General features: G+C 44.6%; 4 protein-coding genes across 5 annotated transcripts; all 4 read left to right on the top strand.

Moving 5' to 3' along the window:
- Nucleotides 1–6,761: 6,761 nt before the first annotated feature.
- LOC125552771 (non-specific lipid transfer protein GPI-anchored 21-like) lies at nt 6,762–11,527 on the top strand. Of its 2 annotated transcripts, none has more exons than XR_007303797.1 (4): nt 6,762–7,356; nt 7,454–7,527; nt 7,725–7,819; nt 10,859–11,527. XR_007303797.1 is itself a non-coding variant. In XM_048716435.1 (4 exons), the coding sequence occupies exons 1-3, from the start codon at nt 7,179–7,181 to the stop codon at nt 7,634–7,636; spliced, it is 273 nt and encodes a 90-aa protein (XP_048572392.1). In that variant the 5' UTR covers nt 6,765–7,178; the 3' UTR covers nt 7,637–7,819; nt 10,859–11,527. The 2 variants fall into 2 exon arrangements, 1 of the variants encoding a protein (XP_048572392.1); XM_048716435.1 differs by having other exon boundaries at nt 6,765–7,356; nt 7,454–7,488; nt 7,577–7,819.
- Nucleotides 11,528–31,277: 19,750 nt separating this feature from the next.
- Nucleotides 31,278–33,611, top strand: LOC125552772. The gene is made up of 3 exons (XM_048716436.1): nt 31,278–31,551; nt 32,156–32,229; nt 33,209–33,611. The coding sequence occupies exons 1-3, from the start codon at nt 31,366–31,368 to the stop codon at nt 33,285–33,287; spliced, it is 339 nt and encodes a 112-aa protein (XP_048572393.1). The 5' UTR covers nt 31,278–31,365; the 3' UTR covers nt 33,288–33,611.
- A 614-nt stretch (nt 33,612–34,225) lies between these two features.
- LOC125552774 (ribulose-phosphate 3-epimerase, chloroplastic) lies at nt 34,226–38,105 on the top strand. Its single transcript, XM_048716439.1, has 9 exons — nt 34,226–34,524; nt 35,234–35,339; nt 35,585–35,725; nt 35,827–35,940; nt 36,527–36,605; nt 37,249–37,358; nt 37,438–37,494; nt 37,672–37,741; nt 37,826–38,105. Exons 1-9 carry the CDS (start codon nt 34,430–34,432, stop codon nt 37,873–37,875), a joined length of 822 nt encoding a protein of 273 aa, XP_048572396.1. The 5' UTR covers nt 34,226–34,429; the 3' UTR covers nt 37,876–38,105.
- A 158-nt stretch (nt 38,106–38,263) lies between these two features.
- Nucleotides 38,264–41,225, top strand: LOC125552773. Its single transcript, XM_048716438.1, has 2 exons — nt 38,264–40,179; nt 40,854–41,225. The coding sequence occupies exons 1-2, from the start codon at nt 38,988–38,990 to the stop codon at nt 40,880–40,882; spliced, it is 1,221 nt and encodes a 406-aa protein (XP_048572395.1). The 5' UTR covers nt 38,264–38,987; the 3' UTR covers nt 40,883–41,225.
- The last annotated feature ends 30,509 nt before the right edge of the window (nt 41,226–71,734 follow it).

The following is a 71,734-nucleotide window of genomic DNA, read 5'->3' on the forward strand; positions in this document are numbered from 1 at the left end:
AGCAACGAGGGGAAGGAGAGTGCATCTACATACCCTTGTAGATCGCTAAGCAGAAGTGTTCAAGTGAACGGGGTTGATGGAGTCGTACTTGTCATGATCCAAATCACCGATGATCCTAGTGCCGAACGGACGGCACCTCCGTGTTCAACACACGTACAGCCCGGTGACGTCTCCTACGCCTTGATCCAGCAAGGGGAGAAGGAGAGATTGGGGAAGACTCCATCCAGCAGCAGCACGACGGCGTGGTGGTGGTGGAGGAGCGTGGTACTCCAGCAGGGCTTCGCCAAGCACCGCAAGAGACGAGGAGGGAGAGGGGTAGGGCTGCGCCAAGAAGGAGATGTTCTCGTGTGTATGGCAGCCCAAAACCTCAAGTATATATAGGGGAGGGGAGGGGCTGCACCCCCACCTAGGTTTCCACCCCTAGGGGTAGCGGCCAGCCCTAGATCCCATCTAGGGGGCGGCCAAGGGGGGAGAGAGGGGGGCGCACCACTAGGTGGGCCTTAGGCCCATCTGAGCCTAGGGTTTCCCCCTTTTCCCTTCTCTCTTCGCCTTGGGCCCTGGTGGGGGGGCGCACCAGCCCACCTGGGGCTGGTCCCCTCTCACACTTGGCCCACGCAACCCTCTGGGGCAGGTAGCCCCACCTGGTGGACCCCCGGGACCCTCCCGGTGGTCCCGGTACGTTACCGATAGCACCCGAAACTTTTCCGGTGACCAAAACAGGACTTCCCATATATAAATCTTTACCTCCAGACCATTCCGGAAATCCTCGTGACATCCGGGATCTCATCCGGGACTCCGAACAACATTCGGTAACCACGTATATCTATTCCCTATAACCCTAGCGTCATCGAACTTAAGTGTGTAGACCCTACGGGTTCGGGAGTCATGCAGACATGGCCGAGACAACTCTCCGGTCAATAACCAACAGCGGGATCTGGATACCCATGTTGGCTCCCACATGTTCCACGATGATCTCATCGGATGAACCATGATGTCAAGGATTCAATCAATCCCGTATACAATTTCCTTTGTCCATCGGTATGATACTTGCCCGAGATTCGATCGTCGGTATCCTGATACCTTGTTCAATCTCGTTACTGGCAAGTCTCTTTACTCGTTCCGTAACACATCATCCCATGATCAAGTCCTTGATCACATTGTGCACATTATGATGATGTCCTACCGAGTGGGCCCAGAGATACCTCTCTGTTTACACGGAGTGACAAATCCCAGTCTTGATTCGTGCCAACCCAACAGACACTTTCGGAGATACCTGTAGTGTACCTTTATAGCCACCCAGTTACATTGTGACATTTGGCACACCCAAAGCACTCCTACGGTATCCGGGAGTTGCACAATCTCATGGTCTAAGGAAATGATACTTGACATTAGAAAAGCTTCAGCAAACGAACTACACGATCTTTGTGCTAGGCTTAGGATTGGGTCTTGTCCATCACATCATTCTCCTAATGACGTGATCCCGTTATCAACGACATCCAATGTCCATGGTCAGGAAACCGTAACCATCTATTGATTAACGAGCTAGTCAACTAGAGGCTTACTAGGGACATGGTGTTGTCTATGTATCCACACATGTATCTGAGTTTCCTATCAATACAATTCTAGCATGGATAATAAACGATTATCATGAACAATGAAATATAATAATAATAACTAATTTATTATTGCCTCTAGGGCATATTTCCAACAGCGAGCCCCAATCCGATCTGGATTGGGGGAGGGGGAGGTGTGGGACGAGTGGGGAGGGAAGTGGTGTCGGTGGGGGTTAGGGTTTAGCCGCCCAAATGGGTTATAGGCAAGGGGTAAGTGGGCCGGCCTAGCAGGCCACTGGCTGGGCTGAGGCCCAATTGGCCTGGGGGTTTTCTGTTTTTTTTGTAATTTCTTTTCTTTTTATTTATTTCTTTTCTGTTTTATTTCATTTTAAGTTTTTTAGGCATTTTATAAAAATGAGTTTTCTTTATTATAATTACCCTAATGATATTCGGCACCCACCGAACTATTTTGTTTAATATTTTGAAAACTTTTATCGTTTGACTTGTTTAGAATTTAAATTTGAAACGGTTTCGAATTAACCCGAGATTAACTACAGTGACAGAGGTGACGTGGCACCATTAATGTGAGATTACTGTAGCATGATTATCTGGGCGTTACAGTGGTGCTCCTAGTTGTTTTCAGGGTATATGAGTATATATAGGAGGAAGAAGTAGGTCGGTTGAGCCACGAGGGGGGAGGGCGCGCCCATGGGGTAGGCGTGCCCCCTGCCTCGTGGACTCCTCATTTGTTTCTTGACGTCCACTCGAAGTCCTCTGGATCACGTTTGTTCCAAAAATCACGTTCCCGAAGGTTTCATTCCGTTTGGACTCCGTTTGATATTCCTTTTCTACGAAACACTGGAATAGGCAAAAAACCCAGCAAATTGCACTGGGCCTTGGGTTAATAGGTTAGTCCCAAAAATAAAAGTGTAAACTAAAGCCCATTAAACATCCAAAACAGAATATATAATAGCATGGAACAATCAAAAATTATAGATACATTGGAGACGTATCAAGCATCCCCAAGCTTAATTCCTGCTCGTCCTCGAGTAGGTAAATGATAAAAACAGAATTTTTGATGTGGAATGCTTTCTAGCATATTCTTCAATGTAATTCTCTCTATTGTGGCGTGAATGTTCAGATCCGGAAGGTTCAAGATAAAATTTTAATGTTGACATAAAAATAATAATACTCCAAGTATGCTAATCAAGCAATTATGTCTTATCAAAATAACATAGCCAAAGAAAGCTTATCCCTACAAAATCATATAGTTTGTCCATGCTCCATTTTCATCACACAAAATACTCTTATCATGCACAACCCCGATGACAAGCCAAGCAATTGTTTCATACTTAGCCTTTTCAAACTCTTTCAACTTTTACGCAATATATGAGCGCGAGCCATGGACATAGCACTATGGGTGGAATAGAATATAATGATTGAGGTTGTGTGAGAAGACAAAAGGGGAGAAAATCTCACATTGACGCGACTAGTCAATGGGCTATGGAGATGCCCACCGATTGATGTCAATGCAAGGAGTAGGGATTGCCATGCAACGGATGCACTAGAGCTATAAATATATGAAAGCTCATCAAAGAAACTAAGTGGGTGTGCATCCAACTTGCTTGCTCACGAAGATCTAGAGCATTTGAGGAAGCCCATTATTGGAATATACAAGCCAAGTTCTATATGTTGGGGAACGTTGCAGAAAACAAAAAATTTCCTACGGTTTCACCAAGATCCATCTATGAGTTCATCTAGCAACAAGTGATTAGATGCATCTACGTACCTTGTAGATCGCAAGCGGAAGCGTTCAAAGAACGGGGATGAGGGAGTCGTACTCGACGTGATTCGAATCACCGAAGATCCTAGCACCGAACGGACGGCACCTCCGCGTTCAACACACGTACGGAACAGCCACGTCTCCTCCTTCTTGATCCAGCAAGGGGGAAGGAGAGGTTGAGGGAGATGGCTCCAGCAGCAGCACGACGGCGTGGTGATGATGGAGCTGCAGTACTCTGGCAGGGCTTCGCCAAGCACTATGGAGGAGGAGGAGGTGTTGGAGAGGGAGAGGGAGGCACCAAAGGCGTGGGGTAAGAAGTCCTCCATCTCCCCACTATATATAGGAGGGCCAAGGGGGGGGGGGGCGCCGGCCCTAGGAGATCCAATCTCCTAGGGGGGCGGCGGCCAAGGGAGGAATCCCTCCTCCCCAAGGCACCTAGGAGGTGCCTTCCCCCTTTGGGACTCTTCCCTTCTTGAACCCTAGGCGCATGGGCCTCTTGGGGCTGGTGCCCTTGGCCCATGTAGGCCAAGGCGCACACCCCTACAGCCCATGTGGCCCCCCGGGGCAGGTGGCCCCACCCGGTGGACCCCCGGGACCCTTCCGGTGGTCCCGGTACAATACCGGTGACCCCAAAACTTGTCCCGATGCCTGAAATAGCACTTCCTATATATAATTCTTTACCTCCGGACCATTCCGGAACTCCTCGTGACGTCCGGGATCTCATCCGGGACTCCGAAAAACATTCGGGTTACTGCATATACATATCCCTACAACCCTAGCGTCACCGAACCTTAAGTGTGTAGACCCTACGGGTTCGGGAGACATGTAGACATGACCGAGACGACTCTCTGGTCAATAACCAACAGCGGGATCTGGATACCCATGTTGGCTCCCACATGCTCCTCGATGATCTCATCGGATGAACCACGATGTCGAGGATTCAACCAATCCCGTATACAATTCCCTTTGACAATCGGTATGTTACTTGCCCGAGATTCGATCGTCGGTATCCCAATACCTCGTTCAATCTCGTTACCGGCAAGTCACTTTACTCGTACCGTAATGCATGATCCCGTGACCAGACACTTGGTCACTTTGAGCTCATTATGATGATGCATTACCGAGTGGGCCCAGTGATACCTCTCCGTCATACGGAGTGACAAATCCCAGTCTTGATCCGTGTCAACCCAACAGACACTTTCGAGATACCCATAGTATACCTTTATAGTCACCCAGTTACGTTGTGACGTTTGGTACACCCAAAGCACTCCTACGATATCCGGGAGTTACACGATCTCATGGTCTAAGGAAAAGATACTTGACATTGGAAAACTCTAGCAAACGAACTATACGATCTTGTGCTATATTTAGGATTGGGTCTTGTCCATCACATCATTCTCCTAATGATGTGATCTCGTTATCAATGACATCCAATGTCCATAGTCAGGAAATCATGACTATCTGTTGATCAACGAGCTAGTCAACTAGAGGCTTACTAGGGACATGTTGGTGTCTATTATTCACACATGTATTACGATTTCCGGATAACACAATTATAGCATGAATAAAGACAATTATCATGAACAAGGAAATATAATAATAATGCTTTTATTATTGCCTCTAGGGCATATTTCCAACACTATAATGAAAAATTCCCACTAGTATATGAAAGTGACAAAATAAGAGACTCTCTATCATGAAGATCATGGTGCTATTTTGAAGCACAAGTGTGGAAAAAAGGATAGTAACATTGTCCCTTCTCTCTTTTTGTCTCATTTTTTATTTGGGTCTTCTTTTCTCTTTTTTATGGCCTCTTTTTTTCGTTCGAAGTCTCATCCCGACTTGTGGAGGAATCATAGTCTCCATCATCCTTTCCTCACATGGGACAATGCTCTAATGATGATCATCAAACTTTTGTTTATTTACAACTCAAGAATTAGAACTCGATACTTAGAACAAAATATGACTCTATGTGAATGCCTCCCGCGGTGTACCGGGATTGCGATGAATCAAGAGTGACATGTATGAAAAATTAAGCATGGTGGCTTCGCCACAAATACGATGTCAACTGCATGATCATGCAAAGCAATATGACAATGATGATGCGTGTCACAATAAATGGAACGGTGGAAAATTGCATGGCAATATATCTCAGAATGGCTATATATGGAAATGCCATAATATGTAGATTTGGTGGCTGTTTTGAGGAAGATATAAGGAGGCTTATGTGTGATAGAGCATATCACATCACGGGGTTTGGATTCACCGGCGAAGTTTGCACCAACTCTCAAGGTGAGAAAGGGCAATGCACGGTACCGAAGAGGCTAGCAATGATGGATGGGTGAGAATGCGTATAATCCATGGACTCAACATTAGTAATAAAGAACTCACATACTTATTGCAAAAATCTACAAGTCATCAAAACCAAGCACTACGTGCATGCTCCTAGGGGGATAGATTGGTAGGAAAAGACCATCGCTCGTCCCCGACCGCCACTCATAAGGAAAGCAATCAAAGAACACCTCATGCTTCAAATTTGTCACATAACGTTTACCATACGTGCATGCAACGCGACTTGCAAACTTCAACACAAGTAGTTCTCAGTTTCACAATTACCCAACTAGCACACCTCTAGTATTACCACCTTTATATCTCAAAACAACTATCAAGCATCCAACTTCTCTTAATATTTAAAATTTATAACCAAAGAAAATTACCATGCTGTTCTAAAGGACTCTCAAAATAATATAATTGAAGCATGAAAGATCAATTATTTCTATAAAAGAGAACCACCGTCCTGCTCTAAAAGATATAAGCGAAGCACTAGAGCAAAATTATCCGACTCAAAAGATATAAGTGAAGCACATAGAGTATTCTAATAAATTCTAATTCATGTGTGTCTCTCCCAAAAGGTGTGTACAGTAAGGATGATTGTGGTAAGCTAAAAAGCAAAGACTCAAATCATACAAGACGCTCCAAGCAAAACACATATCATGTGGTGAATATAAATATAGCTTCAAGTAAAGTTACCGATAGACGAAGACGAAAGAGGGGATGCCTTCCGGGGCATCCCCAAACTTAGGCTTTTGGTTGTCCTTGGATTTTACCTTGGGGTGCCTTGGGCATCCCCAAGCTTAGGCTCTTGCCTCTCCTTGTTTCATAATCCATCAAATCTTTGCCCAAAACTTGAAAACGTCACAACACAAAACTTAAAAGAAAATCTCGTGAGCTCCGTTAGTAAAAGAAAACAAACCACCACTTCAAGGTACTGTAATGAACTAATTCTTTATTTATATTGATGTTAAACCTATTGTATTCCAACTTTTCTATGATTCATAAACTCTATTACTTCCTCCGTTCACTTTTATAAGGCGCGGAGCAAAATCTACTACAAACTCGCTCGGTCACGCAAAAAAAAACGTGTTTTCCATTTTTACCCCCGTGTCGGTCGGGGACACGGTAGCGAAACACTCGCATCCCTCGCTCACTCGCGACTCACCCACATCTCTCCCTCACGCATCGCCGGGGCCGGCGCGCTCTTCCTCGCCCTCTCTCACCCGCACCACCTCTCCCCGAGCTCCTCCCTCGCTCACATTGCCGGCGCCCTCTCCCCGCGCGCGTCACTGGCGCTCTCTTCCTCTCACATCTCCGTCTGCATATTTAAAAATGGGATTTTTTTCCCTCTGGCTCTCCGATCTTGAGCGGTGGTGCTCGATCTGCGGAGCTGCTGCTGATGGTCACCTGCCCGGAGCTGCTGCTGCCCGGATCTGGTAGCTGCACCGGCAGATGTTCTTCTTGAGCTGGGACCGCTTGTTGGTTTCGGCTAGAAGAGGGAGGAGGCGATGCCGGCCAAGTACCTGCAGGCGTTCGAGAGGAGAGGCGACCGGAGTTGCACCGGCGTCGACTGCGCGTGCCGCATCCTCACCGGAAACGTGCCCTTCGGCCTCCCCATCAGCCGCACCCTCGTCATTTCCCTCCCCAAGGTCTGCAAGTCCCTCTCCGTCCAGCTCATGTGCAGAGGTATGTGTTCCACTTAGAGCAATTTCTTTTCAGGGAACCAACTGAACTCCGATTAAGGAATCAATTTCTTGTATGTTCCATTCTTTGTGATTTGCAGATACAGCGACGCAAATCCCAGCTCCCCCCCTCTACGTAATTCTTCTTGCTTAACCTGCCACTGCCATTATACAAGTAAGTGTACATTACTGAAGCTAATTGACACTGCACTATGAACTTGCAGGGCCTATTGCATTTTGCTCCGGGGAAGCTAATTAACACTGCACGAAAACCCTTTGCTTAAGCATCTAACGACATTCTGCTCGTGCCTTAACTGTATCAAAGTTGCAAACTAATTTGTTTGTCTAAATGTACGTTTCGCAACTCTACAGCAGCGTTGCCGCCGGAGTCATCAGTGAATGAGACGGCGACGCCACCAGCGCTTGAATCACCGCCCACCACTCCCACGAGAGTCTTCTTCCCCCAGGTTGCTATCTTCTCATCGCACCTGCACCTGCTTTTGCTTGTTGGAGTATAAATTGGTCGATATAAAGTGTAATCTGGATAGTTGCTTGGTATAAAGTGTACTCCACAACAAACTCTGCTTCTGCAAAAAAGAACTCTGGTATGTTTTTTGGAGAATAAAAAATGAAGGAGAAAGGTTGTGATGTTTTGCATAGCCTAGATGTGACAGTCTTGGCATTCCATAATTTAACCCAACTGAATAATGTTTTGCATAATTTAACCCAACTGAAAGAGTTGATCGACATGAATTGTTTTCGAAGTAGTTCATCGACAGTACATTGAATGTTAAAAATTCAGTTAAGCAGGCATGATACTCCTATTCTTGGAGTAAAAATTCAGTTAAAGAGCTTTGCATCTCTGTTTTATTGCAAGCAAGTTTGCATCTCATTTTTCTTGCAAGCAAGTTTGCTGCAGTGTTTGCAACTTGCTAGGATTATCTATCCGTCTATCTATCTACTGGAGTATCTATCTATCTATACCGGAGTATATATCCCAACAATAAATACTGGAGTATATATTCTTTGCTTCAGCTCTCTTCTTTTCCAACAATAAATACTGGACTATATATTCCAATATATAGCAAGTACTCCAAGTTTAAGCTGGAGTGGCAATATATAGCATAATATATAGTGTGTGGCAACAATAAATATAGACTCCAAGCACGCACATAAACACATACTCCAACAAACTGGAGTAGAATACACAACAAGTACACACAGAATACACAACAAACTGGATAGGATCAGCGTCCAAGCATCTCTAGTGCCATTGCATACACTTCAGGAGGAACTGAGATCTTGGGCGGTAGCAGTTGTAGCCTTTCTAGCCTATCATTGTTCATGTGCGGGATTTTGTATTTATTGGCTCCACCATTCTTCATTACTTCAACCATGCAAGTCTGCAGAGTTATGAATACTCTGTTAAGTTTTGAAACTTCATATCCATCGAACTCCTCTTGAACACCTTTAATCAGCTCTGGAATAGTTTTTGGACTTTTGCAGTCTGTTAGCGATTGAATAGAGCTGAAGAACCCAAGGTTCAGGGCGTTCATGTCTGGAGAATTTGGAGGCTGATACATTATTCTAATGTCCAGGCCACTTTCGTCCACAGCTTCTGCGAATGCTTGATCATTAGGTAGGATATGTGTTCTCGCGTTATCTTGCTGGATAAAAATGGGCTGTCCATCATCATCTGCAGGCCACAATGCTTGAATCGCTAGCACAACCTTCTGTATAATGTACTCTCTCATCACATCCCTCGTCACTATGACAGGCTTTGTTTGCAATGTCCCTTTTTCCCTGTTCTTGCTTCTTTTTGCTGCTGCAGTCACTCTCACGAATTGCCATACCCCAATTTTTCCGGAGAATGTCATGTTCCCATCTTCGTCAAACCGTGGTCTTGCTACCGTTGCGAGAAACATCACTTTTCCAATAGAGTTTTTGACAGGTCTTTCCGGGTCCTCTTCGTCAGGCAGCAGATAGTAGTTCCTTTTTTTCTTGGTCATGGAGAACCATTTCTCGTCGATGTGAACAATATTATGCATACTCCTGAAACTTGGGCTTACATCTCCTAATGTTGCCTCATCTAGCATAGAGAGGCAAAAATCCACCCTATCTCTCTTATTTTTCTCTGTCAGTACCGGCTTTACCCTGTTGGAGTGTCTCCTTATCTTATTCAACTTGAACTTCTTATATAGTGTAGTAGGGCTTACACCCAGTGCCTTGGCTAGAGATCGAATAGTTGACCTCTTGTTTAAGGGAATTGTCTGAATGAGAGATAGAATATCATCATAAGACTTTCTTCCACAATTTTCCTTTCTTTTGTTTGAAACATCCACCTCCTGACCAAGGCCTTTCTGTTTCATTGCCTTCTCCCATATTCTTTGAATAACTCGAACATGTGCTCCAAATATTGCAGCCACGTCCTTCTTATCAGTTCTCTTGAACTTGCCTCCTCTACTCTTATGGAGGGTTTCCAAGGACATGTAAGCGGCATATCTCTGTGCATCAGTGAGCCAATTCCTTTGCCTTTGTACTCCTACAATAGCAATAGAATAATAAAATTAATTATTGCAAGAATATTACAAATTGGTTGCTGGAAATGTAAACAAGAGGTCAACAATAGCAATAAAAATTCCATGGGATAGGAGTATTGCTTGCTTTGCTTGCTGTAAATATAAACATAAATGTTGGTTGCTGAAAATATAAATGTAAACTAAATTTGTAAATATAAACTAAACTTTATACTCCAGGATTGACCTCTGTTGCAGGCAAGCAAGCAAATTACTCCATAATTTGTTTTTGCATTGCTTTTTCTTTTTAATTTGGAGTAGTATAAAAATATTTTGAGGTACACTGCTGTTCTTGCAGCAGTTTCTTTTCCATTCCTAGCTGTCAGAGTATATGTTTATTTACACACACATACATGTTGTGAGAGTATATGCTGTTTGAGGTACACCATGGTTCTTGTGGAGTTTGTTCAGTTTGCCTATAAGCAAATGAGGCAAAAACTGAAATACCCCCACAATTGTCCAGGAGACCTCTGTTGCTTGTTGAAAATATAAATGTTGCTTGCTTGCTGAAAATATAAATGTAAATGTTGTTTGCTGATACTAATGTTGCTTGCGTTATCTCCTTCTTTCTAGTATGCCTTGTGTACCATGACATTTCTTTGTTGTCATTTTAATTACTCCATACATAAGGAAAGAAAGGCAACAACAAATTTGATTACTCCACTAAAATGTTAATTACTCCATTCTAGTGGAGTAATCTTTTTTAGCCTTCCATAGAGAAGACTCTGATATCCATTTGATTTGATTTAGCCACTTTAATACTCCATAGTGGAGTAGTGTTGAATAACCTGTGAACAAAACGAAGCTTCCTCATATGCACTATTCAATCTTAGCAATCCCTTCTCTGTTACTTCTCTGAGGCATAATTTAATGCAAGATTAGAAGAAATTATACCTGAATTTTGATCAGCATTGTTGCCTTCTTCTTCAGGTTCTTCGTTGCCTTCCTCGGGTGGAGTGAAATTGAGGTCTGGGACTACCATGCTTGCAATTGGGAACGATATGCTGTTGTTGCTTCTTTTGAGGGCCAGTGATTTGCTATTGTCGATGTTGAGGATCTGCTGCTGTTGCTTCTATTGAGGGCCAATGATCTGCTGTTGTTTCTTCTGTTGAGGATCTGCTGCCGAAGGCAAGGAGCTACAGTTGAGGATCTGCTACTGTTGCGAGGGGACAAGCCGGCAAGGAGCATCGAGCCTGGAGGTGGTCATGCATGAGGAGCTCCTGATCTTCTCCCCTGGCCCCCGGCGAGCTGGACCTTCTGGCGAACGGGGAAGAAGGGAGGTGGTTCTGGGCGAGCTTGACCTTGCCGGCGAAGTGCTGCTGGGGCCGGCGGCCGGCGAAGTGCTGCTGGGGCCAGCAGCCGGAGAGGTGCCCTCCTGGGGCCGGCGGCGAGGTTCCTTGATGAGCAGGAAGCTGGGCAGGGAAGAGGAGATCCTGGGCGGAGGAGAATCTAGGCGAGGTGCGCAGGGAGAAGCTGGGCGGCGAGCCGGTGGCGCGCTGGGAGGCGACACACTTGGCGAAGCGATCCCGATGGTTTTTGAATTTCAAATTGATCGAAGGGTATTGTTGTCCATTAGCAATTTTTGGGGGCTTTCGAAAATCTCCTTCTGCGCCTTACAAAAGTGAACGGGGGGAGTACTAGTCATAGATTCATCAAAATAAGCAATCAACACACGAAAAACAGAATCTGTCAAAAACAAAACAGTCTATAGTAATCTGTAGGTTTCGAATACTTCTGGAACCCCAAAAATTCTAAAATAAATTGCTGAATGTGAGGAATTTATCTATTAATCATCTTCAAAAATAATTAATTAAATAGCACTCTCTAGTAAAAAATGGCAGCAAATCTCGTGAGCGTTAAAGTTTCTGTATTTTACAGCAAGATCGCAAAGACTTTCCCCGAGTCTTCCAAAGGTTCTACTTGGTACAAATACTAATTAAAAGCATAAAACCATATCTAAATAGAGACTAGATGAATTATTTATTGAATAACAGCAAGGAAAAATATTGGGTTGTCTCCCAACAAGCGCTTTTTTTAAAGCCTTATAGCTAGGCATAAGATTTCAACGATGCTCACATGAAAGACAAGAATTGAAGCACAGAGAGAGCATCATAAAACATGTGACAAACACATCTAAGTCTAACATACTTCCTATGCATAGGCATCTTATAGGCAAACAAATTATCAAGGCAAGCAAAAACTAGCATATGCAAGGAAGCAGAAAGAAACAATAGCAATCTCAACATAACGAGAGGTAATTTAGTAACATGAAAATTTCTACCACCATATTTTCCTCTCTCATAATAATTACATGTAGGATCATAATAAAATTCAACAATATAGCTATCACAAAACATATTCTTAACACGATCCACATGCATGCAAAGTTGGCACTTTTCTAAAATAGTGGGATTAACATTAACTAAAGTCATGACCTCTCCATACCCACTTTTATCAAAAACTTCATAAGATTGAACATTCTCCAAATATGTGGGATCTAAAGTTGACACTCTTCCAAACCCACTTTCAATATTATTGCAAACATTATTATCAATCTCATATTCATCATGGGGCTTAAAAAAATTCAAGATCAAAAGAAGAATCACCACAATCATGATCATTGCAATAAGTAGTAGACATAGCAAAACTAGCATCCCCAAGCTTAGGGTTTTGCATATTATAAGCACAATTGACATTAATAGAATTTATACTATCATTATTGCAATCATGCTTTCTATTCAAAGATCCATCGTGAATCACTCCATAAAGTACTTCATCACAATTTTCAGATTCACGAATTTCAAGCAAAACTTCATAAAGATAATCTAGTGCACAAAACTCACTAGCAATTGGTTCATCATAATTGGATCTCTTAAAAAGATTAGCAAGCGGATGAGGATACATAGATCTTAGTTCTCTGTTTAGCAATAAATAAACAACTATTCCAACCAAACGAGAAAACGAGCCAAGTAAGACATCAAAGCAAATGGAAAAGAACAGAAGAAGGGTGAATAAAATAACAAGGGTGAAGTGGGGGAGAGGAAAACGAGAGGCAAATGGCAAATAATGTAATGCGAGGGATAAGAGTTTGTGATAGGTACTTGGTATGTCTTCACTCTTGACTTGTGCGTAGACTCTCCGGCAACGGCGCCAGAAATCATTCTTGCTACCTCTTGAGCACTGCGTTGGTTTTCCTTGAAGAGGAAAGGGTGATGCAACAAAGTAGCGTAAGTATTTCCCTCAATTTTTGAGAACCAAGGTATCAATCCAGTAGGAGGCCACACGCAAGTCCCTCGTACCTACACAAACAAATAAGAACCTCGCAACCAACGCGATAAAGGGGTTGTCAATCCCTTCACGGTCACTTACGAGAGTAAGATCTGATAGAGATGATAAGATAATATTTTTGGTATTTTTATGATAAAAATTAAAAGTAAAGATTGCAAAATAAAAATTAATAGAAATAGATTGTTGACGAAAGATTAATATAATGGAGAATAGACCCGGGGCCATAGGTTTCACTAGTGGCTTCTCTCAAGATAGCATAAGTATTACGGTGGGTGAACAAATTACTGTCAAGCAATTGATAGAAAAGCGAATAATTATGAGAATATCTAGGCATGATCATGTATATAGGCATCACGTCCGTGACAAGTAGACCGACTCCTTCTTGCATCTACTACTATTACTCCACATATCGACCGCTATCCAGCATGCATCTAGAGTATTAAGTTCATAAGAACAGAGTAATGCATTAGGTAAGATGACATGATGTAGAAGGATAAACTCAAGCAATATGATATAAACCCCATCTTTTTATCCTCGATGGCAACAATACAATACATGTTGTTTCCCTTTCTTTCACTAGGATCGAGCACCGCAAGATTGAACCCAAAGCTAAGCACTTCTTCTATTGCAAGAAAGATCAATCTAGTAGGCCAAACCAAACTGATAATTCGAAGAGACTTGCAAAGATAACCAATCATACGTAAAAGATTTCAGAGAAGAATCAAATATTGTTCATAGATAGACTTGATCATAAACCCACAATTTATCGGATCTCAACAAACACACCCCAAAAAGAGTTACATCGAATAGATCTCCAAGAAGATCGAGGAGAACTTTGTATTGAGATCCAAAGAGAGAGAAGAAGCCATCTAGCTAATAACTATGGACCCGAAGGTCTGAAGTAAACTACTCACACATCATCGGAGGGGCCATGGAGTTGATGTAGAGGCCCTCCGTGATCGATGCCCCCTACGGCGGAGCTCCGGAAAAGGCCCCAAGATGGGATCTCTTGGGTACAGAAGGTTGCGGCGGTGGAAATAGGGTTTCGGGGTGCTCCTGGTTGTTTTCAGGGTATATGAGTATATATAGGAGGAAGAAGTAGGTCGGTTGAGCCACGAGGGGGGAGGGCGCACCCAGGGGGTAGGCCTCCTTGTTTGTTTCTTGACATCCACTCGAAGTCCTCTGGATCACGTTTGTCCCAAAAGTCACGTTCCCGAAGGTTTCATTCTGTTTGGACTCCATTTGATATTCCTTTTCTACAAAACACTGAAATAGGCAAAAAAAACAGCAATTTGCACAGGACCTTAGGTTAATAGGTTAGTCCCAAAAATAAAAGTGTAAAATAAAGCCCATTAAACATCCAAAATAGAATATATAATAGCATGGAACAATCAAAAATTATAGATACGTTGGAGACGTATCAAACATCGACTACATCACACTTCACCATTATTTGGGCCTAGGGGAAGGTATTGGGAAGTAATAAGTAGATGATGGGTTGCTAGAGTGACAGAAGCTTAAACCCTAGTTTATGCGTTGCTTCATAAGGGGTTGTTTTGGATCCATATGTTTCATGTTATGGTTAGGTTTACCTTAATACTTCTTTTGTAGTTGCGGATGCTTGCAAGAGGGGTTAATCATAAGTGGGATGCTTGTCCAAGAAAGGGCAGTACCCAAGTACCGGTCTACCCATATATCAAATTATCAAAGTACCAAACGTGAATCATATGGACGTGATGAAAACTAGCTTGACGATAATTCCCATGTGTCCTCGGGAGCGCTTTCCTTTATATAAGAGTTTGTCCAGACTTGTCCTTTGCTACAAAAAGGATTGGGCCATCTTGCTGCACCTTATTTACTTTTATTACTTGTTACCCATTACAAATTACCTTATCACAAAACTATCTGTTACCGATAATTTCAGTGCTTGCAGTGAATACCTTACTGAAAACCGCTTGTCATTTCCTTCTGCCCGTCGTTGGGTTCGACACTCTTACTTATTGAAAGGACTACGATAGACCCCCTATACTTATGGGTTATCAGTGGGTGCCTCAAGTTGCCCGACTGTACTCAGCTATGCATAATCTTTGCAACAATTCTGCCACAAGGATAAAGAGGTATGGTGACATGGCACCCCATTGGTGCAAACCACTCCTGGATGTAATTTTACTACCAAGCTTGCCATTAATCATGACCCTTGAGGAGCTGGATACCAACAATTTTTTGATCCATCTCTGACCAAAGCCCCTTGCAGATAAAATGTGGAGCAGGGCCTCCCAACTAACATTGCCGAAAGCTTTTTGAAAATCTAACTTTAATATGATCATGGGTATGCGCCTCTTGTTTGCTTGTTGCACCAGTTCAGCTGCAAGGACAAAATTTCTACAATGCATCTACCAAGCAGAAAACTAGATTGTAAAGGGTGCACCAAATCTGGTATCTTTTTATGCAGACGTAAGGCAAGAAATTTGGATGTCAGTTTTGGAACACTGTGAGCTAGGGAGATTAGTCTGAATTCCTTGATGTCCACAGGAGCTTCCTTCTTAGGCAACATAACAATGTTGGCTATTATTAATCCCTTGCATTTCTGTGTTATGAGCATAAAATTCCTAAAAGAAATACATCATCATCTTTCAAGAGATGTTTGAATGCCTTAAAAAAATCATTGGTATAGCCATCCGGTCCCGGGCTCCTGTTGCTTGGTAATCTGTTAATAACCGAAACAATTTCTCCCCACGAGAAGGGCTCCTCTAACATGCTTAAAGAAGATTGATCATACAACTGAGAAACATCAAGCGTTAGAAGGGAAACAGAGGGAGTGCCAAAAATATTTGTGAATAAATCCGTGGCAATTGACAGCTTATCCTGATCATCATGGAATTCAACACCATCTTTCGAAAGCATCCTGATCTAATTTTTTCCGTGATGGCAGTTTGTAGCAGCATGGAAGAAACTTGTATTTTCATCCCCTAGAACACAACTTCTGATTTTAGCACGCCGTCTCTAGGCGCTAGTTTGTCAGACGATGATTTGTTGTGCTTTTGCCGTGGCATGTTTTCTAAGAGAGAACTCAAGAGGTGTTAAGCTCCTTCGTTCCTCGACCGCATCCAGATATTGAATAACATACTTGCAGTTTTCCAAAAGAAGTTGGAGACTGGACCTCTTCTTTGCCCACTGCCTGATAGCCACGCGTACTCTTCTCAGTTTGAAGCTGATCAGAGACAATGAGGAAGCAAAGTGTCTTGTGCCTTTGGTCAGGCCGCTGGAAATGATCTCCGTGGCTTCCTGTATATGTAACCAATGATTCTCGAATTTGAACAGATTGCTCTTGGCAGAGTCCTTGTTAAAGTCCACGTTATAGTAGTGTGGTCAAAAGTAGTTGATGTGAAAACTGAAGCTGCCGTGTTGAGAAAACCAAGGTTCCAGTCTGCATTAACTAGGACTCTGTCAAGCTTAATCATAGTTGGCTCCCTCCTCTTATCCGACCAAGTGAATTGTTGGTTGGAGACATCGATGTCATCCATAGCATTGTCCCCGATCCAATTATTAAAACTTTCCATCACAGCCCAGTTCTTGTGTCCCCTTGATTTCTTGTAACCAAATTTGTACATGTTGAAGTCTTCCAGCAGGATCCAGGGATCCTCAACTGCTGAGGTTGCGATATGTATCATTATTGACCTAGGCCATCGCTTATATATATATATATATATATATATATATATATATAGGAGTAGGATTTTCTACAAGTGCTTGCCACAGAACTAGTTAAGGGTTTCAAGGTGCAAAAGTTCTCAAAAATTCTGAAAAAAATACTGAACCAACACACCTATAATATAACATGATCCAACGGAGGGATTAAAAAAATACGACTGTATGTGTCCTGGACAAAAAAACAAATAGTTCAGTATATATTTATGTCGTAGTGAGCTGAAATGCTTATTATTTTTGCCGAGGACACATAGATGCATATTTTGACAATCCCTTCGTTGGATCATCTTATTACATTAGAGAGATGCTCCCATATTTATTTCATATTTTTTGATAACTTTTGAACCGTTAAAAGTTTAGGGATATATATATATATATATATCATGTTCTTTCCAACATGCTGAGCTTGCCAAAGGATAAAATGAAAAATGAAAAGTGAAGATCATCATGACTCTTGCATAAGGTAGAAGATAATAATAAAGGATAGGCCCTTCGCAGAGGGAAGCAGAGTTGCCATGCGCTTTTATGGTTGGATGCATAAAATCTCAATGTGAAAGAACGTCACTTTATATTGCCCCTTGTGATATGAACCTTTATTATGCAGTCCGTCGCTTTTATTACTTCCACATCACAAGATCGTATAAAGCTTATTTCTCCCACACCAATCAATCATACATATTTAGAGCAATTTTTTATTGCTTTGCACCGATGACAACTTACTTGAAGGATCTTACTCAATCCATAGGTAGATATTGTGGACTCTCATGGCAAAACTGGTTTAAGGGTATTTGGAAGCACAAGTAGTATTTCTACTTGGTGCCGAGAATTTGGCTAGCATGAGGGGGAAAGGCAAGCTCAACAAGTTAGGATCCATGACAACATACTTTATCTCGGGTATAAGAAAGACATAACTCATTACGCTGTCTTCCTTGTCCAACATCAACTCTTTGGCATGTCATATTTTAATGAGTGCTCCCCAATCATAAAAGATGTCAATGATAATATATCTATATGTGAAAACCTTTCTTTCCTTATTACTTCCTATTAATTGCAACAATGACCAAAGCTATGTCTGCCAACTCCCAACAACTTTTAATCATCATACTCTTTCTATGTGAAGTCATTACTCTCAATAAGATCAATATGAACCTTTTGTTTCTTTCTATTCTTTTCTTCTTTCTTTTATTCATCCAAGATCATGGCAAAATAATCAAGCCCTTGACTCAACACTAATCTATTATATATAGCTCACGGACTCGATTACAAAGAGAGATCGTAAAGCAAACTCAAAACTAGATCATGTCATAAACTTTATTCTACTAGATCAAGATACTACTAATAGGATCGAACTAAGAAAAACGGTAAAGGTAGGAGTTGTGATTGTGATACGATACTGGGGCACCTCCCCCAAGCTTGGCAGTTGCCAAGGGGAGTGCCCATACCCATGTGATTATATCGCCTTGGTTGGTGAAGAAGGTGGAGGTGTTGTTGATGATGCAAGCTTGTCATCCATCTTCCAAGGCATAGGTTCACCATCATAGAAGGATGATCGAGTCTCCGGAATCCTCGAATCTGCAGCCAAACTCATTCTTTTGAATCTATATTCATACTCACAGTTTTGGTTTTGCAGGTCATAGATTTGGGCTTGGAGGTGCTCGATCTTCTCATATAGCTTAAAGATGGCCTCCTCGGTGTTCTTGGCATCTGGCTTGTAGTTGTTAGTGAATTCTGCGAGCATCGTGTGGCTAGCGTTGATTCCATGCTCCATCATCCCCTGGCACTTGAAAACTTGTTGCTCCATTGCTTCGAGCCTCGTCTCCACGCTTCCGGTTCCCTTTGGTCCCTCAACATCGCGGATGTGCAACAACCCATCACGCATCTCAATGCTTTGAGGGTGTCGCAACACCTCCGCGAGGTAAGGGTTGATGACCTTCTCGAAGAACTTGTCCTTGGAAGCACTTGGGGACGTCATGATAATCTAGATCTGTCAGAAAAACAGCTCGAAACAAGAATAGAGAATAATTGCGTGATACGGGAGTCAAAACCTTCGGGATAATATATAATGAATTTTTACCGACCAAAATACGTATCGTGCAAGAAAACGGAGTCCGGAAGGCACACGAGGTGCTCACGAGGTAGGGGGGCGCCTAAAGGGGTAGGGCACGCCCACCACCCCCGTGGGGCCCTCGTGTCCTTCCCGAACTGCTACTTATTTTTCTATTTTTCTAAATATTCCAAAACGGAGAAATATTGCCTTAAAAATTGTTTTGGAGTCGGTTTACTTACCGTACCACATACCTATTTCTTTTCGGAGTCTGAAACATTCCGGAAAGTGTCCCTTATGTATTCCTCCGGGGTTACGGTTTCAATAATATTGGTTTCAACATTTATGGGATTACCTGAGATATAATGTTTAATTCTTTGACCGTTTACCACCTTCGAATTTGTGCCTTCAAAGTTGTTGATCTTTATGGCACCGGAACGATAGACCTCTTCGATAATATAGGGGCCTTCCCATTTAGAGAGAAGTTTTCCTGCAAAAAATCTTAAACGAGAGTTGTATAGCAATACATACTCACCTACATTAAACTCACGCTCTTGTATCCTTTTGTCATGCCATCTTTTAACTTTTTCTTTAAACAACTTGACATTTTCATAAGCTTGGGTTCTCCATTCATGAAGTGAGCTAATATCAAATAACCACTTCTCACCGGCAAGTTTAAAATCATAGTTGAGCTCTTTAATAGCCCAATATGCCTTATATTCTAGTTCAAGAGGCAAGTGACATGCTTTTCCATAAACCATTTTATACGGAGACATACCCATATGATTTTTGTATGCAGTTCTATAAGCCCATAATGCATCATCAAGTTTCTTGGACCAATTCTTTCTAGACCTATTAACAGTCTTTTGCAAAATTAATTTGAGCTCTCTATTGCTCAACTCTACTTGACCACTAGACTGAGGGTGATAAGGAGATGCAATTCTATAATTAACATCATATTTAGCAAGCATTTTACGGAAAGCACCATGAATAAAGTGTGAACTGATACGTCTCCAACGTATCTATAATTTTTGATTGCTCCATGCTATATTATCTACTGTTTTGGACTATATTGGCCTTTATTTTCTACTTTTATATTATTTTTTGGACTAACCTATTAACCGGAGGCCCAGCCCAGAATTACTGTTTTTTTGCCTATTTCAGTGTTTCAGATAAACGGAATATCAAACGGAGTCCAAACGGAATAAAATCTTCGGGAACGTGATTTTCTCACCGAACGTGATCCAGGAGACTTGGACCCTGCTCCAAGGAACAAAAGAGGCGGTCGCGAGGGTGGGGGGCGCGCCCCCCTAGGGCGCGTCCCCCTGCCTCGTGGGCCCCTTGTTGCTCCTCTGGCGTACTTCTTCCTCCTATATATACACACGTACCCCCAAACGATCAGAAGAGGAGCCAAAAACATAATTCCACCGCCGCAACTTTCTGTACCCACGAGATCCCATCTTGGGGCCTGTTCCGGAGCTCCGCCGGAAGAGGGCCATCATCACGGAGGGCTTCTACATCATCCTAGCCCCTCCGATGAGTGTGAGTAGTTTACCTCAGACCTTCGGGTCCATAGTTAGTAGCTAGATGGCTTCTTCTCTCTTTTTGAATCTCAATACAAAGTTCTCCCCCTCTCTTGTGAAGATCTATTCGATGTAATCTTCTTTTTGTGGTGTGTTTGTTGAGACCGATGAATTGTGGGTTTATGATCAAGTCTATCTATGAATAATATTTTAATCTTCTATGAATTCTTTTATGTATGATTGGTTATCTTTGCAGGTCTCTTCGAATTATCCGTTTGGTTTGGCCAACTAGATTGGTAGTTCTTGCCATGGGAGAAGTGCTTAGCTTTGGGTTCGATCTTGCGGTGTCCTTACCCAGTGACAGAAGGGGCAGCAAGGCACGTATTGTATCGTTGCCATCGATGATAACAAGATGGGGTTTATTTCATATTGCATGAATTTATCTCTCTACATCATGTCATCTTGCTTAAGGCGTTACTCTGTTTTCAACTTAATACTCTAGATGCATACTGGATAGCGGTCGATGAGTGGAGTAATTGTTGGGTTTCGTAGTAATTTCAAAAAAATTTCCTACGCACACGCAAGATCATGTGATGCATAGCAACGAGAGGGGAGAGTGTTGTCTACGTACCCAACGCAGACCGACTGCGGAAGCGCTGACACAACATAGAGGAAGTAGTCGTACGTCTTCACGATCCAACCGATCAAGCACCGAAACTACGGCACCTCCGAGTTCGAGCACACGTTCAGCTCGATGACGATCCCCGGACTCTGATCCAGCAAAGTGTCGGGGAAGAGTTCCGTCAGCACGACGGCGTGGTGATGATCTTGATGCACTACTGCGGCAGGGCTTCGCCTAAACTCCGCTACAGTATTATCGAGGACTATGGTGGAAGGGGGCACCGCACACGGCTAAGGAATAGATCACGTGGATCAACTTGTGTTCTTTCTGGGGTGCCTCTGCCTCAGTATATAAAGGAGCCAAGGGGGAGGGGGCCGCCGGCCAGGAGGTGGGCGCAGGAGGAGTCCTACTCCTCCCGGGAGTAGGACTCCCCCCCCAATCCTAGTTGGACTAGGATTCCCCGAGGGGGAAAGAGGGAGAGGGGGGCCGGCCACCTCTCCTAGTCCTAATAGGAATAGGGGAGGGGGAGGCGCGCGGCCACCTTGGGCTGCCCCTTTCTCCTTTCCACTAAAGCCCATTAAGGCCCATATGGTTCCCGGGGGGTTCCGGTAACCTCCCGGTACTCCGGTAAAATCCCGATTTCACCCGGAACACTTACGATGTCCAAATATAGGTTTTTAATATATCAATCTTTATGTCTCGACCATTTCGAGACTCCTCGTCATGTCCGTGATCATATCCGGGACTCCGAACAACCTTCGGTACATCAAAATGCATAAACTCATAATATAACTGTCATCGTAACCTTAAGCGTGCGGACCCTACGGGTTCGAGAACAATGTAGACATGACCGAGACACGTCTCCGGTCAATAACCAATAGCAGGACCTGGATGCCCATATTGGCTCCTACATATTCTACGAAGATCTTTATCGGTCAGACCGCATAACAACATACGTTGTTCCCTTTGTCATCGGTATGTTACTTGGCCCGAGATTCGATCGTCGGTATTCCAATACCTAGTTCAATCTCGTTACCGGCAAGTCTCTTTACTCTTCTGTAATACATCATCTCCGCAACTAACTCATTAGTTGCAATGCTTGCAAGGCTTAAGTGATGTGCATTACCGAGAGGGCCCAGAGATACCTCTCCGACAATCGGAGTGACAAATCCTAATCTCGAAATACCGCCAACCCAACATCTACCTTTGGAGACACCTGCAATGCTCCTTTATAATCACCCAGTTACGTTGTGACGTTTGGTAGCACCCAAAGTGTTCCTCCGACAAACGGGAGTTGCATAATCTCATAGTCATAGGAACATGTATAAGTCATGAAGAAAGCAATAGCAACATACTAAACGATCGGGTGCTAAGCTAATGGAATAGGTCATGTCAATCAGATCATTCAACTAATGATGTGACCTCGTTAATCAAATAACAACTCATTGTTCATGGTTAGGAAACATAACCATCTTTGATTAACGAGCTAGTGAAGTAGAGGCATACTAGTGACATTTTGTTTGTCTATGTATTCACACATGTATTATGTTTTCGGTTAATACAATTCTAGTATGAATAATAAACATTTATCATGATATAAGGAAATAAATAATAACTTTATTATTGCCTCTAGGGCATATTTCCTTCAGTCTCCCACTTGCACTAGAGTCAATAATCTAGATTACACTGTAATGATTCTAACACCCATGGAGTCTTGGTGCTGATCATGTTTTGCTCGTGGAAGAGGCTTAGTCAATGGGTCTGCAACATTCAGATCCGTATGTATCTTGCAAATCTCTATGTGTCCCACCTGGACTAGATCCCGGATGGAATTGAAGCGTCTCTTGATGTGCTTGGTTCTCTTGTGAAATCTGGATTCCTTTGCCAAGGAAATTGCACCAGTATTGTCACAAAAGATTTTCATTGGACCCGATGCACTAGGTATGACACCTAGATCGGATATGAACTCCTTCATCCAGACTCCTTCGTTTGCTGCTTCCGAAGCAGCTATGTACTCCGCTTCACATGTAGATCCCGCTACGACGCTTTGTTTAGAACTGCACCAACTGACAGCTCCACCGTTTAATGTAAACACGTATCCGGTTTGCGATTTAGAATCGTCCGGATCAGTGTCAAAGCTTGCATCAACGTAACCTTTTACGACGAGATCTTTGTCACCTCCATATATGAGAAGCATATCCTTAGTCCTTTTCAGGTATTTCAGGATGTTCTTGACCGCTGTCCAGTGATCCACTCCTGGATTACTTTGGTACCTCCCTGCTAGACTTATAGCAAGGCACACATCAGGTCTGGTACACAGCATTGCATACATGATAGATCCTATTGCTGATGCATAGGGAACATCTTTCATATTCTCTCTATCTTCTGCAGTGGTCGGGCATTGAGTCTTACTCAATTTCACACCTTGTAACACAGGCAAGAATCCTTTCTTTGCTTGATCCATTTTGAACTTTTTCAAAATTTTGTCAAGGTATGTTGTTTGTGAAAATTCAATCAAGCGCCTTGATCTATCTCTATAGATCTTAATGCCTAATATGTAAGCAGCTTCACCGAGGTCTTTCATTGAAAAACTCTTATTCAAGTATCCTTTTATGCTATCCAGAAATTCTATATCATTTCCAATTAACAATATGTCATCCACATATAATATCAGAAATGCTACAGAGCTCCCACTCACTTTCTTGTAAATACAGGCTTCTCCAAAAGTCTGTATAAAACCAAATGCTTTGATCACACTATCAATACATTTATTCCAACTCCGAGAGGCTTGCACCAGTCCATAAATGGATCGCTGGAGCTTGCACACTTTGTTAGCTCCCTTCGGATCGACAAAACCTTCTGGTTGCATCATATACAACTCTTCTTCCAGAAATCCATTCGGGAATGCAGTTTTGACATCCATCTGCCAAATTTCATAATCATAAAATGCGGCAATTGCTAACATGATTCGGACAGACTTAAGCATAGCTATGGGTGAGAAGGTCTCATCGTAGTCAATCCCTTGAACTTGCCGAAAACCTTTCGCGACAAGTCGAGCTTTGTAGACAGTAACATTACCGTCAGCGTCAGTCTTCTTCTTGAAGATCCATTTATTCTCAATTGCTTGCCGATCATCGGGCAAGTCAACCAAAGTCCATACTTTGTTCTCATACATGGATCCCATCTCAGATTTCATGGCTTCAAGCCACTTTGCGGAATCTGGGCTCACCATCGCTTCTTCATAGTTCGTAGGTTCATCATGATCTAGTAGCATGACTTCCAGAACGGGATTACCGTACCACTTTGGTGCGGATCTTACTCTGGTTGATCTACGAGGTTCAGTAGTATCTTGTTCTGAAGTTTCATGATCATCATCATTAGCTTCCTCACTAACTGGTGTAGGTGTCATAGAAACAGTTTTCTGTGATGCACTACTTTCCAATAAGGGAGCAGGTATAGTTACCTCGTCAAGTTCTACTTTCCTCCCACTCACTTCTTTCGAGAGAAACTCCTTCTCCAGAAAGTTTCCGAATTTAGCAACAAAAGTCTTGCCTTCGGATCTGTGATAGAAGGTGTATCCAATAGTTTCCTTTGGATATCCTATGAAGACACATTTCTCCGATTTGGGTTCGAGCTTATCAGGTTGAAGCTTTTTCACATAAGCATCGCAGCCCCAAACTTTCAGAAACGACAACTTTGGTTTCTTGCCAAACCACAGTTCATAAGGCGTCGTCTCAACGGATTTTGATGGTGCCCTATTTAATGTGAATGCGGCCGTCTCTAGAGCGTATCCCCAAAACGATAGCGGTAAATCAGTAAGAGACATCATAGATCGCACCATATCCAGTAAAGTACGATTACGACGTTCGGACACACCATTACGCTGAGGTGTTCCGGGTGGCGTGAGTTGCGAAACTATTCCACAATTTTTCAAATGTACACCAAACTCATAACTCAAATATTCTCCTCCACGATCAGATCGTAGAAACTTTATTTTCTTATTATGATGATTTTCAACTTCACTCTGAAATTCTTTGAACTTTTCAAATGTTTCAGACTTATGTTTCATTAAGTAGATATACCCATATCTGCTTAAATCATCTATGAAGGTGAGAAAATAACGATATCCGCCACAAGCCTCAATATTCATCGGACCACATACATCTGTATGTATGATTTCCAACAAATTTGTTGCTCTCTCCATAGTACCGGAGAACGGTGTTTTGGCCATCTTGCCTATGAGGCACGGTTCGCAAGTACCAAGTGATTCATAATCAAGTGGTTCCAAAAGTCCATCAGTATGGAGTTTCTTCATGCGCTTTACACCGATATGACCTAAACGGCAGTGCCACAAATAAGTTGCACTATCATTATCAACTCTGCATCTTTTGGCTTCAACATTATGAATATGTGTGTTACTACTATCGAGATTCAACAAGAATAGACCACTCTTCAAGGGTGCATGACCATAAAAGATATTACTCATATAAATAGAACAACCATTATTCTCTGATTTAAATGAATAACCGTCTCGCATCAAACAAGATCCAGATATAATGTTCATGCTTAACGCTGGCACCAAATAACAATTATTTAGGTCTAATACTAATCCCGAAGGTAGATGTAGAGGTAGCGTGCCGACTGCGATCACATCGACTTTGGAACCGTTTCCCACGCGCATCGTCACCTCGTCCTTAACCAATCTTCGCTTGATCCGTAGTCCCTGTTTCGAGTTGCAAATATTAGCAACAGAACCAGTATCAAATACCCAGGTGCTACTGCGAGCATTAGTAAGGTACACATCAATAACATGTATATCACATATACCTTTGTTCACCTTGCCATCCTTCTTATCCGCCAAATACTTGAGGCAATTCCGCTTCCAGTGACCAGTCTGCTTGCAATAGAAGCACTCAGTTTCAGGCTTAGGTCCAGGTTTGGGTTTCTTCTCTTGAGTAGCAACTTGCTTGCCGCTCTTTTTGAAGTTCCCCTTCTTCTTCCCTTTGCCCTTTTTCTTAAAACTAGTGGTCTTGTTGACCATTAACACTTGATGCTCCTTCTTGATTTCTACCTCCGCAGCTTTCAGCATCGCGAAGAGCTCGGGAATAGTCTTGTTCATCCCTTGCATATTATAGTTCATCACGAAGCTCTTGTAGCTTGGTGGCAGTGATTGAAGAATTCTGTCAATGACGCTATCATCTGGAAGATTAACTCCCAATTGAATCAAGTGATTATTATACCCAGACATTTTGAGTATATGCTCACTGACAGAACTGTTCTCCTCCATCTTGCAGCTATAGAACTTATTGGAGACTTCATATCTCTCAATCCGGGCATTTGCTTGAAATATTAATTTCAACTCCTGAAACATCTCATATGCTCCATGACGTTCAAAATGTCGTTGAAGTCCCGATTCTAAGCCGTAAAGCATGGCACACTGAACTATCGAGTAGTCATCAGCTTTGCTCTGCCAGACGTTCATAACATCCGGCGTTGCTCCTGCAGCAGGCCTGGCACCCAGCGGTGCTTCCAGGACATAATTCTTCTGTGCAGCAATGAGGATAATCCTCAAGTTACGGACCCAGTCCGTGTAATTGCTACCATCATCTTTCAACTTTGCTTTCTCAAGGAACGCATTAAAATTCAACGGAACAACAGCACGAGCCATCTATCTACAATCAAACATAAACAAGCAAGATACTAATCAGGTACTAAGTTTCATGATAAATTTAAGTTCAGTTAATCAAGTTAATTAAAGAACTCCCACTTAGATAGACATCCCTCTAATCCTCTAAGTGATTACGTGATCCAAATCAACTAAACCATAACCGATCATCACGTGAGATGGAGTAGTTTTCAATGGTGAACATCGTTATGTTGATCATATCTACTATATGATTCACGCTCGACCTTTCGGTCTCCGTGTTCCGAGGCCATATCTGTATATGCTTGGCTCGTCAAGTATAACCTGAGTATTCCGCGTGTGCAACTGTTTTGCACCCGTTGTATTTGAACGTAGAACCTATCACACCCGATCATCACGTGGTGTCTCAGCACGAAGAACTTTCGCAACGGTGCATACTCAGGGAGAACACTTCTTAATAATTTAGTGAGAGATCATCTTATAATGCTACCGTCAATCAAAGCAAGATAAGATGCATAAAAAGGATAAACATCACATGCAATCAATATAAGTGATATGATATGGCCATCATCATCTTGTGCTTGTGATCTCCATCTCCGAAGCACCGTTGTGATCACCATCGTCACTGGCGTGACACCTTGATCTCCATCGTAGCATCGTTGTCGTCTCGCCAAGCTTATGCTTTCATGACTATCACTACCGCTTAGTAATAAAGTAAAGCATTACATCACGATTTCATTGCATACAATAAAGCGACAACCATATGGCTCCTGCCAGTTGCCGATAACTCGGTTACAAAACATGATCATCTCATACAATAAAATTCAGCATCATGTCTTGACCATATCACATCACAACATGCCCTGCAAAAACAAGTTAGACGTCCTCTACTTTGTTGTTGCAAGTTTTACGTGGCTGCTACGGGCTTAAGCAAGAATCAATCTCACCTACGCATCAAAAACACAACGATAGTTTGTCAAATAGACTCCGTTTTAACCTTCGCAAGGACCGGGCGTAGCCATACTCGGTTCAACTAAAGTTGGAGAGACAGTCGCCTGCAAGCCACCTATGTGCAAAGCACGTCGGGGGAACCGGTCTCGCGTAAGCATACGCGTAAGGTTGGTCCGGGTCGTCTCGTCCAACAATGCCGCCGAACCAAAGTATGACATGCTGGTAGGCAGTATGACTTATATCGCCCACAACTCACTTGTGTTCTACTCGTGCATATAACATCAACATAAATAACCTAGGCTCGGATGCCACTGTTGGGTTTCGTAGTAATTTCAAAAAAAATTCCTACGCACACGCAAGATCATGTGATGCATAGCAACGAGAGGGGAGAGTGTTGTCTACGTACCCAACGCAGACCGACTGCGGAAGCGCTGACACAACGTAGAGGAAGTAGTCGTACGTCTTCACGATCCAACCGATCAAGCACCGAAACTACGGCACCTCCGAGTTCGAGCACACGTTCAGCTCGATGACGATCCCCGGACTCCGATCCAGCAAAGTGTCGGGGAAGAGTTCCGTCAGCACGACGGCGTGGTGACGATCTTGATGCACTACTACCGCAGGGCTTCGCCTAAACTCCGCTACAGTATTATCGAGGACTATGGTGGCAGGGGGCACCGCACACGGCTAAGGAATAGATCACGTGGATCAACTTGTGTTCTTTCTGGGGTGCCTCTGCCTCAGTATATAAAGGAGCCAAGGGGGAGGGGGCTGCCGGCCAGGAGGTGGGCGCAGGAGGAGTCCTACTCCTCCCGGGAGTAGGACTCCCCCCCCCAATCCTAGTTGGACTAGGATTCCCCGAGGGGGAAAGAGGGAGAGGGGGGCCGGCCACCTCTCCTAGTCCTAATAGGACTAGGGGAGGGGGGAGGCGCGCGGCCACCTTGGGCTGCCCCTTTCTCCTTTCCACTAAAGCCCATTAAGGCCCATATGGTTCCCGGGGGGTTCCGGTAACCTCCCGGTACTCCGGTAAAATCCCGATTTCACCCAGAACACTTCCTATGTCCAAATATAGGCTTCCAATATATCAATCTTTATGTCTCGACCATTTCGAGACTCCTCGTCATGTCCGTTATCACATCCGGGACTCCGAACAACCTTCGGTACATCAAAATGCATAAACTCATAATATAACTGTCATCGTAACCTTAAGCGTGCGGACCCTACGGGTTCAAGAACAATGTAGACATGACCGAGACACGTCTCCGGTCAATAACCAATAGCGGGACCTGGATGCCCATATTGGCTCCTACATATTCTACGAAGATCTTTATCGGTCAGACCGCATAACAACATACGTTGTTCCCTTTGTCATCGGTATGTTACTTGCCCGAGATTCGATCGTCGGTATTCCAATACCTAGTTCAATCTCGTTACCGACAAGTCTCTTTACTCATTCTGTAATACATCATCCCGCAACTAACTCATCTAGTTGCAATGCTTGCAAGGCTTTAAGTGATGTGCATTACCGAGAGGGCCCAGAGATACCTCTCCGACAATCGGAGTGACAAATCCTAATCTCGAAATACGCCAACCCAACATCTACCTTTGGAGACACCTGTAATGCTCCTTTATAATCACCCAGTTACGTTGTGACATTTGGTAGCACCCAAAGTGTTCCTCCGACAAACGGGATGGGAGTTGCATAATCTCATAGTCATAGGAACATGTATAAGTCATGAAGAAAGCAATAGCAACATACTAAACGATCGGGTGCTAAGCTAATGGAATGGGTCATGTCAATCAGATCATTCAACTAATGATGTGACCTCGTTAATCAAATAACAACTCATTGTTCATGGTTAGGAAACATAACCATCTTTGATTAACGAGCTAGTCAAGTAGAGGCATACTAGTGACATTTTGTTTGTCTATGTATTCACACATGTATTATGTTTCCGGTTAATACAATTCTAGTATGAATAATAAACATTTATCATGATATAAGGAAATAAATAATAACTTTATTATTGCCTCTAGGGCATATTTCCTTTAGTAATAGTAGAAGATGCAGAATCGTTTTGATCTACTTGTCATGGACGTGATGCCTATATACATGATCATGCCTAGATATTCTCATAACTATGCTCAATTCTGTCAATTGCTTAACAGTAATTTGTTCACCCACCGTAGAATACTTATGCTCTTGAGAGAAGCCACTAGTGAAACCTATGGCCCCCGGGTCTATTCTCATCATATCAATCTCCATCACTTTAATCTTGCTTTGCTTTTTTTACTTTGCTTTTACTTTTTATTTTGCATCTTTATACCAAAAATACCAAACTATTATATCTATCAGATCTCACTCTTGTAAGTGACCGTGAAAGGATTGACAACCCCTAATCGCGTTGGTTGCGAGTAGCTATCGCTTTGTGCAGGTATGAGGGACTTGAGCGTGGCTCCTACTGGATTGATACCTTGGTTCTCAAAAATTGAGGGAAATACTTACGCTACTCTGTTGCATCATCCCTCCCTCTTCGGGGAAAACCAACACAAGCTCAAGACGTAGCAAGAAGGATTTCTGGCGCCGTTGCCGGAGAGTCTACGCAAAAAGTCAACATACCAAGTACCCATCACAATCTCTATCTCTCGCATTAAATTATTTGCCATTTGCCTCTCGTTTTCCTCTCCCCCCAATTCACCCTTGCCATTTTATTCGCCCTCTCTCTCTATCCTCCCTCTCTATTTGCCTCTTGTTTGCTCGCGTGCTAGTTTGTTTGCTTGTCGTCATGGCTAGTCCTCTTTCTGCTCCTATGTCTCCCGAGTTTGAAGTCCTTCATTTCAAACAAAAGCAAGGAGAAAACTTAAAGGATGCTTGGTTTGGAATAATGGAATCTTATTGTAAATGCACCCTAGAAGTAAATTTCAGAATTTTGCTTCGCAATTTTTATGTTGGGCTTAATATATCTCATAGACAACTTTTGGATTGTGTTGCCAAAGGCAATTTTATTGAAATTGACCCGAGTATCGCTCATGAAATTATGAAAGGTATAGTAGAAACTTTACCTCAAAAAAAGGGGCCCCATCATACCCAAGAGGAAACACAAGTTTTTGAGAAAATTTGTGAAGTAACTAAGATTTTACAAAAATCTCTTGAACCTCTTAAGAGCGTTAGCGGAAATCTTCACCGCATGAATATGTTAATTACTCTTTGCAATAAGCGGTTGGATTCTTTAGATCTCAAGATCTCTGAATATGAAAGGAAACGTAAGGAACCTCCCGGATTCGAGCATAACATCACTAAAAGAATTAAGAATCAAGATGGCAATACCTATATCTATCATCGCTTTTATGCTTAGCTAGGGGCATTAAACGATAGCGCTTGTTGGGAAGATGGATGACGGATACTCTAACCAGCTGAGCTATGGGACCCATACGTATAACCATATTATTAAACTGATAAAAATAAAAATTATTGGATTGGATTAGAGGAAACGATGGCGAACCTTTAATTAAAACAAAATTTCTGTCGCTAACCATCCGATGATCCGATCCGCCGGATAAAACTGGACGGCCAGATCGGCGCCTCTCCCACTCTCCTCCTGACCTCGCCGAAACCCCCCTTCCAAACTCCCACTCCCCGAACCCCGAAGGCGATCCATGGCGGCGGCGGGTTGGCTCCGGCGAGCGGCATCGGCGGTGGCGTTGCCTCGCATGCCGTCTGGACTCACCATCATGCCACCCCCTCCCCCCGCTCCTCTCCCCGAGGCACAGTCCCTCGTGCTCCCCAGCCTCGGCGCCGCCATCGCCCCCGCGATGGAACTCATGGCCGTCCCCAAGAAGAAGGTCTCGTGGCTTATCCCCCCGTTTTATTCCGTGTTATTCTTGTCATTTACATGTGCGTGCTCTGGTTTCGGTGATCTCTTTGCCTTTGCTGTCGCGTAGTACCAAGACTCTAAGAGGATGCACTCTAGGTGTTCGGTGAAATGCCTGGTGCGTAGAAACTGGAAAGTGAGACATGTCGAAATGTTTCACCAGAGGAACATAGTTGATAGCATTATGGTGCAGATCACCTGCTTGTTGATTACTTGGTAGTTCAGTGACAGATATAGTGTTTGGCGTTTAAGTCAGTTTCAGTTAGAGCACAAAGTCTTATTCAGGGGTATGTTTGTTTATACTGATGTTTGAAGACATAAGTTCTAGTATTCAAACATATTTTTCATTCATGTACATGCAAATTTGCCAAAATGTGATGAACAAATTGATATTAATATCAATATTACCAACATATGGAGAACCTACAATCTCACATCCTCAACACTACTTATTAGGATAATCATATTTTGGCCTACTATCTATGTGTTCTTCAGAAAGACTGTTCTTTGGTTTCTGCCTGTTGTCCTTGTACATAATCACCATTGCTGCCCTCATTCTTTCTTGTGCATTTCAGATCTCGAAATATAAGAGGGGTTTGAGAAATGGGCCCAGAGCCCTGAAGCCTGTTCCAGTGATTGTCCGTTGCAGGTACAGTTAGAACTCGAGATATGCTTGTCGACGCTTCTAATTTGTTGTGTTCTTGCTAACTTTGTAATAAATCATTGTTGGATAAAAACAAATATCACATTTCCATGTGTAACAGTATTCTTGATTCTGATTGTTTTACTACTTAGTTAAACAACTGTTAGACTGGTTAGATGTAAAACCTGACTTTTAGTGATACAATTACCTTTTTGAATGTACAGAGAATATCTTATATGCCACTTTGAGTTTGTGTATGTCATATTTTCTATCGGAAAAACATATGGCACTGATGTTCCTTTTAATGCAACGCAGAGAAGACCAACATATGCTTTTTTGCTACCACTTTTATGGTCCAAATACAGATTAGTCTATAATAGGATCTCATATTTTTGTAGTGGAAGTGGTGTAGAACCAGGGTATTTTTATCTTTCCCCCACATTGATCGCTGAAAGTAGCATAGGTCATTGAAGCCACATGTTTCCTGTGGTACAAATACACAAATTGGCAAACTTGGATGTCATGGACATTTGACATTTCACAAGCTCTCAGTGGCATATAAGATATCCCCCCTAGAATGTAATGCTACCATTAGGCAGTAGCTACAAACTTTAGGTTTTAGTGGAGCCACAGAATTTCAGGCACCTTCAGAATTTCATAGGTTCAGACAGTAGGCCATGAGATGTTTGACATTTTACAGTATTACAAAATCATATCAGTTCTTCCCAGAGGATTCAGAAACTGCCTACCTCATCTCAGTTCCAGATTTGTTGTCCTTTGATCTGTGCTAGTAATATTTCTTTTCGTGCAAGTGCCTTCATGCCTTTGTTGTACGTCACCATTCGGGAATGCGGAACATAGAAAATGGATCCAGTGATCACTAGTAATGAGCATTTTTCAGTGCCACAAGCAAGCTACATCTACATGTCCCTGCTGTGGTATGTTGAGAAGGGCGTGACTGGATATGATTTTTGCGCTTTTTCAGGTGCTGCGGGCGAGTGAAGCTGCCGCATTTCTACTGCTGCAGCGGAGAAAAAGGGAACGCCGGTGACTCCAGCTCATAAGCACCGAGTTTGCGCATGAAGCCCTGGCAGAACATCGTAGTGCAATGGAAATCCCCAGTTATCGCTTTGTATTCTGCTGCTATCTCCTTGCGAGCAGTAAATTCTATGTAGACTTTAGTTTGGTTTTCATAATTCCATGGCGAACTTAGTGTTGGTCTTTGCCAGGAGCGTGGATGCTCTCTGAGTTGAGTGATGGTTGATTATTATGTGTTGCTAACTTTCAGTATGTACGACGCCCCGTTGCTACATCAAAATAAAAGGAAAAAAATGGTAGCATGTCTTTGTTTTGACCATAATATAGAACCCCAGTGTGAGAAAACTAAACTATTGTTGTGTTTCGTATGGGGGAAAAATGACACTCCCTCCTATCCGAATTAATTGACTAGAGGCTGTGTCAATTAATTCGGATCAGAGGTAATAAATTGTTTTGACCACACAGAATCCCAGTGTGAGAAAATTATACTCCCTCCGCTCCATAATATAAGAACGTTTTTGACACTAGTATTTTATTATGGGACGGAGGAAGTACTTACTTTTTGTTCCGTTTCATATTGTGGGAGAAGACAATAAATTGGGTTTGGTTGTGGCCGTGTGTTGTCTGCACTGATAAATTGGCGTGTATATCGTACCCCCTCCCTCCCTCCCTCCGGAATTAGTTGACGTATCTAGCACAGACGGAGTATGATGATCCGGTCCCTGTGGCGCATCAGGAAAGAAAGAGATGCCGCGGGGAGATCCGGGTGCCGTTTCTGTCCATTCCGTGCGCGGCACGGGCGATGGTGTGCCGCGGAGGCGCACGGCGCACACACGCACCCAGGGTAGGCGACGAAACGGCGGTCGTTGGCCTGGCTCTGGCTCGGCCGCCAGCCCGACACCAACCAAAACAATCCCCCGAACCGGCGGAGCGTGCCCCCGAAAAGGCGTGGAGACGCTGCGATCTCTGTGTGGCTACGGGGTCAGCGAGCAGATAACGAGACGGAGCCGTCGTGAGGCTGCGGCTGCGCCCGGCGATTCCCCCCTCCCCGCGCCTAGCCCCCACCAAATCGGCAGCGTTTCCATTCCATTCCGCCAGAGGCAGAGCGGCAGCGCGAGCGAGTTTTGGTTGGTGGACACAGACAGACAAGACGAACACGGCGGTACAGATGGCGTCCCCGTCCTCGTCGCTCTGCTCCAGCCTCGGCTACCCGCGCGCCGCCTCCCTCGGCGCCCGCCGCCGCGCCGGCTTCTCCTCGTCCAGGTACGCCGTCCACTTCCCCTCCCCTCCCCGCCGCGTCTAGGCCTTTTCTCCTCCCTCCCTGTATGCCTGTATCCGCGCCCGCACCGCGGGGTAGGTGGGTAGGTGGCACGCCGCGCCGGGGGCGACTTCGATCCCCGTTTGGTTCGGCGGCAATCTCGAGCTCCTTGTTCCGTGACCAGACCGATGGCGCCGAGCATCAGAGCCTGTGCGCGTCCAAATGGGCTGCGCGGCCGCCCTCGGTGTGGCGCGTTCTCGGACGGAGTTGGTGGTGCTGACCCGAGCTCAAAGTGCTCGGGGATCGAGCAACCCCTGTGTACGCACCAATTTAGCTCATCATCGCAGGCAGGGCAGCTAGAGGTTGGTTTTGTGCCATGGGCTTCTGACGAAAGGGTTCGAGTTTGGGGGAGCAAGCATCGGGGAGGGATGTCTGTTCCATCTTAGCAGCGTGTGCCTGCTTGTGTTGACCGACCATTTTCTGTCTCGTCAACCGAAACCATAGAGAGGGAATTTAGACTCTGAAAACGATGATAGATCATGCTTGCACAAGCTTAAGCTGTTCCTTAAGCTCTTTGTTCGTGTTGCCTGTTAAGAAGGGAAGGGGCAAGGCAAAATTTCTGGTCAGGTCACCTGTTGATGACCACATATTGGTTTGGGTGTCAGTCTCGTTTGGTTCTGAATTCTAGACTTTGTTTTTATTCATGGTTTCCAGGAAGCTATTCCAAGTGAAGGCATCAAGGGTCGACAGTTTCTCCAAGAGTGACATCATTGTGTCCCCTTCCATTCTCTCTGCAAACTTCGCCAAGCTTGGTGAACAGGTCTGTTGACATACTAACATCCACTGCACCACAAAGCTCTGACATGATCACTCCACTGAACATGAATTATTAATGTCTGGAAGAATGATTCTAGTGTGCTATCGGTCCCATAGCTTGATAGTATGATGAATTGGCTGTATGGACCAACACCTGCATGACACAAATTATCATCCAAAATGCCACTGCAGTGTAGCGTGCTGAAATTATAGTTCACACTCATCTTTTGACAGTGTTGATATTACTAGGTAAAAGCTGTGGAGGTGGCAGGATGTGACTGGATTCATGTTGATGTCATGGACGGTCGCTTTGTGCCAAACATCACGATTGGACCATTGATTGTTGATGCTCTGCGTCCAGTGACTGATCTTCCATTGGATGTGCATCTGGTACTTATTGAGAATCCTGAGTGAAGTTCTTAGTGTTTGTGTGCTGTAGTCTCACCCCCATTAACCCTTCTTATTATGGTGTTTGTGATTTTTAATTGCAGATGATTGTGGAACCTGAGCAGCGAATTCCTGATTTTATCAAGGCAGGTGCTGATATTGTTAGCGTCCACTGTGAGCAAACGGCAACCATCCATCTGCACCGAACAGTCGATCAGGTAAACATTGGCTGAATGTCAATCCACATGTTAATATTTCAGATAATAGAGTTGAATGCCAACAACTTCAACTATCTTTTTGAGTCTATGTCCATCTCTCACTTTTTATTTGCTCCTTGATAATTTTTGTTGTTTAGGTTTGATGTAGTTGTGCAGATGGTTTCAGTCAGTAGTATACTTGACAATTATGCTGTATTTTCTGTTCATTCATGAAGTGTGAGTCCCTTCTGAATTGAGTGAGGTTTTTGTGTTATATTAGCTGGATTATCACTAGGCTACTATCGTAGGAGGAGCACACGTTCGACTTCCTAGCGTCTTAGTGTTACACCTACAGCTGATACATTCCTTGATGCTTGTAATGTCGGAACACTTTGCACACCAAGTCCTTTTCTAGATCTTTTATTATCCTAGTAGTGGTAAGGGCTGTAATATGCCTGTATCCCTCTTACCTGCCTAACTGTAGTTTGACCTGGATACCATATTCATTTTCTGAGCTACAACTAAATGGCTGATGCTTGTGAGTAATTTTATTTTGATGTCACAGAAAAAACCAGATTGATTGTATTCATCTCATACATTTTGCCAGATTAAAAGTCTAGGAGCAAAGGCTGGAGTTGTTTTGAACCCTGGGACCCCACTCAGTGCGATAGAATATGTACTTGAATGTAAGAATTCTTCTCTCTACATTACTGATGGTATCTCGGGATGTGCTTAATGTTTGGAAAATCAATTGATGGTACTAGATTAGTATTTAACACTAAAATGGTGACTCACGAAAGATTGGTGTTGGAAGAAGCACAAAACCTAATCAGAATATGTATGTGATTCTGTAGATCGGGCTAGTCACTCGTACTATTTAGCTACTCATCATGGTTTTCTTTTATCAGCATAGGTATAAGTATAGCTAGCGTTCTAGTTAAGATGAAACTTGTACTGCTTCTGGTGGGAATTTGTGACAATTTTCACTACATGATCATCTCGACTTACTTGACTATCCACATGTACTCACATGGTGTTCCTTGGATAAGATTAATTAACGGGATTCAAAGTGAAAGTTCCAAGGCTTTCTTAGTGTAACATAGACTCTGCACCTTTTTTACTTATTTCCATGTAACGGTATTCTGCCTTGGTTAAGACTAATTGCAGTAAAACTTAGTTGCGTTTCTAACTGTGTCTTACGCTCGACAAGTAAACATGTCTGTAGTTTATAACTAGACTGAACAAGACATATAACATCTTTCATGATTATCTTGAGCATTCACCATGTACTGACAGCTGACAAGCTATTGCATTTGTTTGCCTGTGCAGCTGTTGATCTGGTATTGATTATGTCAGTCAACCCTGGGTTTGGTGGGCAAAGCTTCATTGAGAGCCAAGTAAAGAAAATTGCTGATTTGAGAAAATTATGTGAAGAGAAGGTATATATCCCTTATGTTTTGTAGGTATTCTTACGCCCCGATGTTTGAAATGCTCAAATTCAATTTCCTAATGTTGTAGGGAGTGAACCCCTGGATTGAGGTTGATGGTGGAGTCAGCCCCAAAAATGCCTACAAGGTGACCTAGTTTTTTCCTCTGTTGTTAGCTCACCACTAGTTCTTGTTCTGATTTTCCTATGATACCAATTTCCTTGTGCTCTCTCCTATGTGGACAAGCCTGTGTCACAGTCCTATATTAACAATTTTATTCAGCCAGGTGCTGATTTCATTTCCCCTTCACTCTACTAAATGATAGGTCATTGAAGCTGGCGCGAATGCCCTTGTTGCTGGTTCTGCGGTTTTCGGATCTAAAGACTATGCTGAAGGTATGGCTCTTTCCAGCGACATCCATTTTCGATCTTGTACCCTGTGAAGTTCTTAGATATTAATTCCATCTCGCGAATATGCAGCTATCAAAGGAATCAAGACCAGCAAAAGACCTGTAGCCGTAGCAGCATGAAGAACCGGAGTATGAGCTTGTTGTTACGCTGTGTAACATCTTTTTTTCTTCACCATTGTCGTGGTTTGCAATGCATAGGTGCCTTTCACTGTCAAGCCATACGTTGTATCACAGAGATCACCATCATCAGATAGGGAAAAAGAGGCAGCACAGAAAGATAATTTTCCTTTTCCAGTTGTCTGCGACTGCGAGGATGCACATATATATCTTTTGTACTCCCTCCGTTTTTATTTACTTCGCATATTAGAGTTGACTGAAGTCAAACTTCCTAAAGTTTGACCAAGTTTATAGAAGAAAATATAAATATTTACCATAACAAATTTATACTATGTGAAAGTACATTTGATAATGAATCTAATGGTGTTGATTTCTTATTGTATATGTTAATATTTTTGTCTACAAACTTTGTCAAAGTTTATAAAGTTTGACTTTGACCAAAACTAATATGCGGAGTAAATAAAAACGGAGGGAGTACTATGTCCACTCCATGACAAGGGCAACGAACGACGTGTCCTGTGTGATAACATTACCGCGAGCTCAGGATTGTTCATGATTAAGTAACCCCTCCTCTCATCTTTCATCTTTGTACCATCAGTCCAGTGGTCCATGGTAATTGCCTGAAGAAAACCTTGCTGATATACAAAGCAAAGCAGGCATCCATTTGATCTGTGTTCAAATAATAATGCTCAAACGGCCAGCGGAAATTGCACATTTCATCCGTGTTCTCCTTATCGTATTGCCTTGTAGTGCTATCCTTTTTCTTTGAGTGATCCATGCACAGTTTTTTTAGGAAAACATTCGCATCTGTGTTCTCCTCATCGTATAGTTTTTTTTTGAGGGGTCCTTATGGTATAGCCGTACTCTCTCCTTGTGACTACCAAAACATTTAGCATCTCAAAAAAGAAAAAGAAAAACATTAGCATCTCGGCCTCCCTGAAGCCCAAGAGCAAAGCGAAATTGGCCCAGCGGTCCAGCCTGTTCACACGAGCCCATTCAGGACGCAGAAACCCCACTCCTCCCACTCGCAACTCCACGCCGCGGCGGCGCTGCTCCACCACTCCCCCGCAAATCCCTCGACGGAAACCCCAATCCGGCGACGCGACGGCGGCCCAATGCCCCCCACGACGAGCCTCCCTCTGGCGCAGCGCGGCCGCCACTCGCCGCCGGCGCTGGTCGACGACGCCATGAGGGAGATCTTCCTGCGCGTCCCGGCGGACGACCCCAAGACCCTCGTCCGCGCCGCCGCCGTCTGCACGACCTGGAGCCGCATCCTCTCCGACGTCATCTTCACCCGCGAGTACCGCGCCTTCCACGGCGCGCCGCCCGTGCTGGGCTTCCTCCACAACACCCACCACGAGAGGTCGTGGGGGAAAGGGAGGAGCAAGCAGCACGAGGAGTACCTGGTCTCCAACTTCGTCTCCACCGCGTCCTTCCGCCCGCCGGCCTGCCACGAGCGCCGCCACTGGCGCGTCCTCGACTCCCGCCATGGCCTCGTCCTCTTCCACACCCCCAAAAGGGACGAGGACTTCGTCATCTGCGACCTCGTCACCTACGACCGGTGGAGGATCGACGCCGCCCCCGAGTGCGCGGAAATCATCTGGAATCGTGAGGACGAGGACGATGACGAGGACGAGGAAGAGGTCGAGGGAGTAACCTGGAATGCTGCAGTGCTCTGCGCCAAGGATGGATGCAACCACCTCTACTGCCATGGCGGCCCTTTCCTTGTGGCCCTCGTCGGCTCGGACGAGGATCAGGAGATCACCTTTGCATCTGTATACTCATCACAGACTGATGAGTGGAGCGACATGATCTCCATTGAGGAGCCGAATGCCATCGAGATGACTGGGCAAATCGGCGTTGTTGGAAATAAGGTCTATTTCCAATGTGAATGTACCCAAAGTATTGTGGAGTACAACATGGGTGAGGAAGAACTATCGGTGATTGATCCAATATTTGAAGACGATAATGAGGACATACCGGCCATTGGACTCTTGGGGATGGAGGATGGCATGCTGCTGTTCGCCACCGTGCTGGAGCCTAGACTCTACCTATGGTCAATGGAGGCTGGCTCCAATGGAGCTGCGCCATTGGCACAGCGCAGAGTCATTGAGCTCGCACCGTTGCTCCCTTGTCGTGCCCTCTTGGATGTGTCAGTGGTTGGTTTTGCAGAAGGTGTTGGTCTCATCTTCCTGAATACAGAGGCTGGGTTGTACACAATTGAGCTCAACTCAGGCCAAAGCAAGGAGGTACATAGAGCGACATCTTTCAAAAGAGTCATGCCCTACACAAGCTTCTATACTAGAGGTACGAAATATGCACATTTAGTCATGAACACTAAACACGCCATTCACTAGCTTTAACTACGTTGATAAGTACTCCCTCTGTAAAGAAATATAAGAGCATTTAGATCACTAAAGAAATGATCTAAACGCTCGTATATTTCTTTATGGAGGGAGTATGTAGAGATTTTCTTTCATTTTTCTACGTAAATAGATAGACATTTATGTGTAGAGTTCCCAGTAGTTGTGTGGAGCCTGCCTTAGGCAGATAACCAAGCAGCTTACCAAAGAAATCCATGCTGATTGTGTGCTTGGTGCTGTATGTTTCGCTTGCTGCTCTAGTATATATGCTGCACTAATTAGGCCTTATGGGTAGGTTATCCTAGCCAAACTTTGCTGATCAGGCCCCAGCATTGCCAAGAGCAGTTTGCATACAGGTTATGTGATCGGAGCTCTGGTTGGGTGTGTGTGTGTGTGTGCGTGCGCCACTGAACACTTGCGCAAGGGAAGGAGAGGATTTCCTTGATGTGTGTCTCCGACATTATAGTAGTACATATTGAATCATACCGTGATGTGGATGTGTCCTGTTATTTCTTGGTTCATTTGGACAGCTAGAGTTGAAGTTATTTTAAGGGACAAAATGTGCTCCTCTTGTGCTCATCGGAACATCTTATGAAGCTTTGTTTTCTTATGGTGCAGCTTGGGGGAGAATGCCGACCTCTGACTAAGCTACCTGTTGGTGCTACTGCTACATCAGTATAATCAAATGGCGTCAAAACGATGGATCTGTTTGCTTTTGCTGCCCAGGAAGAATTTGTACCACTGAACTTCGGTGTCTTCTTTTGCTGGATGTGTTGGATTGTTCGGTCAGGGTGTATGCGCTTTTGTTCTGTTTGTGTTTGTGCCAAAACTTGAGTCCGCAGTCACTGTGTCCGTAACACTAGCAGGGTATTTATGTGTTTTACCTAAGGAATTAAGGTAAGGAAGTAGAACATGATCAATTGTGACAGTAACTTATGAGTGTAGACTTAAAGTACCTAAATTTTAAGGAGACGGAGTATGTAGTAATCAGCTGGGCTATGTCGATCTTTGGAAGGTCATCTTATATTTCTGTATTGTGCAAGTGCTCGAAGGCAAGCCCATTTTTGTTTGGTGATATGTGGTTTCATAAATTTGATCAACATCGAGATGTGAGAAAGACGATTGATTATTGGTGGAGAAACGACCGCACAGCCTCCCGTCAATGACATTTTGACATAATTGAGAAACCAAAAATGTCTCGTTGAGTTACCGTGGAAAAATGAATCATTCCTCAACAAATTCTTTTGTACCATGACAACCAATCGGAGTGTGTGCGTACACAAGGCACTGCATGTGTTAGAGATATGACAGACAAGAAAACGAGGAAGATCGAATCAAACATAGGGGCGCAAGATTTTAACATGGAAACCCCCTTCAATGCGAAAGGGAAAAACACCATGGACGCCGACCAACGAAAATTCACTATATCAAGAGAGATTACAAGTGCCGGGGATATATATGTCTATCATAGCTTGCCACAGAACTAGTTAAGTGTTCCTAAACTTTTAACGGTTCAAAAATTATCAAAAAATATGAAATAAATATGGAAGCATCTCTCTAATGTAATAAGATGATCCAACGGAGGGATTGTTAAAATATACATCTATGTGTCCTCGGAAAAATAATAAGCATTTCAGCTCACTGCGACATAAATATATACTAAACTATTTGTTTTTTTGTCCAGGACACATACAGTCGTATTTTTTTAATCCCTCCGTTGGATCATGTTATATTATAGGTGTGTTGGTTCAGTATTTTTTTCAGAATTTTTGAGAACTTTTGCACCGTTGAAACCCTTAACTAGTTCTGTGGCAAGAGGAGAGGTGTGTTGGTTCAGTATTTTTTTCAGAATTTTTGAGAACTTTTGCACCGTTGAAACCCTTAACTAGTTCTGTGGCAAGAGTCGTCTTGCCACAGAACTAGTTAAGGGTTTCAACTAGTTCTGTGGCAAGAGTCGTCTTGCCACAGAACTAGTTAAGGGTTTCAACGGTGCAAAAGTTCTCAAAAATTCTGAAAAAAATACTGAACCAACACACCTATAATATAACATGATCCAACGGAGGGATTAAAAAAATACGACTGTATGTGTCCTGGACAAAAAAACAAATAGTTCAGTATATATTTATGTCGCAGTGAGCTGAAATGCTTATTATTTTTGCCGAGGACACATAGATGCATATTTTGACAATCCCTCCGTTGGATCATCTTATTACATTAGAGAGATGCTCCCATATTTATTTCATATTTTTGATAACTTTTGAACCGTTAAAAGTTTAGGGACACTTAACTAGTTCTGTGGCAAGCTATGGTAGACACAGTTTTACCATCCTACTCCTATATATATAATTGGATGTAGGGGAGTATGAACCATTATTGTTGACATTACCCTTGAGGTAAAAGGTTGTGGGGCAAAACTATGAGCCCCTATCTTTCTCTGCGTCCGATTTAAAACTCCGTAACCACAAGTATTGCGTGAGTGTTAGCAATTATGGAGGACTAAATGATAGTTGACTATGTGGACTTGCTTTTTAGCTCTAACATAGACTCTTTCCGATGTTATGATAAATTGCAATTGCTTCAATGACTGAGATTATAGTTTGTCGGAGCCCAATAAGGTTTATGATTTATACTTTTGCATTGTGAATAGATCATCACTTGAACATAAGTAATCATATGACAAAATCTATATATGTTGCTCATATGAGAATAATCATGATGCCTTCATGTCCGTATTTTATTTTTATCGATGCCTCTACCTCTAAACATGAGGACATATTTATTGTTATCGGCTTTTCGCTTGAGGACAAGCAAGGTCTAAACTTGGGGGAGTTGATACGTCCATTTTGCATCATGCTTTTATATCGATATTTATTGCATTATGGACTGTTATTTCACTTTATTTCACAATACTTATGGCTATTCTCTCTTATTTTACAAGGTTTACATAAGGAGGGAGAATGCCGGCAGCTGGAATTCTGGGCTGGAAAAGGAGCAAATATTAGAGACCTATTCTGCGCAACTCCAAAAGTCCTGAAACTCCACGGAACATCTTAAAATAAATAAAGAAAAATCCTCACCAAAGATGAAGGCCAAGGGGCCCACACCCTGCTCACGAGGGTGGGGGGCGCCCCCTTAGGGAGCGCCCCCCTACCTCGTGGGCCCCCTGGTGGCTCTCCGACGTCCATCTTCTCCTATATGAGGTCTTTCGATGAGAAAAAAATAAGAGGGAACTTTTCGGGACGAGACTCCGCCGCCACGAGGCGGAACCTTGGCGGATCCAATCTAGAGCTCCGGCAGAGCTGTTCTGTCGGGGATACTTCCCTATGGGAGGGAGAAATCATCAGCATCGTCATCACCAACGCTCCTCTCATCGGGAGAGGGCAATCACCATCAACATCTTCACCAACACCATCTCATCTCCAAACCCTAGTTCATCTCTTGTATCCAATTCTTGTCTCAAAGTCCGGGATTGGTGCTAGTAGGTTGCTAGTAGTGTTGATTACTCCTTGTAGTTGATGCTAGTTGGTTTATTTGGTGGAAGATCATATGTTCAGATCCTATATGCATATTATTACCCCTCTGATTAGGAACATGAATATGCTTTGTGAGTAATTACGTTTGTTCCTGAGGACAAGGGAGAAGTCTTGCTATTAGTAGTCATGTGAATTTGGTATTCGTTTGATATTTTGATAAGATGTATGTTGTCTAGCCTATAGTGGTGTTATGTGAACGTCGACTACATAACACTTCATCATTATTTGGGCCTAGAGGAAGGCATTGGGAAGTAATAAGTAGATGATGGGTTGCTAGAGTGACAGAAGCTTAAACCCTAGTTTATGCGTTGCTTCGTAAGGGCTGATTTGGATCCATATGTTTCATGCTATGGTTAGGTTTACCTTAATACTTTTGTTGTAGTTGCGGATGCTTGCAATAGAGGTTAATCATAAGTGGGATGCTTGTTCAAGTAAGAACAGCACCCAAGCACCGGTCCAGCCACGTATCAAATTATCAAAGTATTAAACGCCTATCATATGAACGTGATGAAAACTAGCTTGACGATATTCCCATGTGTCCTCGGGAGCACTTTTCCTATTATAAGAGTTTGTTCCGGCTTGTCCTTTGCTACAAAAAGGATTGGGCCACCTTGCTGCACCTTATTTACTTTTGTTACTTGTTGCTCGTTACAATTTATCCCGTCACAAAACTATCTGTTACCACTTATTTCAGTACTTGCAGAGAATACCTTGCTGAAAACCACTTATCATTTCCTTCTGCTCCTCGTTGGGTTCGACACTCTTACTTATCGAAAGGACTATGATAGATCCCCTATACTTGTGGGTCATCACATTGCACCCGCTGAGTTAGAAGATATTGATGTCACAATTAAACTTGCTAATAGAGATACTATTTCACCAATGGGAATTGTTAGAGATGTTGAAGTCTTGTGTGGGAAAACTAAACATCCTGCTGATTTTCTTGTTCTTGGTTCCCCACAAGATAGTTTTTGTCCCATTATATTTGGTAGACCCTTCTTAAATACTGTTAATGCTACCATAGATTGCAAAATGGATGTTGTTACTGTCGGTTTAGATGATATGACTTATGAATTTAATTTTTCTAAATTTAGTAGACAACACCGTGAAGAAGAATTACCTAGTAAGGATGAAATTATTGGTCTTGCTTCTATTGCCTTACCTCCTAGTGATCCTTTAGAACAATATTTGCTAGACCATGAAAATGATATGTTTATGAATGAAAGAAGGGAATTAGATGAAGTATTCTTTAAACAGGAACCTATTCTGAAAAACAATTTACCTATTGAAATCCTAGGGGATCCTCCTCTACCCAAGGGTGATCCCGTGTTTGAGCTTAAACCTTTACCGGATACTCTTAAATATGCTTATCTTGATGAGAAAAATATATATCCTGTTATTATTAGTGCTAACCTTTTAAAACATGAAGAAGAGAGATTATTAAAAACTCTTAAGGCACCATGCTGCTATTGGGTATACTCTTGATGATCTTAAGGGCATTAGTCCCACTCTATGTCAACATAAAATTAATTTGGAAGAAGATGCTAAACCAGTTCGTGATCATCAACGTCGTCTGAATCCTGAAATGAAAGAAGTGGTAAGAAAGGAGATACTAAAGCTCCTTGAAGTAGGTATAATTTATCCCGTTGCTGATAGTAAGTGGGTAAGTCCTGTCCATCGTGTCCCTAAGAAGGGACGTATTACTGTTGTCCCTAATGATAAAGATGAATTGATCCCTCAAAGAATTATTACTGGTTATAGGATGGTAATTGATTTCCGCAAATTAAATAAGGCTACTAAAAAGGATCATTACCCCTTACCTTTTATCGATCAAATGCTAGAAAGATTGTCTAAACATACACATTTTTTCTTTTTAGATGGTTATTCTAGTTTCTCTCAAATACTTGTGTCAGCCAAAGATCAATCAAAGACTACTTTTACATGCCCTTTTGGTACTTTTGCTTATAGACGTATGCCTTTTGGTTTATGTAATGCACCTGCTACCTTTCAAAGATGCATGATGGCTATATTCTCTGACTTTTGTGAAAAAATTTGTGAGGTTTTCATGGACGACTTTTCCGTCTATGGATCTTCTTTTGATGATTTCTTGAGCAACCTTGATCGAGTTTTGCAGAGATGTGAAGAAACTAATCTTGTCTTGAATTGGGAAAAGTGCTACTTTATGGTTAATGAAGGTATTGTCTTGGGGCATAAAGTTTCTGAAAGAGGTATTGAAGTTGATAAAGCCAAGGTTGATGCTATTGAAAAGATGCCATGTTCCAAGGACATCAAAGGTATAAGAAGTTTCCTTGGTCATGCCGGTTTTTATAGGAGGTTCATTAAGGACTTCTCAAAAATCTCTCGGCCTCTGACTAATTTATTACAAAAAGATATACAATTTGTCTTTGATGATGATTGTGTAGAAGCATTTGAAATACTTAAGAAAGCATTGATCTCTGCACCTGTTGTTCAGCCACCTAATTGGAATTTACCCTTTGAAATTATGTGTGATGCTAGTGATTATGCTGTAGGTGCTGTTCTAGGACAAAGAGTTGATAAGAAACTAAATGTTATTCAATATGTTAGTAAAACTCTAGACAATGCTCACAGAAAAGGAATTCTTAGCAGTTGTATTTGCTTGTGATAAGTTTAGACCTTATATTGTTGATTCTAAAGTAACTATTCACACTGATCATGCTGCTATTAAATATCTTATGGAAAAGAAAGATGCTAAACCTAGACTTATTAGATGGGTTCTCTTGCTACAAGAATTTGATTTACATATTGTTGATAGAAAAGGAGCTGAGAACCCCGTTGCAGACAACTTGTCTAGGTTAGAAAATGTGCTTGATGACCCACTACCTACTGATGATAGCTTTCCTGATGAGCAACTAAATGTCATAAATACTTCTCATATTGCTCCATGGTATGCTGATTATGCTAATTACATTGTTGCTAAGTTTATACCACCTAGTTTCACATACCAACAAAAGAAAAAGTTCTTCTATGATTTGAGGCATTACTTTTGGGATCACCCACATCTTTATAAAGAAGGGGTAGATGGTGTTATTAGACGTTGTGTACCTGAGCATGAATAGGAACAGATTCTACGCAAGTGTCACTCCGAAGCTTATGGAGGACACCATGCTGGAGATAGGACTGCACATAAGGTACTGCAATCTGGTTTTTATTGGCCTACTCTCTTCAAGGATGCCCGTAAGTTTGTCTTATCTTGTGATGAATGTCAAAGAATTGGTAATATTAGTAGACGTCAAGAAATGCCTATGAATTATTCACTTGTTATTGAACCATTTGATGTTTGGGGCTTTGACTATATGGGACCTTTTCCTTCCTCTAATGGTTATACACATATTTTAGTTGCTGTTGATTACGTTACTAAGTGGGTTGAAACTATTCCAACTAGTAGTGCTGATCATAACACTTCTATTAAAATGCTTAAAGAAGTTATATTTCCAAGGTTTAGAGTCCCTAGATATTTAATGACTGATGGTGGCTCACATTTTATTCATGGTGCTTTCCGTAAAATGCTTGCTAAACATGATGTTAATCATAGAATTGCATCCCCTTATCACCCTCAGTCTAGTGGTCAAGTAGAATTGAGTAATAGAGAACTCAAATTAATTTTGCAAAAGACTGTTAATAGGTCCAGAAAGAATTGGTCCAAGAAACTTGATGGTGCATTATGGGCCTAGAGAACTGCATATAAAAATCCTATGGGTATGTCTCCGTATAAAATGGTCTATGGAAAAGCATGTCACTTACCTCTCAAACTAGAACACAAGGCTTATTGGGCTATTAAATAACTTAATTATGATTTTAAACTTGCCGGTGAGAAAAGGTTATTTGATATTAGCTCACTTGATGAATGGAGAACCCAAGCCTACGAAAATGCCAAGTTGTTTAAAGAAAAAGTTAAAAGATGGCATGACAAAAGGATACAAAAGCATGAGTTTAGACAAAAGGATACAAAAGCATGATTATGTATTGCTATACAACTCTCGTTTAAGATTTTTTGCAGGAAAACTTCTCTCTAAATGGGAAGGCCCTTACGTTATCGAGGAGGTCTATCGTTCAAGTGCCATAAAAATCAACAACTTCGAAGGCACAAATCTGAAGGTGGTGAACGGTCAAAGAATCAAACACTATATCTCAGGTAATCCCATAAATATTGAAACCAATGTTATTGAAACCATAACCCCGAAGGAATACATAAAGGACACTTTTCGGAACGTTACAGACTCCGGAAAGGAATAGGTATGTGGTACGTACGGTAAGTAAACCGACTCCAAAACAGTTTTCAAGGCAATATTTCTCTGTTTTGGATTATTTAGAAAAATAGAAAAATAAGCAGCAGTCCGGAAAGGACACGAGGGCTCCACGAGGGTGGAGGGCGCGCCCCCTACCTCGTGGGCACCTCGTGCGCTCTCCGGACTCCGTTTTCTTACAGGACATGTATTTTGGTCGGTAAAAATTCATTATATAACCTCCCGGGGGTTTTGACTCCCGTATCACGCAAAAATCTCCTGTCTTCGTTTCAAGCTGTTTTCTGTCAGGGTTCTCAAGGCCAGGCACTATGTCGTCTCCCTCCTCCTCCGACCATGAGGGAAATGATGCTTGGCTAATGAAGATAGAGCTGAAGAGAGAAGAACCTATGGAGATCAACAAGGATGAAGGGATCAAGAAGGCCATGGAGGACCAAGTTCCAGCAATAGAAGACACCCTTCAACTGGATCACAATCTTCTTACCCCAACAGAAATCGAAGCTTTCAAGATGATTGAGTTGGCTCGTATACAAAATAAGTATCTCACACGTGAAAATATTTTGTTGAAGGAGCATATCATCGCACTCAAGGGCATTATCCGCAAGCTAGAAGACCTCCTACGCTCGATGTGCGACTATCCATCATCAACAACTCCACCTTCTTCACCAACAAAGAAGAATTGAGTATCTGGTATGGGCACTCCACTTGGCAACTGCCAAGCTTGGGGGAGTGTCCCGGTATCGTATCACCATCACTTTTATCTTTACCGTTTTTCTTAGTTCGATCCTTTTGGTAATATCTTGATCTAATAGAATAAAAGTTCTTAGTATGATCTAGTTGTGAGTTTTGCTTTATTATCCTTCTATGTAATCGAGTCCGTGAGCTATATAATAAAGATTAGTGTTGAGTCAAGGGCTTGATTATTTTTGTCATGATCCCAAGTGAATAAAAGAAAAGAGAAAGAAATAAAAAGAAACAAAGAGACCATGTGACTCTTATGGAGAGTAATGAGCTCACATAAAAAGAGTATGATGAATAAAAGTTATTGAGGGTTGACAAACATAGTTTTGGCCATCGTTGCAATTAATAGGAAGTAATAAATAAAGAGAGGCCTTCACTTATAAATATACTATCTTGGACATCTTTTATGATTGTGAGCACTCATTAAAAATATGACATGCTAAAGAGTTGACATTGGACAAGGAAGACAACGTAATGGGTTATGTTTTCTTACATCTGAGATAAATTATATTGTCTTGGATCCTCCAACATGTTGAGCTTGCCTTTCCCCCTCATACTAGCCAAATTCATTGCACCAAGTAGAGATACTACTTGTGCTTCCAAACACCCTTAAACCAGTTTTCCCATGAGAGTCCACCATACCTACCTATGGATTGAGTAAGATCCATCAAGTAAGTTGTCATCGGTGCAAGCAATAAAAATTGCTCTCTAAACATGTATGATTGATTGGTGTGGAAGAAATAAGCTTTATACAATCGTGTGATATGGAAGTAATAAAAGCGACAGACTGCATAATAAAGGTCCATATCACAAGTGGCAATATAAAGTGACGTTCTTTCGCATTAGGATTTTGTGCATCCAACCATAAAAGCGCATGACAACCTCTGCTTCCCTCCGTGAAGGGCCTATCTTTTACTTTTATCTCCTACATTGCATAAGAGTCATGGTGATCTTCACCCTTCCTTTTTACATTTTATCCTTTGGCAAGCACAATATGTTGGAAAGATCCTGGTATATATAGCTAATTGGATGTGAATTTTCATGAACTATTACTGTTGACATTACCCTTGAGGTAAAACATTGGGAGGCAAAACTATAAGCCCCTATCTTTCTCTGTGTCCGATTAAAACTCCATACCCATAAGTATTGCGTGAGTGTCAGCAATTGTGAAAGACTATATGATAGTTGAGTATGTGGACTTGCTGAAAAGCCCTTGTACATTGACTCTTTCCTATGTTATGATAAATTGCAATTGCCTCAATGACTGAGATTATAGTTTGTCAGTTTTCAATGAAGTTTATGATTCATACTTGATATTGTGATTGAATTATTACTCTAGCATTAGAGATCATATGACAAGAATTATATGAGTTGCTGTTCTAAGAATGATCATGATGCCCTCATGCCCGTATTATATTTTTATCGACACCTCTATCTCTAAACATGTGGACATATTTTTCAATTTCGGCTTTTCGCTTGAGGACAAGCGAGGTCTAAGCTTGGGGGAGTTGATGCGTCCATTTTGCATCATGCTTTTATATCAATATTCATTGCATTATGGGCTGTTATTACACATTATGTCACAATACTTATGCCTATTCTCTCTTATTTTACAAGGTTTACATAAAAAGGGAGAATGCCGGCAACTGGGATTCTGGCCGGAAAAGGAGCAAATATTAGAGACCTATTCTGCACAGCTCCAAAAGTCCTGAAACTTCACGGATGATGTTTTCCAAATATATAAAAAACATTGAGCGCAAGAACTTCACCAGGGGGCCACACCCTGCCCACGAGGGTGGGGGCGTGCCCTACCCCCTGGGCGCGCCCCTACCTCGTGGGCCCCCTGGTGGCCCTCCGTGACCATCTTTTGCTATATGGACTCTTTTGATGGGAAAAAAAATCATAAGCCATCTTCTCGGACAAAACTCCGCCACCACGAGGCGGAACCTTGGCGGAACCAATCTAGGGCTCTGGCGGAGCTGTTCTGCCGGGGAAACTTCCCTCCCGGAGGGGGAAATCATCGCCATCGTCATCACCAACGCTCCTCTCATCGGGAGAGGGAAATCTCCATCAACATCTTCATCAGCACCATCTCATCTCAAAACCCTAGTTCATCTCTTGTATCCAATTCTTGTCTCCAAGTCCGGGATTGGTACTAGTAGGTTGCTAGTAGTGTTAATTACTCCTTGTAGTTGATGCTAGTTGGTTTAATTGGTGGAAGATCATATGGTCAGATCCTATATGCATATTAATACCCCTCTGATTATGAACATGTTTATGCTTTGTGAGTAGTTACTTTTGTTCCTGAGGACATGGGAGAAGTCTTGCTATTAGTAGTCATGTGAATTTGGTATTCATTTGATATTTTGATGAGATGTATGTTGTCTCTCCTCTAGTGGTGTTATGTGGACGTCGACTACATGACACTTCACCATTGTTTGGGCCTAGAGGAAGGCATTGGGAAGTAATAAGTAGATGATGGGTTGCTAGAGTGACAGAAGCTTAAACCCTAGTTTATGCGTTGCTTCGTAAGGGGTTGATTTGGATCCATATGTTTCATGCTATGGTTAGGTTTACCTTAATACTTTTGTTGTATTTGCGGATGCTTGCAATAGAGGTTAATCATAAGTGGGATGCTTGTTCAAGTAAGAACAACACCCAAGCACCGGTCCACCCACATACCAAATTATCAAAGTACCGAACGCGAATCATATGAGCATGATGAAAACTAGCTTGACGATATTCCCATGTGTCCTCGGGAGCGCTTTACATCATATAAGAGTTTTTCCAGGCTTGTCCTTTGCAACAAAAAGGATTGGGCCACCCTGCTGCACCTTATTTACTTTTGTTACTTGTTGCTCGTTACAAATTATCTTATCACAAAACTATCTGTTACCACTTATTTCAGTACTTGCAGAGAATACCTTGCTGGAAACCGCTTATCATTTCCTTGTGCTCCTCGTTGGGTTCGACACTCTTACTTATCGAAAGGACTACGATTAACCCCCTATACTTGTGGGTCATCACCTACTAGATTGATCTTTCTTGCAATGAGAGAAGTGCTTAGCTTTGGGTTCAATCTTGCGGTGTCCTTTCCCAGTGACAGTAGGGGCAGCAAGGAACGTATTGTATTGTTGCCATCGAGGATAACAAGATGGGTTTTTTATCATAACTTATCCCTCTACATCATGTCATCTTGCTTAAGGCATTACTCTGTTTTCATGAACTTAATACTCTAGATGCATGCTGGATAGCGGTCGATGAGTGAAGTAATAGTAGTAGATGCAGGCAGGGGTCGGTCTACTTGTCTCGGATGTGATGCCTATATACATGATCATACCTAGATATTCTCATAACTATGCTCAATTCTGTCAATTGCTCAACAGTAATTCGTTCTCCCACCGTAAAATACCTATGCTCTTGAGAGAAGCCACTAGTGAAACCTATGGCCCCCGGGTCTATCTTCATCATATTAATCTTCCAATACTTAGTTATTTCCTTTGCTTTTTTCTTTGCTTTTATTTTACTTTGCATCTTTATCACAAAAATACCAAAAATAATATCTTATCATATCTATCAGATCTCACTCTCTTAAGTGACCGTGAGGCCTCATTTGGTTACAAGGGAAGGATAACCCAGGGTGAAAGACCCCTGCGGGGGATTTTCACCAACACAGGTGATCCCCATCTCCGACGGGGATATCACCCCCTTTCCCTGTGGCAGTTTGGTAAGCAGGGGAAGGCGCTCCAGCGTACGGTCATAATTTAGTATGAAAGATATGGCTCTGTGGTTGGAAAATTATCTCTCGCTGCAATCAAGTTGTGACCATTACATACAAGAACATCATGTGACCATCTTCATGTGCTAGAATAAGAACAGCAATACACAAATGTCAGAATTTAGTATGAAATATATATGATTTTGCAGCTGAAAAAGATCTCTTATGTACAAACAAAAACATCATGTGACTATTTTCATGGACTAGAATAAGAACAGCAATACACAAATGTCAGAATTTAGTATGAAATATATATATGATGTTGCAGCTGAAAAAGATCTCTCGTGTACAAACAAAAACATCATGTGACCATTTTCATGGGCTAGAATAAGAATAGCCATCATTGTTCGACAGGTTCCCAAACTTAGAACTGTCAAGCCAACGCCGATACAAATGAATCATACAAGAATTGTGAGGTTGTCGCAGACCTCTCTCTCCATACAAAAAGTTATCGATTATCAAATATTCGTGTCCGGGCTAGCGATACTTCTTGAAGATATAAGTTGTAAGGCAGCGGTCAGTAGTCCTTATATTCCTCATCGGCCGGGAACTGCAACTCAAAGGTGGCAGAATTATAAACAATGAGGAAGTCAGCAACTATTTCAGAATATACAACCGTTTAGTAAATGGTTTCATACAATTCAACAGATATTTTCTTCAAGCTTTCTAACTGAAAATCAAGAACAGATACAGGTAATAGTAGATTAGTTCCACACAATTCAGCATCATTGGATTACAACAAAAAGTGTAACTCTACATACAGCTGTAACATTTGTCTGTTGTTGTCTACTCTAGAAGGTTCTTTTGATTCTCTAGAAACTCCAGATTTAGACCAACAACCCAAGAATTACAGACTACAAACTCAACAGATGTCACGTGATCCATCATGACATCTGTTAACCGAACTTGACATTCTGAATTTGACAATCAAACTCCCATTACCCCACTGCCCCTGTTAACTCAACTTGACAATTGGGGGTTCATCTTTTAAACTGAAGATCAAGAGAAGCCAGCGATATGAATGAGTACCATGCACAATGCGCGAATGAATTACCAGCTTACTTAGCTCACACTGCACACGCATGTGTGCTTCAGTTCATGGGTGAACGGTCTTGCCTTGTTCAACAACTTTGCAGCGAGACATGAATGGCACCATCAACACCGCTAGCACCAGCAGTGATCCCAACTCAAGTTCTAGTATGTATGTCACCGACCAGCCCACCTCCGATGTCGCCCAGAGCAGCGGACCGCTCAGGATGGGACCTAACTCTAGCAGAGGGTCAAGGGTGGCCGCCGGTCCTGCATCACGATGAGGTCGATCGGACTTTGTTGCCCATGCCTTTGCGCATCAATAGGGATCAGAGGCTTTAATTATGTAACATATTTCTATTTTGAGAGATTGACCATGGAAAATTTGGCATTTGGGTGCTCAACTGATTCAGAGTTTACCGGTCAACAGTTCCCACGTCGTAGCGACCGTCCAACTCATGCTGTCCTACTGAGGTCCCTCCCTTCACTGCTTCTTCCTAGCTCTAAATCTGCAGAGTGCACAAGAAACTACAGAAGAATACATATGTACTAGCTAGCTATGCAGGGTGAGAAAAACAAACCTATAGGAAGCCGACTGAACTACACAAAGCTGACATTCATACTCAATTTTTCATGTCCTGAATGTAATTACCACTTTTGCACTCCACCAGAACGCCGGTTAGCAGTGACTACCGATCACTGATTCGCCCAAGTTATGACAATATACATACTAGTATGACTAAATAATTATCTAATCTTGCTGCTCCCAATTGTAATTGTGATGGCAAAAAGAGAAACAACAATAATCTATGCAGTGTATAGTGGCAAGGACTTGAATGGGAATAATTATCTAATTTTGATGCTCCTAAACCTTGGTTCAATAGCTTGGTACAAAACAAAAGGGGAGAACTTGAATGGAAATAATTTTCATATGTAATTTTTCAGACCATATCCTTCAAAAATAAAATTAGGACAAGGCGTACAGGCTGACTAGTCTCTTCCATATGTGAATTTTCAGACCGCATCTTATTCTTTGACCGAATGTTTACATATATAAAGACAGTAGGCATGTGTCTAGTTTAGCACGATGACACTAGGCATGCAGCCAATTTAAAAAGCAGGAACTTGGCAAGAATGTGGCAAAGTACATAAATAAGAAAGTTTGCTTTCATGATCTGGTAAATAAAGTGCTGTGTACCTCCTATAACATATGAAATCTGATGTCACATATGTAGTGAATTTTTTTTTACTTCTGTACAAAATACGTATATATGAGCAGATGAGAAGAATGAGATAGAATACGTCCGCGGAACTGACGCCTTCGCCGTTGCCGGAGGGGATCGGAGCTGCGAGGCGGAGGGTAGATCCGGGGAATGTCAGGCTACAGCAAGCTACAGTCCAACGCGGGCATCTTTAGTTAACGGAAGGCCAGGATTGAAGCCAGAGGAAGGATCAGACGGCTCGCTGCGCTCGCCCTCCGAACGAACCGTTTTCCGTTACTGTTTAGTTTCCGTTGCCGTCCTGTTTTCCTTCACCTGTTGTCGCTGGCTATATAAAGCCACTCTTCTCTCTTGAGAGGCATGCCATTTGTCTGTAATGAATCAACTACATACTTTACAGCTAATATAGACCCGCATATTCGCCTCTGGTACTCTCGTACGAACCCTAGCACTCCGATCCCCAAATTATCCTAGTTTGATCTAGCTCCGGGCATAACAATTGGTATCATGAGCCAGGCTGATCTTCAGAGAATCGAGTAGCGGCGCAGAATTTTTCCCCTCCCTTCCCTCCCTCGATCGGCGGTGAATTTTGGGGCGGCGGTGCAGGGCGGCGATGGGGGCGGTGTGGTGGCGCTGGCGGCGGTAGACCTATTCGGGGACAGCTCGGGATCAGGATTTGGTTGCGGGAATTTCCTATTTCCGTGGTAAAATTCCAGATTCCTCCTCTGGGTGGTGTTGCAGCAGGGAGAGATCGTCGGTGGTCGCTTGGTTCTCAGATCCGTCGGGTTTCCAGCGTGCTGGGTGTAAAATTCCTTTCGGATCGAGGTCACTATGGGGCGTCCCAAGCAGAGTTTGGACGAAAATGATGTCGCAGAACTTTTGGCACTCAAGGGAGAGGTGGTTCAGTCGCGTGAGGACACGGCAGAGATGCGTGGTGAGTTAGATGACCTGCGCAAGGACGTCCACGCCATGAATCTCAAGTAGGACACCATGGCCAAAACCATGGCAGGCGTACAGGACGTGGTAACGGCCCTGAACACGCAGCTATCAACAATGGCAGATATACTGAAGAGCTTCAACAGCACTCGTGCCCCAAGCCCTGCGCAACCAACTACTGTCCAAGCAGTGGTGGACCTGGATATTCCTCAGTCGTCCAAGGATGCAATTGAGACTGAACCCACAAGATCGCTGACTGAAGAGCTGCGCAAGCGTTTGGCAATCGAACAAGAGAAAACAAAGCAGTGTGCCCTTCAAATGCCGACCAGTTTACCTCATGTTCGAGTCCCCAATAGACCAGCTGATGAAGCTATGTACCTAGGATAGGGGCATGGACCTGTCCTAAGTACCCTACCCAAGGACATCCCTAGAAGAAGTCACCTTTCAATCGACTTGGAGGTATCCCACTCGATAGATTCAAGACACTCGACCACGAAGCAATCACTCGACCAAATTCCAACCACTCGACTGCCAGGAGATCTAAAGTCACCTTGCACGCAAACGGTCGGTCATTAAGTAGCTTTTATGGTCATCATAGCACTTTATTAGGGGCGTTACCAGTAACCCCCAATCTTAATGTACTTTAAACCTTGCATTACCGAGGGCTGGAGGGGCCTGGCGAACTCTATATAAGCCACCCCCCTCCTCGGTATCAAGGGGGGCACCCCTGTTATTCATACATACATAATTCAGTCGACCGCCTCCGGGCACCGAGACGTAGGGCTGTTACTTCCTCCGAGAAGGGCCTGAACTCGTAATCCTCATGTGCTTACAACTCCTCCATAGCTAAGATCTAGCCTCTCCATACATACCCCCCTACATCACTGTCAGAGTTAGAACCACGACAGTTGGCGCCCACCGTGGGGCTAGGAGTCTTAGCGCCTAGTTTGAGAAGTTGCGATTTTTTCCGATCTCCTTAATCATGGTTTCAGGCGGAGCTTTGGTGGAGGGCCGCGAGATCCATCTCGGCGCGCTCACGTTCATCGCCGACGACTCCGCTTGGCTTCAGGAAGCTCCACTCAACGTCGACGCGCTCCCCGTCCGCGGGGCGACGCACTTTCGCGCATGCGTCTGTGGTGTCCTCCTGTGGCAGCCGTCGACCCAGTATCGGTCGGCTCCCGTGGCATCTCCCCGCCCTGTTTCTCGCCGGCGCAAGCGCTCCGGTCGGTCGAGGCTTCAGAGGTGGGTGAGGCATGCGGTGGCCCGCCAGTCAGCCACCCCACAAATCGCGGCAATCGAGCCCGACGAATCCCTCTACGGCCTGTTCGACCTGTCGACTGGCTCTGCAGAGACCGCATCCGAATGCGACAGCAGTGACCCAGCTGCAGAGGTTCTGGTGATCGATGGGCCACACAGTCCTCCCGGTTTCCCCCGCGCTGACGGAGGCGCGGATGGGGGCGACCCGTCGCGTCCTCACGAGGAGTATCTCCCCGAGCCTCTCACGTCGTTGCAGCGGGAGGAGCTTCACCGCCGAAACATGGATGCACTCCACACTCCTATCGTTGGAGAAACCCCCGAGGCCCAAGCCTTGGAGGACGCGCGCTTGGCTAACTTGGCCGAGCGCACTCGACTGGAGAATCTCCAGCGAATACTCGATGAGCGAGCGCGTCAACGGGCTCCAGAATCCAGTCAACATCAACTCTTTCCGCCCCCGCAGGTATATCGTACTCCGATTCAAAATTTGGCGGCTGCGGCCCGTATAGCAGAGTCGATTCAGCCCTCCTAGTCAGAGGTTGGCAGAGGCTTGTTGCAAATCAGAGCATTGCTCCGGGCAGCGGGAGACCAAAATTCCGCTGTTTCTCAGTCGCGGGACAGGATCCACAGTCGATCCGTTGCAGCGGATACAGTCCAGTCGGCTCACAGCCCAAGATCTCCTCCGAGGCGTGAGGGACGTGGAGACCGGCGTGATCAGTACAGAAGGAATGAGCAGTATGATCACCGATTCGATCGTGATGATCGACGTCGAGTGCCAACCCCTCCCCCAAGGAGTGGATCATATGTGCCTCGACAGCAGGTTGACAGACGCCCTCATAGTGTTGGGCGGAGAATTCCAGTCGACCCCAGGGAACCAGGATTTGATGCGAGATCCATTCTCATTCAAGGTTTGGTCGACAGGAATAGAGCTCACCGAGAAGGCCACGAGAGAGATGCGCCTACCAGTAGCAGAGTACATGTTTCAGGGCCGGAGTGTTTCAGTCGAGCCATCAGAGCCGCTGTAATTCCTTCCAACTTCAGGTTGGCGACTGGAGTTAGTAAGTTCACCGGTGAGTCCAAGCCTGATACTTGGCTCGAAGATTACCGAGTGGCTGTCCAGATTGGCGGTGAGAACGATGAGGTAGCCATGAAGCACCTGCCTCTCATATTAGAAGGCTCGGCCAGAGCGTGGCTGAATCAGTTAGCACCCAGCAGCATTTACACTTGGGAGGATCTCTCCTGAGTGTTTGTCACCACATTTGAAGGAACATGAAAGCGACCTGCAGGCCTTACGAAATTGCGGTCTTGCGTGCAGAAACCGAATGAAACTCTGAGGGATTACATCCAGAGGTGGATCACATTGCATCACACAGTTGAAAATGTACCAGATCATCAAGCAGTTTGTGCCTTTAAAGAAGGCGTTAAGTACAGAGAATTGAATCTGAAGTTCGGTCGAACCGGAGAGATGTCTCTGAATCGGATGATGGAGATTGCCACCAAATACGCTAATGGTGAAGATGAGGATCGACTCCGGAGTGGCAAGCATAAAGCAGTCGCCCAGGAAACCGGAGGAAATTCCAGTCAGAAACAGAAGCGGAAAGCCGAGCCAGCCGCTCCTGGGGAGGCCCTGGCCGTAACCCAGGGAAAATTTAAGGGAAAACCCAAAGGACCTTGGAACCCCAAGAAAGTTAAAGACCAAGATGGAAATGATGTTTTGGATCTACCGTGTCACATCCACACCAAGAAAGATGAAGAGGGTAAACTCATTTACCCAAAGCATACCACTCGACAGTGTCGGCTTCTGATCCAGCAGTTTCAGGGCAAGCAGTCCAAAGATAAGGAAAAGGAGTCGGACAAAGTTGAGGACAAGGAAGATAGTGACGATGGGTACCCCCAGGCCAATTCCACCCTGATGATTTTTGCTGATGTTGAGAGCAAAAGTCGACTGAAGGTTATTAACCGTGAGGTAAATATGGTTGCTCCGGCAACACCCAATTATCTGAAGTGGTCCCAGACTGCCATCACATTCGACCAGTCTAATCACCCTACGCACATTGCCACCCCTGGGAGGCAAGCTCTGGTGGTCGACCCAGTTGTCAAAGGCACTCGACTGACCAAAGTCCTGATGGATGGAGGCAGCGGTTTGAACATACTGTATGTAGAAACATTGAAAGGGATGGGCATTCCGATGTCCAGGCTCAGCACCAGTAACATGAGTTTCCATGGAGTCATTCCTGGGAAGAAAGCCGAGTCACTCGGCCAAATTGCTCTTGATGTGGTTTTCGGTGATTCCAAGAATTACCGCAAGGAAAAGTTGACATTCGAAGTTGTGGATTTCCAAAGTGCTTATCACGCTATTTTGGGCAGGCCAGCTTATGCACGCTTCATGGCTCGACCATGTTATGTGTATCTCAAATTAAAGATGCCTGGTCCCAAAGGTGTGATCACTGTTACAGGCAATCGGAAGAAAGCAGAAGAGTGTTTTCAGAAAGGCTCAAAGATTGCTGACGCTCAGATGGCGGTGGTCGAGCTGCAAGAGTATCAGAAGACTGCAGATCCGAGTGAGTTGCTACGAGCTAAGAAGCCTGCTTCAGAATCAGCTTTTCAGTCGTCCGGTGAAACGAAGGCAGTTCACATTCACCCGACCGATCCAAACGCTGCTCCGACTCACATCTCAACGACGGTCGACTCCAAATAGGAAGAAGCGCTCATCCAGTTCCTCCATGAGAACTGGGACATCTTCGCATGGAAGCCTGCTGACATGCCTGGAGTTCCCAGGGGGCTGGCTGAGCACCGTCTACGAGTCGACCCAAAATTTAAACCTGTGAAAGAACATCTTCGACGGTCCGCCGTCCAGAAGAGGAAGGCCATTGGCGAGGAGGTGGCTCGGCTCTTAGCAGCGGAGTTCATCCGAGAAATTTACCACTCCGAGTGGCTCGCCAATGTTGTCATGGTCCCCAAGAAGGACAAGTCACTTCGCATGTGCATTGATTTCAAGCATATCAATCGGGCCTGCCCGAAAGATCATTTTCCTCTCCCCCGCATCGACCAGATAGTCGACTCGACTGCAGGATGTGAGCGTTTGTCTTTCCTAGACGCCTATTCCGGGTACCATCAGATCCGTCTGTATGGGCCCAACGAGATCAAAACAGCTTTCATCACTCCATTCGGGTGCTTCTGTTATGTCACCATGCCGTTCGGCCTCAAGAATGCCGGAGCCACGTTCATGAGGATGATTCAGAAGTGTTTGCTCACTCAAATCAGTCGGAATGTGGAGGCATACATGGATGATATTGTGGTCAAGTCACGGAAGGGTTCCGACCTGCTGACTGACCTTGCTGAAACCTTTGCCAACCTCAGGAGGTATGATATCAAGCTCAATCCGTCAAAGTGCACGTTCGGAGTTCCAGGTGGGAAGTTACTCGGTTTTCTCGTTTCCGAACGGGGAATCGACGCCAATCCTGAAAAAATTGGTACTATACTCCGGATGAAATGTCCTGTGCGTGTGCATGACGTCCAGAAGCTTACAGGATGCTTGGCCGCTTTAAGTCGATTCATCTCTCGCCTCGGTGAAAAGGCATTGCCTCTTTACCGACTGATGAAGAAGTCCGACAAGTTCGAGTGGATTCCAGAAGCTGATGCAGCGTTTACAGAGCTCAAAGCTCTGCTCTCCACCCAACCGGTGCTTGCTGCCCCAATCAGCAAGGAGCCTTTGCTGATTTACATTGCAGCCATAGGACAAGTTGTCAGTACAGTACTTACGGTCGAGCGGGAAGAAGAAGGAAAGGCCTTCAAAGTTCAGCGCCCAGTATATTATGTTTCTGAAGTTTTGACTCCTTCAAAGCAAATATATCCTCATTACCAGAAGCTTGTATATGGGATTTATATGACCACGAAGAAGGTTGCACATTACTTCTCTGATCATTCCATTACAGTCGTCAGCGATGCTCCACTATTAGAGATTTTTCACAACAGAGATGCAACTGGTCGAGTGGCCAAATGGGCGATTGAACTTCTTCCCCTAGATATCAAGTTTGAGGCAAAGAAAGCTATCAAGTCCCAAGCAATTGCAGATTTCGTCGCCGAGTGGATCGAACAGCAACTTCCGACTCAAGTTCACTCGGAGCACTGGACCATGTTCTTCGATGGATCTAAGATGCTGAATGGTTCCGGTGCTGGGGTAGTATTGGTTTCCCCCCGAGGAGATAAGCTCAGATATGTTCTCCAGATTCACTTCGATTCCTCCAATAACGAAGCAGAATATGAAGCACTTTTGTATGGGTTGCGCATGGCCATTTCACTCGGCGTCCGTCGCCTCATGGTCTATGGCGACTCAGATTTGGTGGTTAATCAGGTGATGAAAGAATGGGACGTCAGAAGTCCAGCTATGACTGGTTATTGCAATGCAGTGAGAAAGTTAGATAAGAAATTCGAGGGGTTAGAGCTTCATCACATCCCCCAACTGAAAAATCAAGCGGCTGATGATTTGGCAAAGATAGGCTCCAAGAGAGAAGCCATCCCCAGCAATGTGTTTTTGGAACACATCCACTCGCCATCAGTCCAAGAAGATCCTTTTACAGATGAAGCCCCGCAGCCAAAGAGTGCCACAGATCCGACTGAAGTTGAAATTCCGGCAGTGGTCGACCTAATCATGGAAGTTCTGGCAATCACCCCTGACTAGACGATACCGTACATCGCGTATATCCTGAGAAAGGAACTCCCGGAGGACGAAGAAGAGGCTCGACAGATCGTCCGTTGATCCAAGGCCTTTACAGTCATAAAGGGATAGTTGTATAGAGAAAGCGCGACTGGAGTCGGTCAGAAGTGTATAACACCAGAAGAAGGTCAGATAATCCTTGATGATATCCACTCGGGGACCTGTGGTCATCATGCGTCCTCTTGGACCATTGTGGCTAAAGCATACCGAGCGGGATTTTACTGGCCAAGAGCGAATGAAATGGCAAAAGAGATAGTCGACAAGTGTGAAGGGTGCCAGTTCTACTCCAACATGTCGCACAAGCCTGCATCAGCCCTGAAGACCATTCCACTCGTCTGGCCCTTCGCTGTTTGGGGATTGGACATGGTTGGCCCATTGAGAACAGGCAGGAGCGGTTTCACACATGTGCTTGTGGCAGTCGACAAGTTTACCAAATGGATTGAAGCTAAGCCTATCAAGAATCTTGATGCTTGCACTGCTATCAGTTTCATCAGAGAGTTAACATTCAGATATGGAGTCCTGCATAGCATCATCACCGACAATGGGTCAAACTTTGATTCAGACAAGTTCAGAGCTTTTTGCGCCTCTCAAGGCACACGAGTCGACTACGCATCGGTCGCCCACCCCCAGTCGAATGGACAAGCAGAAAGGGCAAATGGTCTGATTCTCAAAGGACTAAAGCCTCGGCTGATGCGTGATCTCAAGCACGCAGCAGGCGCTTGGGTCGACGAGCTTCCGTCAGTTCTGTGGGGATTGAGGACCACCCCGAATCGGTCGACTGGAAGAACTCCGTTCTTTCTGGTTTACGGAGCGGAAGCAGTCCTGCCAAGTGATCTACTTCACAATGCACCCCGAGTCGAGCTTTATACCAAAGATGAAGCAGAACAAGCGCAGCAAGACGCAGTCAACCTCCTGGAAGAAGAAAGAGAAATGGCTATGATCCGATCGACCATTTATCAGCAAGACTTGCGTCGATTCCATGCCAGAAATGTGAAGAGTCGAGCCTTCCAAGAAGGAGATTTGGTCCTCCGAGTGAATCAACAGAAACCACACAAGCTCGCTCCTACTTGGGAAGGTCCCTTCATCGTCACCAGAGTCCTCCACAATGGAGCGTATCAGCTTTACAATGTCGATCACCGGATCGATGAGCCACGAGCTTGGAATGCAGAACTGCTCCGCCCCTTTCACACTTGAATTCTCACTCGGATGAGATGTAATAAGAAAAACTTCTGTAGTCTATTTATCAAAGACAAGAGTGTTACAAATTTTCCTATAATTGTTGTTGCTTTTGTTTACGTGTGAAATTCCCCAGTGGGTGGCTTAGCTGCGAATCCGTTTTGCCTAAGTTTGTAAAAAAAATCCTACCGAGTGGTGAGCCAGACTCCCACTCGGAGGCTTAGCTGCAGCCCAGTGCTCGCCTAAGTGTTTAAAAATCCTACCGAGTGGTGAGCCAGACTCCCACTCGGAGGCTTAGCTGCAACCCAGTGCTCGCCTAAGTGTTTAAAAATCCTACCGAGTGGAGAGCAAACCTCCCACTCGGAGGCTTAGCTGCAACCCAGTGCTTGCCTAAGTGTTTAAAAATCCTACCGAGTGGAGAGCAAACCTCCCACTCGGAGGCTTAGCTGCAGCCCAGTGCTCGCCTAAGTGTTTAAAAATCCTACCGAGTGGTGAGCAAACCTCCCACTCGGAGGCTTAGCTGCAGCCCAGTGCTCGCCTAAGTGTTTAAAAATCCTACCGAGTGGTGAGCCAGACTCCCACTCGTAGGCTTAGCTGCAGCCCAGTGCTCGCCTAAGTGTTTAAAAATCCTACCGAGTGGTGAGCCAGACTCCCACTCGGAGGCTTAGCTGTAGCCCAGTGCTCGCCTAAGTGTTTAAAAATCCTACCGAGTGGTGAGCCAGACTCCCACTCGGAGGCTTAGCTGCAGCCCAGTGCTCGCCTAAGTGTTTAAAAATCCTACCGAGTGGAGAGCAAACCTCCCACTCGGAGGCTTAGCTGCAGCCCAGTGCTCGCCTAAGTATTTAAAAATCCTACCGAGTGGTGAGCAGACCTCCCACTCGGGGGGCTTAGATGTAGTCCAGTACTCGCCTAAGTTTGAAAAAATCCTACCGAGTGGAGAGCAGACCTCCCACTCGGGGGCTTAGCTGCAGTCCAGTGCTCGCCTAAGTATTTAAAAATCCTACCGAGTGGTGAGCAGACCTCCCACTCGGGGGGCTTAGCTGCGGTCCAGTACTCGCCTAAGTTTGAAAAAATCCAACCGAGTGGAGAGCAGACCTCCCACTCGAGGGCTTAGCTGCAGTCCAGTACTCGCCTAAGTTTGAAAAAATCCTACCGAGTGGAGAGCAGAACTCCCACTCGGGGGCTTAGCTGCAGTCCAGTACTTGCCTAAGTTTTTAAAATCCTACCAAGTGGAGAGCAGACCTTCCACTCGGAGGCTTAGCTGCAGCCCAGTGCTCGCCTAAGTACGGAACACATCCCAATCCGCAAGGACGACGAGGTGAAAATCGACTGCTACCTTCTCCTTCGGAGTTGCACCACAAATACAAAGTTATTTCGAGTGAAGAACAAGTTCCACTCGACAGATAATTCATGAAGATATTCAACGATAAATCAAGTTCAGATAAGATCCAAAGGTTCTAGACCGCAGATCAGAGTACTCGAGCCTCCAGCTCGACAGAGTTTAACGGTTACAAAATCCACTCGGCATTCCGAGGCAAATTTAAAGTGAAGCATAAAAGTTTTTATTCCTCATGCGGAGGACTGGAAGGGGCGACGAACTCGTCCAAGTCGATCCCATCTGCAATGCGAGTGGCAGCAGCAATGAAAATCTCCATGAAGTCTTGAAAGTTGTGCTTCCTGGTATTGGCAACTTGGATGGCGGCCAACTTTTCTTCTCGCGCCTCCTTGCAGTGGACGCGGACCAGAGACAGAGTGACGTCAGCGCCACATCTAGCAGAAGATTTCTTCCATTCCACCACTCGACCTGGGACTTCATTCAGTCGAGTCATCAGGGACTCGAGGTCATTCTGAAGCGTCGTCCTAGGCCAGAGCGACGTGTCGATCCGTGACATCACAACCTTCAACCGAGCAAGATAGTCAACAACGCCGGCAACACGAGATTCCAGTCGGAGCACGTTCATAGCAGCCTCGTCCTTCACTGGAGAATTGATGGGGTACAAGTCTGTCTCCACTCGACTGGTCTTCTCTTCGAAGTTCTGGCAGAATTCTGTAAACACAATTCAAGGATAAGTCAGTGGCTCTACGCAGATTTGGTAACTGCAAGTCAGTCGGGCCGGAGTAATTACCCTCGAGCATGACGAACAGCTTCTTGGCGAGTCCACTGAGATAAGCCTCCAGATCGTTCCTCTTCCCCGCCAGTTCACTTGCCTTGTCATTCAGAGCTATATTTCCATTCTTCAGACGGTTGACCTCTCGATTAGCCGCGTCGAGAGCAGTTTTCAGCAAGGAGTTTTCCTTTTCAAGAGTACCGACTGAAGCCAGTTTTTCTTCAGCAAGCTTCGTTTTGTTCAGGGCCTCCTTCTGCGCTTCGGCAAGGCCTTGATCCTTCTTCTTCAGAGCCTCCTCCATTTTGTCTGTGAAACAGCAAGTGAGATCAACATCGAGGACAGCTAGAAAGAAAGGACAGTTGACAAAAGCTCACCAGCCATACCTTTTGCTTCGTCCCTGGCCTTCTGCAAGTTCTCCTGAGCAAGCTTCAAGTCAAGGTTCAGCTGGATCTGTTTGTTCTCCAACTCAGTGTAGCGAGCCACAAGTTCGCAGGATTTCTGCAAAAAATCAGTCGTCAGACATCCAAGATAAGTTGCTTCCGAGTAACCAAGAGACAATGATGGCGTTTCTATGACTACAGCCGAATCAAAAACATTCGACAGTAGTCTCGGGGACTACACCCAGTGGGTGCACTCAGCGTGCCCCCACTGGTTTGACCCAAAAAAATCAAGGCCTGACCAGACCGAGTGAAGAAGTTCAGCTAAAGCAACACAATATAAAGACTATAGTCGACTGCCAGCAGTCCACCGTAGTCTCGGGGACTACACCCAGTGGGTGCACTTAGCGTGCCCCCACTCGTCAAAAAGATTAATAGACACACCCAGTGGGCATACAGATATAAAGATCTTCGGAAAAGAGATTTTTCAGATAGCATATCCTAACAGAACAAGCGGTGAATCGACTGACCTGGACATTGCTCTGAAGAGCTGAGCTCGCGTCATAAGCTGCTTGGCTGGCTTCCCGAACCACCTTCACTTGCTCCATCATGATCCCCGCCTAGCGTATAGCCTCTTTAGCGGCACCCACTTGGTCCTCAGGGACGTGGTGTGTGGCAAAAAGCGAAGGCGGATTTGCAGTCGACGTCGAAGGCCGGACACTCGTCAGAGGTTCAGCAAAGGTCACAGAAACCCGAGTGGTATCACCACCCTCCCGGACTGCGGCCTCAGGCGCCGGAGTAGTTTGTGGGGTCTTGCCAGCCGGCGCCCTCCTGTTCCTTCGCGCCCTCAGCGGCACTTCATCGTCATCATCAGGGAGGTCAATGACATGAGGAGGAGCTACAAGAAAAATCCAATCGACCGGAATTATAAGAAATCGTCAGTCGACTAAAAGCAGAGCATCAGTAATCGTACCGGGGTTGGAGGTAACAGCATCTTCCATCTCTTGATCATCGTCCTTGGCGGAGATCTCCGAGGTGGCAGCACTGCAAATTTCGAAAGTCAGTCAGCTTATTCAATGAGTCGACCAAGAGTCCGTCACGTTCGACAAAGGAAAACAAATTCTACTATTACCCAGAAATGGTGGGGACAGTCATCTTCATCTTGGGCAGAGCCTTGGGCGGCTTGGACGGCGTCGCGCATGGGTGCTTGGGAGCTTTTTCTGTCGGCGCTGGAGATGAGGTCCGAGGGCGCTTCGACGACTGCCCAACAGGGACAGTCGCCTTACCACGTTCCCGCGCAGGGTCGTGTATAAGCTTGGATCGCCGTTCCGAGCGGGGAGGTTCGACTTCTTCCTCCTCCTCTTCACTGGAGTCGTCATCGTCATCCCCCTCTCCTTCGCCATCAGATTCCCACTCTTCTCCCTCGTCTCCACTTTCGCCTCCGCTTGTCTCTCCTTCCTCGGCCTGCTCCTGTGCTCCATTGGGTGTCGAGTACATCTCAGTAGTGGCCTAGAGGACAACAAACGAGACAAAAGTCAATCGACTGATCCAAAAAGAACAAATAAAGAAAGCAAGATCACAGTCGGAAATGTAAGGTCAGACCTTGTCCACTTCGTATGTTTGGTCGAGTGGAGGAATCCTCCTGGCTCCTCGGGGGTTGTCCTTGTTCCCTGTGATACTCGACAGCCACCCTTCCAACATCTCGTCAGTGACCTCCTCTGGGTGAATCCGAGTGGTGTCTTCGAGACCCGAGTACAGCCACATCAGGTGGTCACGAGCCTGAAGCGGTTGGATGCGCCTCCGAAGGAAGACTTCCAACAAGTCCATGCCAGTCACACCCTCGCGGACAAGCTGAACCACTCGACCGACCAACACCTTGACTTGCGCCTTTTCCTCCGGCGTCACTTTCAGAGAGGCAGGTTTTTGTGCTCGATTCAGAGAAAAAGGGGGAAGCCCAGTCGACTGTCCTGGGGTCACCTGGTCATTACAGTAAAACCAAGTCGACTGCCACCCACGGACTGACTCGGGAAAAGTGATAGACGGAAAGGAACCTTTTCCCCTCATCTGGATCGCCAGGCCCCCGCACAGCTGGATCACCTGCGTCCGTTCGTCACTCGACTTGGCCTTCTTGACTGACTGAGAGCGGCAAGTGAAAGATGTGCTTGAAGAGTCCCCAATGGGGGCGGCAACCCAAGAAGTTTTCACACAAGGAAACAAAAGCAGCAAGGTACCCAATAGAATTGGGAGTAAAGTGATGGAGCTGCGCTCCGAAGAAGTTCAAGAAGCTCCGGAAAAAAAGGATGAGGAGGCAGAGAGAATCCACGATCGATATGGGTGGCGAGGAGGACGCACTCACCATCAAGAGGCTGGGGTTCGACTTCTTTCCCCGGGAGGCGCGCAGATTCGTGGGGAATGAATCCCCCCTCGACCAGATCATCGAGATCATCCTGCCGAATCACCGACGGCATCCAGTCGCCCTGGATCCAATCCTTGGGAAGAGCAGTCCTCGAGGAAGATCCGCCCCGAGCGGACTTCTTCCCCTTCCCCTGCACCGCCGCCTTCTTCGCGCGCTCCAGAGCCAACGTCTTCTCCTTCACCATCGTCGCCGGCGAAGCTCGAACAGACCTACGTGTAACACCCTCGATGCGACTATATCTCCCACGTGTCGAGGCACGACTTAGAGGCATAATCGCATTGAAGGCATATGTCGCAAGTAAGGCAATGTTCACAACATCCCATGTAACATAAATAATAAAGGGGAGATAATATAGTTGGCTTACACTCGCCACGTCAATCAAGTACATAAATAACATTACATCATTCAAACACTCATGGCCTGACTACGGCACCAAAATAAAAGATAACCCAACATGCGACACGGTCCCGATCACCCCAACTGGGCACCACTACTGATCATCAGGAAAGGAAACATAGTATCGTTGAGAGTCCTCGTCGAACTCCCACTTGAGCTCGAGCGCGTCACCTGGAGCGGAATCATCAGGCCCTGCATCTGGTGTAATAGAATCTGTGAGCCACAGGGACTCAGCAATCTCGCACCCTCGCGATCAATACTAGTTAAGCTGAATAGGTATGGCAAGGTAAATATATGTGGAGCTGCAGCAAGCGACTAGCATATGTGGTGGCTATCCTGTCCGCATAAGAGAGCGAGAAGAGGAGGCAAAGCGCGAGCGAGAAACTAGAGAGCAACTTGCGCAAGCATTACTCCAACACCGTGTCCACTTGCCGGAGTCCGCCGAGAAGAGGCCATCACGGTAACTCACACGGTCGATTCATTTTAATTAAGGTAAGGTTCAAGTTATCACGGTAACTCACCGGACATTAACAAATTCCCATCTGCCCATAACCGCGGGCACGGCTTTCGAAAGTTCAAATCCCAGCAAGGGAGTCCCAACTTAGCCCATGACAAGCTCTCACAGTCAACGAAGGAATAGACCTCCTCCCGAGACGTTCCGATCAGACTCGGTATCTCGGTTCTTCAAGACACTTCGACAGGTTAAAACAAATCCAGCAACACCGCCTGAATGTGCCGACAAATCCCGATAGGAGCTGCACATATCTCTTTCTCAGGGCACACTCAGATGAACACTACGTACAACTAAAACCAACCCTCGAGTTGCCCCGAGGTGGCGCTGCAAGTGGCTCTATTTGGACCAACACTCAGAGGAGCACTGGCCCGGGGGTTTAAATAAGATGACCCTCGGGCTCCGGAAACCCAAGGGAAAAGAGGCTAGGTGGAAAATGGTAAAACCAAGGTTGGGCATTGCTGGAAAAGCTTTAATCAAGGTGAACTATCAAGGGGTTCCCATTATAACCCAACCGCGTAAGGAACGCAAAATCCGGGAACATAACACCGATATGACGGAAACTAGGGCGACAAGAGTGGAACAACACACTAGGCGAGAGACCGAGCCTTCCACCCTTTACCAAGTATATAGATGCATTAAGATAACATGGCAATATAATGATATCCCAACAAGTAAATAAATGTTCCAACAAGGAACGGTCCACAATCTTCACCTGCAACTAGCAACGCTATAAGAGAGGCTAAGCAAAGCGGTAACATAGCCAATCAACGGTTTGCTAGGACATGGTGGGTTAGAGGTTTGACATGGCAATTTGGGAGGCTTGAAAGCAAGTGGTAGGCATCATAGCATTGGCATAGCAAAAGAGCGAGCATCTAGCAAAGCAAAGATAGTAGTGATTTCGAGGGTATGATCATCTTGCCTGCAAAGTTGTCAGAGTTGACTGGATCCTCGAAAGCAAACTCAACGGGCTCCTCGTTAGCGAACTCGTCTCCCGGATCTACCCAAACAAGACAAACAAGCAACAAGGACACAATCAACCACGTGCAAGGATCAAACAATATGATGCAAGGATGGTATGCTATGCGGGATGCGATGCGGGATGCATATGCAAGATTTGACAAGGGATGCACGAACCTGGCCTCAACTTGGAAATATAAGTGTGCCACTGGAAAGATGAGATGAAATCGCTTGAAAACGATATAAAGAACGCCGAAATCGGAGTTACGGTTTGGAAATGGCAAGCAATTCAAATATGACACCGGTCTGCGATTTACAGCAAGTAGCCATCTAAATGCAATGAGATGAACATGCTACAGCATCCAAACATGACAACAAAATACATGGCAGGGATGCATGAAAGATGCTTAACAAAAGTCTAGCACTGAGCTACGGCCGATTCATCCATTAACAGGTTCAAACAAGCATGGCAAAAATGCATATGGTAAACAGATCTCAGACTTAGTGAAATTAACACTTGTCTGGAAATTTCAGATCAGATAGCACTCTTTGGAGCAGCAAAACTACATGCTACATGACCTGAACATGGCAAAGTAAAACATGGCATGGAGCTACTCAAAAAGCTTAACAAAAGTCCCTTAGTGACCTTGAGTCAAAAGGGATCAGAAAACACATTTGCAAGCATGTGAACATGGCAAAAACATAATGAGATCACAGACTTAGTGAAAACTGGCACATGCTGAAACATATCTCAAGTAGGCATGTTTACGAGCTCGATGCACTCACTACGGAGCAAGTCATGAAAAGCTAAGCATACATCTATCAAGAACACACAAAGTGCAAGCTAGGCGTGGCAAGAACAATAGCATAGCATGCACGGATCAACTACAACATCGTTGGCAAAATTGCTAACAAGTAGACAATCTGCCCGGAATCACGATAGCAAAAGTAGAGCTCAATTGACTCAAGCTAGGGTGCTCCATAATTGCAAACAAAGACATGGATGGATAGAGCATTACAAGATTAATAAAAAATCCTTACCGATCATCCTCAAAAGAGGCATGGATCACTAGGAAACGACATGAACATATGGCAACATGAGATAAACAGGTCAAGGACTTAGTGGAAATGCTAAGTCCCTAAAATCAGCATTAGCAAGTGTCTCACTTTGCAAGCTTGTGCTAGTCACCACACACATCACAAAAATACATGGGTTACACCTCTGGAAAGATGGAAAAACCCTTAGCAAAACATATGTAGAGCACCAGGGCATATCATGCACACAATAATCATGGCAAAAATGACAAATATCTAAATGGAGCAGCAGATCTGACAATAATCTCAAGTAGCCCTCTTCTAACAGCATTTCGGGCATCAAGATTAACTCAAATGAAAATGATGCAATGGAATGAAATGATGTACTCTCTGAGACGAACATTTTGATATGCTATATGCCCAAAATGGAGTTACAGATAAGGAGTTACGATGCGATGAACAGGAGCAAAAATCACTAGGGACTTAGTGAAAAAGAGAGGTCAACCCTTCTTAGATCTAGGGTTTCATGCCGGTGCGTGGACCAAGGTCTCCGGCGATGAACTGTAGCTCCGGCGAGGTGTAAGGGCGCGGGGCAGCCGGATCCGGGTCGGGGCGGCGAGGTCCGGCGGCGGGGCGGCCGGATCCGTCGCCGGGCGGCGAGGGGGCGACGAGGGGGTCGCGGAGGAGATGCCGGGCGCTGGCGGCGCACTGCTTCGGCGATGGCCGTGGTGGCCGGAGGCATCGGACGGCGAGGTGGCTCGGCCGCCGGCGTTGGAGAAGGAAGCGGCAGGCGGGGCGCGGCGGCTCGGGCCCGGTCGCGGGAGGAAGGGGCCGGCCTTGGGCCCGGGCGGGCCGGCGGCGAACTGGGGACCCGCGGGACAGGTGTCAAGCGCCGGTTGGTGCGGACGGCGGCGGCGGCTTCGTCCGGCTGGAAACGGACATGTCCGGTCGGCGGAGCGCGGAGATGGTGGATCTAGGGTTTCGGGGGGGGGGGGGGGGGGGGGGGGGGGGGGGAAGAAGGAGATTTTC

Source organism: Triticum urartu, chromosome 4, assembly GCF_003073215.2.
Source record: "Triticum urartu cultivar G1812 chromosome 4, Tu2.1, whole genome shotgun sequence".
Taxonomy (NCBI): Eukaryota; Viridiplantae; Streptophyta; class Magnoliopsida; order Poales; family Poaceae; genus Triticum; species Triticum urartu.

Coding starts and splice junctions, on each gene's coding strand:
- LOC125552771 (XM_048716435.1), top strand. CDS start 7,179: ATGCCGGCCAAGTACCTGCAGGCGTTCGAGAGGAGAGGCGACCGGAGT. Junction 7,357..7,453: donor CGTCCAGCTCATGTGCAGAG/GTATGTGTTCCA, acceptor TGTGATTTGCAG/ATACAGCGACGCAAATCCCA. Junction 7,489..7,576: donor TCCCAGCTCCCCCCCTCTAC/GTAATTCTTCTT, acceptor ATGAACTTGCAG/GGCCTATTGCATTTTGCTCC.
- LOC125552772 (XM_048716436.1), top strand. CDS start 31,366: ATGGCGGCGGCGGGTTGGCTCCGGCGAGCGGCATCGGCGGTGGCGTTG. Junction 31,552..32,155: donor TGGCCGTCCCCAAGAAGAAG/GTCTCGTGGCTT, acceptor TGTGCATTTCAG/ATCTCGAAATATAAGAGGGG. Junction 32,230..33,208: donor CCAGTGATTGTCCGTTGCAG/GTACAGTTAGAA, acceptor GCGCTTTTTCAG/GTGCTGCGGGCGAGTGAAGC.
- LOC125552774 (XM_048716439.1), top strand. CDS start 34,430: ATGGCGTCCCCGTCCTCGTCGCTCTGCTCCAGCCTCGGCTACCCGCGC. Junction 36,606..37,248: donor GATAGAATATGTACTTGAAT/GTAAGAATTCTT, acceptor TTGCCTGTGCAG/CTGTTGATCTGGTATTGATT. Junction 37,359..37,437: donor GAAAATTATGTGAAGAGAAG/GTATATATCCCT, acceptor CTAATGTTGTAG/GGAGTGAACCCCTGGATTGA.
- LOC125552773 (XM_048716438.1), top strand. CDS start 38,988: ATGCCCCCCACGACGAGCCTCCCTCTGGCGCAGCGCGGCCGCCACTCG. Junction 40,180..40,853: donor CACAAGCTTCTATACTAGAG/GTACGAAATATG, acceptor CTTATGGTGCAG/CTTGGGGGAGAATGCCGACC.